The 72089-nt window shown below is 37.5% G+C and overlaps 1 protein-coding gene across 2 annotated transcripts; it reads right to left on the bottom strand.

Moving 5' to 3' along the window:
* Positions 1-21771: 21771 nt before the first annotated feature.
* On the bottom strand, positions 21772-69570 carry ARHGAP5 (Rho GTPase activating protein 5). Of its 2 annotated transcripts, XM_054634462.2 has the most exons (8): positions 69298-69570; positions 62202-62306; positions 54853-58752; positions 45199-45346; positions 32603-32680; positions 31521-31652; positions 29842-29947; positions 21772-25570 (listed from the first exon to the last, which is right to left on the bottom strand). In XM_054634462.2, the coding sequence occupies exons 3-8, from the start codon at positions 58573-58575 to the stop codon at positions 25240-25242; spliced, it is 4518 nt and encodes a 1505-aa protein (XP_054490437.1). In that variant the 5' UTR covers positions 58576-58752; positions 62202-62306; positions 69298-69570; the 3' UTR covers positions 21772-25239. The 2 variants fall into 2 exon arrangements, with proteins under 2 accessions (XP_054490437.1, XP_077036548.1); XM_077180433.1 differs by lacking the exon at positions 29842-29947 and having other exon boundaries at positions 25394-25570.
* Between the last annotated feature and the right edge of the window lie 2519 nt (positions 69571-72089).

Genomic DNA, 72089 nt, shown 5'->3' with positions numbered 1-72089 from the left:
CAGCACTGGGTCTAGGAAAGCAGACAAATAAACAAGGACTAGTTAAATCCTATTTACTGAAATGATCTCTCTTGGTATTTGGCAGGAAAAATGAAGGATGTCCACCTGGCACCCAATATAGATTTGCAATTATTTGAGTTGATTCTCAGATGACTTCCAGTGCATGACAAATGATGACTTCCCCAATTGCTATGAGGGAGAAGGAAAATCTTCTCATGCTAGTGAAATTGCATTTTTTTATAGATTCCTAAGGATTTCACAAACATTCTCCAAGGTCACTGACAAACAGGTAAGGAGAATGAATAATCTCTGTGATACCAGATGTTAAATTACTTTCACCATTAAAAAACCCTGTTGTCCCTTCCCTTATGACACACCATTTCCTCTCTGCCTTTTGATTATCCTAACCACATAAATGCTAAAGTGACCAGCTGGAATCAATGAGCACCGTAATTGACCATGTAAAACTACAAGTCTTGAAATATAAACTAATGCTGTATTCTGTATTGAAAAGATATTCAGTTATTGCATTTCTTTGAACAAATTTAATACAGAAGAAAAAAGATAAGAAAATAAAAACAGAGAAAATGGTGCCTTCATACAAAGAGAAATTTAGGGTAAGAGCACTGTACCACTAAAAACCATGCAAAGGAGATCTCACAATCATACCCGCACAGAAAAGAATTCTTTTTTACCTGGGGTGAGCAGTAGAATTCTCTTAACGTCTGCTCTTTTTTCAGTTGTTAGTACTCTGAAGTAATATTTGTGCTCACAGCTGCTAGATAAGTTGTACTGGTATTTCAGGTGTCTGCTGAGAGCTTGTGGTATAACAAGTTGTAAAACACACTGAGGGAACACAGGAAATATTAATCCCCATGTTTCAGGATAACCACTTCCAGGGCTCCAGAAGGTCAAGATGACATTTCCTGCACAGTATATAATTGCTCCCCAATTAGTAAAAAGATTTTTGCCTAAAAAGCCCTTGTAAAGCTAGAACAGACAAAGCAGTGATAAGATACTCTGTTGCAATAAAAAGATTTTAGGTTTTAATTTTGAAAATTAGAACCATCAGACTTCTAAGAAATTTAGTTTTAGTTTTAAATTAAGTGAAAAGAAATTTTTAAAAAAGTATTTTTACTATTACTGATTGATTTTGTAAGAATCTGAAGCAGCCTTTTCTGGTAAAGGAAAAAAATAATTCAAATACTTAAGATATTTTCAGAAAAAAAAAGGTTAAGAAGGCAGACAAATATTGTTGCTGATACAGGAGTAAGTTGACAAAAATATCATCTGGGAAAAAATATTTTTACTAGAAAACAAAACAGAACAAGAGTATTGGAGATAATTCTGAAAGAAGACAAATTTACAAAATGTTGCCAATTTTCACCAAGGAAAAGATGAAATTAAATCCTCATAGTTGACCAAAAAAAAAAAAAAAAAACCCAAGCAAACCATGGTGTCAAAACGATGTTAAAAAAATGCAAAAAAGATGCAAAGCTCTTCATCATTATTATGGAGGAGAAGAAGAAGAAAAAAAAGAAATAAACGAGCACCTGCGTATTCAAGAGAGAAGAACAGGATATTTCAGTTTGTTTTGTTTCCTTGAAATATTAGGTGTCTTTCATTTAAACACCACGGGCCTGTGTGAAACCACTGTGTAACAGTAACTGCCAAACAAGGTGAGGCTCAGAGGCTCCATCCATTAGCATTGCTAAACTTGGGAAACTCAGCTGCAACATCCTGTGCTGAAATGCAGAACTCTCATCTGCATTCTGATGTCATGAACAGACACGGTATGGAGGGTGCTTAGAATAAAAATTCAGAGCAGGGTGAGACTGACTTAAAGCTGTGTTTTCCAGAGAACTGGTTACAAAAGGCTGGCAAACCATGGAAGGTATGAGAGCTTTCAAGAAGAAAGGTTCTTTTATGAATCGATCACAGCAGTTTCTTCTGGCAAACATTAAGGCTCACGTGCTTTGTTTGTGCGTTTTTCGGTGTTTAAGTTTCTCAGATATTTCAATAGCAACATCAGATGCAGTTGAATTTGATCACCACAAATCAGATTTGTGATCAGGAAAGTCAGTCACCCATATGAGCCACTCATCCTGCCAGTACCATCTTTTTCAGTACCATGGCAGCAGATGCTGTGAGCTGCATTCTCCCATTATTCTCCCTGAGCAACTTCTCTGCAAAAAGTCTTGTTGACTTCAATGCATAAGTGAATTTTATTCTCACTGGCAGGAGATCTGATTGCAGTCTTAATCATAGGCTTTTCCCTAGCTTCTATCCCCTATCATTACCCATCGACCGATGATCTTTTTCTGAGAGCACTTACTATTGTTGGAAATAGTAGTCAATACTTACATTTGGAAGAGGTGCTTGTGAGCACCTGTGCTGTGCTGCAGAACAAATACCATAAGATAGGAAGGAAAGAAATGTGGTGAAAAATGAGCAGTTTCTCTAATAGCTGTTTCCTTTCGGGGAAAAAACCTCTTCACGGCCTTGTTCCAGCTGTGCAACCTATCTTGCAAATAAAGCATCAATTGGATATTAGATTTATTATTTTGAGCTAATGAAATTTTTTCCAGGAAAGAGAGAAATGTCAGAGCATTTAGCCTACTGCATGTTTTTCTAAAATACAGTGCCAAGTGCATGTGTGTGTGTATATATATATGGTAAAAAAAAGAGGATTCACCATATTCCTGTGTTCCTCTGAAACTTGCTTAGTTCATTTTCCAATACTGAATATTTTTAATGTGAGATTCCAAGATTCATGACTTCATATTTCAATTGTAAATGGATGAAAAGATATGTTAACAAAAAACAGGAGTGTACCACTAGAATTAGTCATAATGAAAGTTTTATAGCTGAAGAAAAAGGTAGGGGAAAAATGAGGTCAAGTTTCCTTCTGAACTAAATGCTCTCACATCACCCCACACACTAGCAGCAAAGCAGATAACCTATCTGCAAAGCTACAGCTCAGTTACATGAAGGTTTCTGTCTCCTCTTGCTATAAAAGGCAAATGGAAGAAAAATTCTAGTTAGATGGCAAGTGAGTTTTGAATATTAACATGAAAGTGAAGAAATAACTCACAAGCAAGACTCTTCTTTTTCTTTAAAACATTTGAGACATTAGAAATATTTTTTCCCTCTAAATTTCTGTTGTCTGCTGAAGCATTTGCATACTACAAATCAAAAAACAGCAGTAAGTAGATCCTGGCTCAGGATTCAACCTCTGACAAGCAAATTGTACATAAAATGTACAGTCTGATTTAAACAACACACTCAGGAACCTAAGCCTGACTGCAGGCCATAATTTTGCAAATAAAAATCTTGTTCATGGGCAGGGATTACTGTCCATAGAACAGATGGGGTGAAAACTATATTTTCCTTCTTGGTTTTTGAGCTCACTCCTGTTACCATCCATAGCCCAAAAAAATGGATCCACCGAGTGCCAAGGGCTTTACCAGTGGGATGAGTCCATGGGTGGCTGGTCTGCACCAAAGGGGTTTGGCTGTGTAAGCCTTCCAAGGCTGGAGTCTTTGTGAGCGGCTTGCTCTTCTACACCCTCTCCAGCCACACAGCTGAGGGCAAGGGGAGAGAGAAAAGCAAAACTCCAGGAAGGAGCCTGAGAGAAGCTGCAATTAAAATAGGCCTGGCCAAATGCCAGCCCTGAATGCCTCTAGATACAATGGGTCCTAAACCTAAATTAGGCCAACTGCCAGGCTTGGGGATGCATGCACAACCATAATCTCCCAAGAGCAGACAGACAGCAAAGTTCAATTAAGTGTTCTCAGTTCACCAGTCAGTCAGAGAAATCCTTAGGCATGGCAACACTTGCCAAACGTTTTTCATGTCCAACACAAATAAAAAAAAAAAAATTAAAAATTTATTCAATTCCCATCACTTTGGATAAAAAGAGGGAGAAAATTTGAGATATGGGAAGAGAAATACTAAAAAGCACATATGGGCAGAGCTAGGGAAGAAGATTTTAAAGCTATTTTTTGACAAGGCCACATGCCTACACACGAATGACACTGATTTACCTTTCATTAACATGCACAATCGCAAAAATGTTGGTGAAGAGGGAACGAATTAAATAAGAAAGCCACATGGCAATATAGTTTGGCTACAATTTATGTTTGTTGCATTCTCAGTTTGTACGAGACAGACTTCCAGTAATCCCCTCTTTGACACTAACACCATGATCCAAGTTATTCTCTTCATTAGGCTCAGTTATTGGCCATCTGTCTGTGCAAAAAGAAATAGTCTGAATATAATTTCTTCCTCACAATGTGGAAACAATAATGAAATACATTACAGGAAAAGCAAGCTGGAATTAGGATACTTCCCAGTTCAAACAAGAGAGAGCTGGAACCCATACTAAAGCTGCTTGCTGGACTCCAAGTCCTGCCACAGCCGCATACCAGGAGCCAACTGCAGGGACTGCCAGTGAGGAAAAAAAGCATTAAATCACTGCCAGCACTACTTTGGGTCTGGAGTCCAATGAAAAGAGAGTTTCAGTTATTAATAATGCCACTGTAAAGAAAACAAACCCTGCAAACATGCACACTTTGAAAGCCCAGAGCAGCCCAGGGAAAGCAGCCCTGAGGGTGAGGTCAGTCCTCACAGCCTTCTGCAGCACTGGGCTCTGCTCTCCTTCACATTAAACACAGCCAAGATGCTGTCTCCAGCTTTGAGTATCAGGATTCAGCATCTTCCACCCATCCTCTCCTCCTTTCCAAAGCACAAAACAAAGCAGGGATGGGTTAGAGAGGTGGTTATGGCTTACCGGGGCCTGCATTCCAGGAAGTGCCCTGCAAAGGGTGTGTGGCTGAAGCCAGGGGCACGCAGAGCCAGGGCTGCAGGTGCTGGGGACAGTCCTGCTGCCTACTTGAGAGGTGGCTCTGCAGCCCAGGAAGGGAGAAGCAGCACAGCAGGTCAGCAGCACCACTGGCCTGGGCCAGAAGGACAATCCAAGGAGCTGAGAGCAGAGACACAACACCCAGCCTGCTCACTGCTCAGCCATGGGCCAGCAGGGCTGTCAGCAGCAAGGACACAGGGCAGAGTGTGAGCCTGGCCACCAGCAAATACAGGATACTGCAGGCAAAAAAAACAGGGAGCATTTTGATAAACTTCATTCTCGGACAAATTCTGAAGACAGGGATATCATACTTGGAACGCAGCTCCCAGTAGTTAAACTGAAAAATTTGGCCTAACTAGCCAAGATCTGCAGCGATGAAATTAGGTATGCCCTATTACTTACCTTTGTCAGTCTGAATCACTAATTGTATTTTTGCCTTTCTTTTGTACACAGTGTTTATGCAGATATCCTCATAAATAACCCTGAGGATATTGAACCTCACCATCTAATAGATGAAAAATTAATTCTTATGCAATAGCTGAAAAAATAATTCTCATCTTACTGATCACCAACATTTCTAGGAAATCAGAGATACCAAAAGAAAGAATTATGCAATGATTTCTGTGTACCTTTTCCCCAAAAGATAGAACCACAATAACCATTGTTTGGGTTGTTTTTTTTTTTTTTATGATTGACAGAAGTAAAGAAAGTCTCCCAAAGGAGTATATAAATAATTTAAATAGCACAGTGGCTGCCAGTACCCAGCCAAATTCACTTTGGCTGTAATTCTGCTTGGTGCTCACATTCCATCTCCAAAGCAGATAAACCAAATGTGTAATGGAGAATTAGGAAAGATTTAAAAATATCAGTAACCCACCCTAGTAACAGTTATAATCTGTCTTGATATAGATTTAAAATCTAAGCTGCATTTACAGAAAGGTTATAAGGAAATTATGTGTTGAACTGCTCTGGGATCTTGGGATGGAAAACACTACATATATTCTAAATCTTTGTTAACTACCACAACTTGCATAGCATTACTTTGAACACAACCAATCCAAAGTTAGTGTACAAGGTGCTGTAGGAGTGTTTTAAATCAGGGCATCAAGCCAGAGAATATTAAAGTATATAAGCTGCCTTCCTGTCTCTAGAGGTTTTAGCACAACAAAGGCTTGAACTCCTGTTAGCCTTGTTACATGAATTATGATTTACTAACTGTTCATCTGAGCACAGCCAGTCCACTGTAAACCTAAGGAAAAGGGATACTACCCTTCAGTGAAAACTAAGCATTGTTTGCTCTGATTTTTTTTTCTTGCAAACAAAAATTGGGTTAAAATTTTCATTTCAACACTACAAAAAATTTTAAGAGCTTAGTTTTTGTGATGGTTGCAAGAACACACAAAAATGGTTTGTTTTGTTTGTTTTTTATATCATTAGGGAGTGAAGGTGTTCTTTTTCTTGTAAATATTCTAGAGAATTAAATGTGCACACAAATTCATTTGGAAGTTGAAATAAATTTCATTACTTTAAGGAAAACTTGGTTTGCTACAGCAGCCCAAGGAAAATCTGTGATCTGTATTTTTGTATTTGAACATCTTACCAGCTACAATTTGAAATAAGCCTGTGCTGAGGGAGAGGAGAATATACACAGTTTTGCCTATCAAAGTTAAAGCACAAAGTACAAGCATCATTAAACACTTCAAAATCTTTGTCAGAGGTAAAAATGTTCTGAGAGGAAAACCAAAAGAGAAAATGAAAAATTACTCTTATTTACATTCCTAATATGGGATTTTACCTTTTAAGTCTGTTAGAGCTCCTTCCTAATCCACAGCTATAGAGGCATTTGAAACAGCAGCTCTCAAGAACTACATGTTTCATGGTTTCTTCTACATACACAATCAATTACTTAACAGCCAAATTGTTAGTGCTAAGAACCATACAATTATTTCTTAATATCACAATCTTAGGTGTCAAGACACCTTCTTTTCCCACATAAAAACACTGCAGCTCATCCTGCACTGCTGTGGGTTTAGGAAGTCAGACAGATGTAAGCATCATTACTGAAGTGGAATTAACTGCACTACACCAATTACCATGGCAGCCCACAGCCCTGTTATCTGTGGAAGGAGCTGCCTTCCAGAGAGTTCCAAAGAGCACATTGGCCTCTGAACTAGCCACTGCTAATGCTGATGTTTCCCAAGGCTCCTTGGGGAGAGCAGTGTTCTCCCACTCTGGTACATCCACACCACTCTGTGAACTCCATTGAAATCATCTTGCTGATCCTGCAGTAAGATCTTACCTAGGTCTCAATTGTCATTATTTGTATCACCTCAGTAGGTGTTCTGTCTGCTCTATCCACGCTCTTCAGGTGTGTTCCTGTGTGGTTAAAATTCAAAAAAGGATCACAAGTGACATTCACTTTCTGAAAGTGTGGGGACACGAAACGTGGGCCTGGTATGCACATATGGCAAAAGCTTATGTTTTTTAACATAAAAAAAGTTATGTACAAAACAATATAAAAAGTTAAATCTAGCATGGATAAAAGTCACCAGGGATGTCAGTGTGGGTTTTAACCCAGCAAACTCCTCAGAATTGACTCCTTTTGAAACCTTATAAAACAAGTATTAGATGAAACAGAAGTGATTTTACAGCATTCATAGAACCTGCTTTACAAGTATAAAGAACATGTACTATTTATCTGCATGTGTAAGTAATTAAAATTCAAAGCATTAACATGAATAGTAAGAATAACAAAGACTTTAATGAGTCTCTGTGGAACACAGGCCAAGCTAGTTTGTTTGGCTAAAATCTTTCATAAATATAACTGCAGTGGAGTTGTGCACACAAGAACAATAAAGCAGAGTAACTACCTGAAAAAGAAAACCAAGTAAAGGTGAACAAAGGAAAAAAGTACACTAGAGTTGCATGAATAAATGTAACTCCAGTGTAGCAAATATAAATGAGAATTAGAGACAACTCTATTGGGATGTAGTCAGGAAGGCAGCTAAACAAGCATTGCTGTCTCAGCCACTGCCTTTATCTCCCACTTCATGCTTGTTTCACATCACAAAAGCAAGACAAAAGCAGTAAAAGTGACTTTTGAAAAAATAACAGATGCATACCACAGCATCATACTGAAATGTATGCAAAGACAAACCACTTTCACCAGATGACAACTGAACAGTCAAAAGTGGACTCTGCAGTCCACTTTTGATGCTGTAAATGGACCTGATTTGGCCTGTTAGACAAGAGTGTGCATCAAAGCATGCTGTCCTCCCCCAGAGGAACATCTTTTAACAACCTCATAAGTCTTTTGAGCACCAGTTTTCCAAATGTGCTCCAAGGACACCAAAGAAGTCAGTCACTCCAATCCTTGTTTTAACTGAAGGATTTGATCAACCATCCAGAACATATTACCTTGGGACACATGACAAGGTTACATCTTGCTAACTCCATTGCATGGATTTTCAAACTGTTTGTGAAAAACTCCCAGAGGGCTGTATTGCAGTACAGCTTTAAAGTACACAGAAATGAGAGAGAGTTCTCTGTAAAATGTTACATTTTAACATAAAATGTAGTCCCTGAATCATAACCAACTTGGACATGGACAGAATAGGGCAGAAATCCTGGAGAAGTTAGAGTGGAAGTTGTTGCAGCACACACCTTCCCTGCTTATTTTCAGAGGCCTGAGAATACCCTTCATTAATCTGGCTGGATCCATAGCTGGCTTTCACAGCATCTAGCTTTCAGCACTTAGAGTCTAGTACAACATGTAGCTTTTAACTGGGACTTAGACTGCTCTTATGATGTGATGAAAGGCATGAGAAGTAAAAAGTGGATGTACAAAAAAGTTGCAGCATGCATTGCTGTTGAGACAACCACAGAGACTACGCAGAGTATTATCATACAATTTCATAAAGCTTCAACCCATACACAGTAACACCATACCACTTCAGAAGGCTGCAGGTGTCCACCCATACAGAGTAACATCAGATCACTTCAGAAGGCTGCAAGCATCTGCCCTTCTTGTTCTTCAGCCCAGCCTTTTATACCCCTGATGTTGATGCATTGCACCTGTGTGCCCTCTGTTCCCTTTGGTGGTTGGTCAGTGCCCCTGGGCACTCCCTGGCTCATTGCTGTCAATGCTGCTCACCTGCTGCTCACAGCTGTACCCATTGGGGATGGGGCTGGCCCCAGCCCCACTCCCAATTACACCAAACTGTGTGCCTACACAAAAAACCAGTCCTGGAAGCAACAAATGGACCAAACTGAGGTGTGTGAATTGTGGTCTTGAGCCTGCTCCTGAAATTCAGTGTCTCCAACAGCCATTGCTCATAAAACAAAACCAGGAGACCAAGTGGTGGTTCTTTAGTTTCATCCTGTCATTTGAGACACAGAAAAGTTGCATCTAGATCCATTCTGCACTTGACACATTTTGAATTTTTTTTCCTATGCAGGCTGCTTTAATTGCTTTTTAAAAACTGAGTTTGAATATTTGCCACAAATAACATTTATGTATATAACATTCAGTAAAGCATGAACAGAAACAAAAAAAAGGAGTAGAAATGTTATTTTTACTTATTGGAAGTCAAAATATTAAAACCTTTTCAACATGTACTAAATGTGTATGTGTAGACATGAAGTCACAGTAACAATGTCTGCACCAACAAAACAAAAGCCAATAATATTAATCTCAGTTACCTATAGTGAAATGCATTGATGCAGCACTGGAAGTCTTCTAAATGGAAATAATGTGCTTAGACATATCAGTTTATGATTCTCTCTATAAACAGGATTTTTGCAATATTTACTTTTGTCAGCATCAGCTTGTCTACTGACACTTGAATTGCAGCAGGTTTCTACAGTATAAGAGCCTGAAGAATAATAAAAAATGGCTTCCTGATTCAAGAGCTTAGCCTCTAGCACATACAACCTTTATTCTGGCTATAATACAATTCACATCTGGTTAAAAGAGATGTAATGTATAGAGAGGGTCTGTCTGTCATGCAGGCCTGATGCATTAAGTCTTTATTTTTCCTGTTTGCTGAGCCCTAAGGTTCAGTGGTGAATGTGAATGGAGGTCTTACAGACCTTTCTTTTTTTAGGTTAGAGGTCAAACCTACTGCATGAAATACAGAAATAAAACCCTTTTTTTTTCTTTTTTTTTAACTAACTCACAGTAAGGATTATTATTCTTATGCATTCTGTCAAACAAGGAGAGTTAGTTTTTAGAGTAAGGTCATTACTTAACAGAGAAATTTGAGTGCTTTGCCTCAGTTACTTTCCTGACAAAATAAAGTAACAGTAGCAACAGCAAGATGACATCTGTTTTCACAAAGATAATTATTTAAAGTGTCAGTAGTGAGTATCTCACAGTGGTAGAGAAAGAGAAAAGCTGCTTTCTTAAGAGAACAGACTTGGAAAACTACATGCACAATAAGGATATCTCAAAGTAACAGCCAACACAAAACCACATATAAATGCCATGAGCTCTGTTTTACATCCTAACCACTACACGTGCTTATTTTCAGACCATGAACAGGCTCAAACAAAAACTTTTTTTAAATGACAAGGAGGAGTAATTAATTGAGAAACATGAAAATACTTATTTATCTGTGCATATTGGTCAAATTCTAAGTAACAGTAAAGTTCTCATGAACTGAGTGAAGAGATTAAGGAAGGTTTCAATATTGGCAGAAAAAAGATTTTTAGCCAGGAAAAATGCAAGCAAATCCATCTGTGAGAAAAGAAACCGAAACACAGTGATAAAATATGAGCAAACGTTCAGTGTAGGCATGTGATCACAGGCAAACTGGGACAAAGCAAAGAAAGGAGCAGAGGTGTTGGAACTCTGCAGGGATCACTTCTCCCAGGGCACTTTGCTCACAGGGCTGGCAGCGTGCCAGCTCCCAGATGTTAACCTGGAGATCTGAGCCATGATATAAAACCTCTGAGGGAAAGCATCCTGTCCTCCTTTCTGCACAACACAAGAACTCGGGGCTGTGTGCCTCCTGGCCTTAGCTATAATGAACTTGTCTGCTGTCTTAATGCACAGCTCTCTGCTGGGCCATTGATTCAAACATGTCCTGTCCCCTGGCACACATTGTGGGGCTGGAGACTGCAGCCAATACAAACCATCATCTCAACAGAGTGACAGCCAAGTGGCAGAGAAAGCAGGAATTCCTGTGATGTTGCTCAACAGCTTCTGTGTGCATAAGGTCTGCAAGAGTTCTGCTTGATTTGCTGTCCAAGTTGCTGATCAGCATTGCTGAGCAGAATCTCTTAGGAGAGAAAGGAGGAAGACATTCAGACTGAAAACATGAGCATCAGTCCTACATTTAATTCAGCCTGAGAAGACCTGAAACAGTGAACACTTTCAATGACGAACATCAAGTTGTGCGAATTGAGTTGTGTATGATTGAGAGAAGAAACCTGAAAACTGGCCACAATATTTAAATCAAATAGGAAAGTAAGTAGTTTTTTATTAATTTTAAAGAAGCAGCTTGCATTGATCAAACAATTAGGTATTCATTTTTAAATAAATTAAAACTTAACACTTTATTACTGAACGCTTGTGTAGTGAAATATTTCACAAATCCTATTGTGTTCCTGAAAACATTATGGTATTTCATGGAGAACAGATACATTTTGGAATTTGCTTTTGATCTGCCTAGTTCTATGCTTTCTTTTGCCTGCTTCATTGTTAAAAGAAACTCATTCACTGAGCTCTGAATTTCAGCTGAAGGCAGCTTACTCGTGGTCCATTCACAGCACCAGGTCCATGGCTGGAGACCCCTGGCCACACTGCACCATATCCTGCCTTCACAGGGAGCACACCAACCATAAAATTTCACTGCTCAGGCCCCAGCAGTGGGCTGCTGCTCAGAATAAAACAATCACTTGTGGGCTAAATGAGTAATACTAAATTGAGCTAGTAAGCCTTCAGATCCCCCTGACCACTGAAATGATGATGGAAGCTTATCTAAACCACATTCACAGCAAAGCCTTTGCTAGCCAAAAGAATTCACATGTCCCTGTTAAAATAAGGTATTTTTGTGCCTATTCAAAACAGCACAATGGAAAATACACTTGAGTTCACTGGGGATCTTCTCCTTCCACTCCAAACTCAAAGACACATGATCTTCCATAACATGAGCAGTACCCAGTAAAGCCTCTCAGTTCCCAGACACACATTAAAGATGTTCCAGTTGTGTGACATAATTTGGGCATGGCAGTCCAGAGACACCAGCATGCAGCACAGCACAGATGGTCAGGATTCCAGGGGGGATTGTCAGGCCCTGGTTCCTTGGGCTCTCCTCACCATACTGTCTTTTGTCTGGAGGCCCAGCACTATATTTGGGGGGCCTTCCTTTTGTTCCCTGTGGTGAATACCCTTCTGTGGATAAAGTGCCCTCTCTCTTTGAGATGCTTTTTGCTCTTGGTAGTGCTGTGGTTTTTGTGATTTTAGTAAATTGTTATTCCTGCTCCTTCATTAGCGGAAGGGGTACAGGGAGAAATGGAGCAGCTTTAGTGAGGTTGAATTTTTCAGATGGCTTTTAAACCATCACAATGTACTAGTGCTTTCTGAGTGGCTTTGCAATCAATTGGTCCTATGGTTATCCCACACTTTTGATAATAAAGCCTTCACATTCAAACCACAAATTATTGCAGAAAAATACACAGTAAATGTACTGTATATTGTTCAGATCTGGTGTGCATAGCTGAATATAAATATATCATGAAGAACATTAGAGAAATACATTTCCTAATAGGATATTTTTCTTAAATCAATCCTTTCATGTTGCTACCTTTTACAGGTGTACAGTAAGTTGTTTGTCTTGTCATTTAACAAACTGCTGCTTCAAGACTTTGGAATGCACTATCAACACTGAAGGGAGTGATATTGATATCACATTCCAAAACCAGCAAAACTTGATTAATGGCCTCTATTGCAATGAGGATTCACACTGCAGTGCTAGGGATTTACTTTCCTATGAATGTAAAGAAAGTGAGAAGAATGAGAGGGATGTGTGTTTAAAAGGCCAGATCACGAACCTTCAGACAGTGGTATTTATTCCACAAATTAAAGTTTGTGGATTTGGGGGTTCGGGGGACTGTTGCTTTTGTCTAGCCCTGGAACTGATGAAGGGAGCCATAAACTTAATAGTCAATAAACCTTATGGAAACATAATATTGAGTCTTAAATTAGCATGTACTAAATGAGATATTTATTACAGGATTCAGTGCCAACTATATTTGCATTGTTTGTAAAACATTGCATGTATCTTTGCAGACAAAGCTAAGAACACTGCAAGAAACTTTTTCAATTTTAGAACCAGGAGTTATAAAATGTTGATTAGGTACTCTGATAAATGGGAGGAATTTAAACATTTTGGATATATTGAAGTCATTCGGCTGTGAAGACATCTAACTTACATCACCCTACTATATTTCTCTCCTGAATGTTAGAAGCACCCAATAAAGAACAAACATTAATTCTTGAATCCTCACTGAACAAAGCAATTTTTACATTTCTAAGCAAGGCAGCCATGATAATGCCATTTGCATTAAGTATACACGCCTTAAGAGGCACATCTGTTCTCATCACTCAATTCAGTACCCATTTTTAAAGGCTGCCTTTGCTCTCACCCTGTGTCTTTTGTGTTTTCTCTATCATCCTTCTTAATGACAGAATTAGATCACAGAGTTGTAGCATGATTTAATAGCTAGTGTTTCAGGAGCAACTAATAAGAAAGCCTCCTGCCTCTCCACCTCTTCGAAAGGCAGAATGCCTCATCCCACATCTCCCTGTCACTCACGTGCCTACTGAGTGAGGAGGGGCCTGTAATACAGGGGTTCACACCAAGTGAGCTTCTCCAGTGGATAGAAGCACCCACTAAGCTATGCAATAGGGGAACAAGCCACTCCCACAGAATGAATGGTACTATTTTAATATGACGCACTGGTAATACAATCAGGGCACATAGTACATTAGCCATGGGGTTAATCAGCCTTACTTGTTATTTACGAGACACAGGAGGTATTAAACAGGTATCATTTGTACTCATAGAATAGTCAGGGCTGCACCCAGTTTCAACCACTTAAAAGAAAGGCAAAAAAATTACATTTTTAAACAAAACTACAAAAAAAGCTTAAGAGATTGTGTTACTTGGGCAAAGTTAAAGGAGTCATGAAAAGCAGTGCGAGAAAAACGGGCCATAAAAGTCTTCTGGCATCTAAAGATCACCATAAAGGTGACAGGAATAAATATCCACCACGTCCACTTGCAATAGAACTACAAGAATTCCATATATCTTGCAGTAAAGAAGATTTAGCTTGGCTACCTGCAGAATCTTTCTTCCCATAAGGCTACTGAATCACTAAAATAAGACACAGAGAAAACTGTGAAATCTATTTCACAGGTTTGGAAGAAAAACATGGATGAATTTCCAAACCATAAGAATGATTACAACCTACATTTGTATATTCAATGACAACACTTATTTTATAAAATCTCTGGTGTGTCAATTGTTTCATTTCAATATTAGTGTAAATTAAAAAACCTAATGAGTGTATTGTATTAATACTGATTAATGTGATTAATGAGCATGATGTATTGATTAAACAAGACAACTTAAATACATAGAAATAGTTTAAAAAATCCATTTGCATAGCATAGAGGTAGAACTATTACATTAACACGTGCAACCATTCCCCCATACCGCTTATTTTTGCATCTTCCCCTTTATTAACAACTATGTTCTTCCCCCTTTAAAAACCTTTTCCTTAACTCTAGTTCTTATCCATTTCCATATTTGGGTCCCTATTTTATGGCCTTTTAAAATATTATTATTAAATGTTATATAACTCCACCCCGCTGCTCCAACGACACATTTCTTAAACAATCTGTGCAGTCTCCACAAATTCCAGAATTTTGTTAGCAGAAACAACCAAATGGCCATGGAGGTCTACCACCTAGCTGGGAAAACAGAAAAAAAGTAAGCCAGGGGGAAAAAAAAAGTGAGTGAAGATAAAATCATTCTAATGCCTCTCAATTCTAAATGCAGTTCCTATTGTATCCTTATTCTTTCTAAAAATATACACAAAGCTATTACCATCCTATTGGTATTGTATCCAATTAAATTTTGCCAATATGATTTACAAATCTCAGCATAATCCCAGCTATTGTACACTTTTTTTTACTGTACAGGTGTGGTCCCAAGAAGGTGACAAATACCCCACAGCCTGAAAAGTTCCTTGTTCCAGAAACTTGTAATTTAAGCATAATACAAAAGAGAACAGCTGGCTGTAATAAATGGGCAAGGCAACAGAGAGTGCAATAGTGGGCGATGCGAGTCAGGCAAGGTCACTTTTTGCTCTTTGCTACTTGTTTCATTTGGGGAAGTAGGGAGGGCCAGGGAATTTTTAGCAGTAAGCTTGCTAAAAATACCGTTTGCAGTTCTTCCAATAAACTAAAGGGTGAGATCAGATCCCTAGATTTGAGAAGACCACCATTCTCATGCCCATGCACTTTTACACACATCTTTATAACAACTATTTTTTAGTCAAAAGGGAAGTTCAATTATTTCCTCAGTATGTGCACATGAAGATGTCATGCACATATGTGAACTTCTTTCTTCCATTTAGACAATTCATTATCTCCTACATAAATTAAAATCAGAAGGATGAGGGAAAGTTTGCAGTTGAGGAATGGAAGGGTGTTCCTTTAAGCCTCTTGAGGAAAAGGGCAAAGACTCACATTGCTGATATGAAACAAGAGGATAGTTTTCTAAATTTTATTTTCAAAACCAGAGGAACAGAATTTTCCCTCTGCAATATTTAAAGAGAACAGTACACAGCCATTTACCAAAGGTTTCAAGGACCCAATTCCAATCTTTGAGACTGTGCCCTACCTAGAAACAAAATACTCAGCACCCTGAGAGCGCCTGTAGGAACAATGCAGCTGGATCTCTTCCATAGACAGAGAACAGGGGCAAATTCCCTAAACAGAAACTCCCAGATTTTTCTGAAATTCACTCACCTTCATTTTCTCCTCTGCTTCTTAAATACTAAGTATATGGATAAAGCATGGATGCTATTCAGGAAACAGACTAAAAATGCATGCACTTACAGCAAATTTGAGTTTCCAAGACAAGCTGGAAAACTCAACATGTTGTGCTATACATAGCTGAATCTGAGACATTTGGGGACACAGAGTTTCTAGATTAATGAGCAAACAGCAGTGTCAGGGAGCCCTTTTCATAACCCCCCATGCACATATGTGAGAATTCCCCTGATCACATCGGAGCCGTCTGCCAAGGACTTCGCAAGTAAACAAAAACTTTCATTCCCTCCTCACCAACTGAACCCACACCAAAGCAGAAGTGCAACATTGCCATCCTCACTTAGCTTCTACTTCCCCTTTAAGGTGAGACCAGCATTTTAAGAATAGCACATGACTTCCTCTACCTTTACCAGATTAACCAAAGACTGTTTTCTGACAACACTCACTAAACCTTTTAATCTGAACTAATACTGCCATTGTGTTAGTATGATTTTGGGCATGTGTAGGCATCATCACTTTTAAAAAAAGGAACTGGGTACAGTGAGAAATAAAAATATAATGAATGCAGGAACACAGGTCTGCTAAATATTTTTGAGAGACAGGTTTGAGAATATACATCTGGCATTTATATTCAGCCAGATTATGTCCTAAGTATAAAACAGACTATGACAGTCATTCTTGCAGTCAAATTTCCAGTAAGGAAAAAATAAAGACATGCTTTCATCTGCTCTACCTAAACTTCTCTCACTGAAAGTTACATTCACAGAATGGTTCTCTTTCCTTTGTACATGGGTGCTCCAGATACTGCAGTTGCACTATTGCCAGCTGCAGTTGAAAGCAAACTTCCGCCAATCCAGGCAAAAAAAGGTCACCCTAGTTGTTCTTCAACAATAAAGAATGTCAGCTGTCTCAGGAAGAAATCTGGATTTCTTTCACTTACCATCAGAATAATGAATAATCCAGGGGTCCTGTATGCAGCTACTTCAATACAGAAACTACTACATGCAACTATAGTTTTAAACTGGCATTATTATCCCTGCAAACAAAACACACTTGAAGCCTTAAAAAGAATCTAGTTGCTAGAAAGAAAATTATGAGGTCACTAGAAAAACTAATCAGAGATGATTACCTTTAATTTGAATACTTCACTGGTATTTCCAGGTTACTTAGCTAATTCTAATCCTTTCTTTTAATAGTAAATTCCAACACCTCTCATTAAAAAAAATAGGAAAAATTTGTTTTCAATTCAATTTTTTTTCTTTTTTAAAAAAAGGACAACCAGTCAAGAAAAAAACTCCACAGAAACTGCTGGAATTGTGGTTTTTGCCAACAAAATTCCTGAGAATTTTGTCAAGATGGGAAACTCCCTTATCCTACATGAAACCTTTTAAAGCTCTTGGGTTTTACATTGAAAGGGAAAAGGCTGATGCAAACTGCCTTCAGCATCTCCTCATCAAGCACACAGCTAGATGTTTCCTAAGAGCACTGCAGTGCTGGGAATGGAATGTGTCAGGACATGTCCTCATGTATAAACACAGACAGAAGCCACTGAAAACCTAGAACGGAAAGAACACCCACCATAAACATTTCCTTCCGGTCACTTTAAAACTCAGCTCTTAAAATCCCCACTCTATCTTGGTTTCCTTCTGATGAGCTAAGCTATTTGCACGTCCCATTTGCTCATATTTAGCACACTTTCTATCTTCACTTCAGCTGGATATGCAATATGTCTGCAAGAAGGCAATTGCTTACATTTTTTTTTGGCTAGACAATTCAGAATATAGAGATATTTATAATTCAGATGAGTTCAGGAACGTACTTCTTATTACTATTCACTGCAAGAATAACTATAGGTTTCCTTAAGGAGTACATCAGAAGGAAGAAGACTAAGAAGTTTTAAGCTACTCTTTTCTCTACATTTCAGAAGAAATTTTGCCATCCTAAGGCTTCGGGCACGTGTCCCGTAAATTAATGCACAAAAACAAATAACTGCCTGTAGACATTCACTTTAGCACACTCATGCCCACCAACTTTAGGGAGAAGAAAAGAACAAGGTTTGTAGCAAGTCCAGAAGTTAGCAAACAAATTGTTATAGTGCAAAGGAAGAGAGCCAAGATCTAAAGCCAAGTACTCCCAAATGATAAAGCCCTGCAGCCTGCAGGAGAATCCTTTCTTCATATTGACAGAACTCTAGCTGAACAGCTCTACTGTTTTGGGGACAAGCAGGAGGTGTATGGGAGAGAAAGAAAATAAAGAAAGGACTGCAGGTCCTTTCTTTAGGGAAGGGTGGGAAAGGACTGCATTTCAGGCAATAGACTCAATACATTTACAGATGAGTACCTAAAAACCACATTTATTACAGCAAATGTCTTAAGTAAAATAATGGATATGGGGCAGCAGTCAAAATCCAAAGGGAGGTAAGAGATCCTTCCCTTCACGTAAAGCACATGCTCTTGGAGAAAAACAGAAGTATCCAGTTCCTCCCAATACTCTGTATACAGATATACATCTATGGCAGGATGTACATGTCTGCATTGACTTTTAGTGTGTTTGATGTCAAATTTTTTGCTTATTTCCCAAAAGGGCCAGAGCTCAGCTTTGACAATCACATTACATGCACACCAGCTTATCCCCCACCTGAATAACAGAAAATAAAACAAAAAAACACAAAGCATTAAGTTTCCTTCAAAGAGGAACTATAGCCATGACTGAGAATTTGTTCTACAACTCACTCTGCCACAGTCAGTCTTCCAAATGATTGAAGCAGGATTCACATCTTCAATGCCTTCATTGAATGACCTGGGCATTTACCTCATGGTGTCACTATCATGCTACAAAAACACACCTCTGACAGATAACAGTTCAGTCCTCTGATTTTTCTTAGAAACTGCTTTCTTTGAAAAGAAGAAAGAAAACAAAATAATACTTGATAGTACTGTGCACAATCCCAAGGAGAATAGAGCTTGATTTCTACTTCCTCAAAAGTATTTCAGGTCAGAGAATCATTGTATCCTCTAAAGAACACTTTGACCTGCAAATCGTGGTGGTAATACCACTCAAAACTATTTTAAAGTAAAAACTGACAAAACTCTCAGGGCAGCATGCTTCAGGAGCAGGGTTGCTGATGAACAATTTAAGGCTTGCATGTCCCCACTGCTTTGCTGTGCCAAGTTCAGTTGAAGGCCACATGCTAATCCATGACTCTGTGGGGTCAAAACTCCACACTGGACATAGAGAACTTTGTGCCCCAAACTCTGCAAGCCTAACACTCACCCTACAGGTTAGAGACAAGGGTATATAGGAAAGAGTTTTGCATCATCTCCTCACTTTTACACTATCAGTGGAAGGCTTAAAAGCACCTTACACACAAACTTCTAGCACAGAAAGGAAGCACAGTTGAGATGAGCATCTTCACCTCATTGATGTACTGACAGCTCATGTTTATCCTTTACCATTTTAAAATGTTTTCCTTGCTGGTCTTTCCAGCACTCTTTTATAAAAAGCAGGAAAGGGATCACCCTGAAATCTACCTGCTAGCAATCAGAAATCTCCAGACATGAAAAAGTGCATCCCTGAAACTGCAGTGCAGACATAAAAGTACAGACAAAAAGAGACAAAAAGAGTATTGTCAGATTTTACAAACCTTAGGTGGGATCTGGTCTGTTTTCTAGGAGACAAGTAGTATGATCATGTTATGAATTTTAAGTTTTGGGTCTAAGTCAAAAAGAAGAGTAAAGAAAGCAGTAATCTGTGAAAATAAACTTTCCAACTCGTAACAGTGACATAAAAGACATGAAATCAGGCTTATTTGTGTGACAACAAGATAATAGGATAACAAAATTAACTCATGTTAGAGCTAGACAATTCACCAATACAATACCAAAATCAGATAAAACTGTTGACATTAATTTTTCGAAACTCTGCATCTGAGCTGTAACCAATATTTACCCGTAGCAGGCTGACCGCCTTTACTGTTAAAACCCCTGCATCAACATCCTCTTCTTTACTAAGTTAAAAAGTATGCATATATACATACATATTTCAACAATCAACCACAGACATTTAATTCCCCATATTCATTTTATTTACTACACTCTATGTTTAGTAATTTCATCTAAATATTTTCAGAGACAGCTGTTCCAAGTTGTTTTGTTGGTTTTGGTTTTTTTTGAGATTTCTGGATCTCTTCTTAATTCCCAACTTGCGTGGGATCCATGTGACCAAAGGCTGTTACTGCAGTCTCAGGTCACACTGTCAAGCACTGAGGGTGGAGCTTTCAAGGGGAAACCATAACACCTGCACTTTGATAGTGCAACCTGGGCTTTTCTGCATGCTTCATTAACTGATTGCATTCAGTGTCAGTTAATTCAAAACTTATTACTCCATGTTTACTACTTTAGTAAAGCACTGCAAAAGTAATTTAGGAGCCCCTGGCAATTCTCACCAGTGGAAAAGCTGAGAACTCCAGGAATTGTTGAGGACAGCCACTGTGCCCTCCCTTCACTTCTTGAGTTGTGAAGCAGAAAGATCTGCAAGAACAGATAGATTGTGATACCATAATTTTGGGGAAAATATAAGCTAAAGCTACACTGCAGAAATTGGTCAGTCACATAAGCAGCCAGAGGTACTTGGCAAGTCATTGCATCTAACCCTGAAGCATTGACATGCAGCTGTTAGCTAGATTCACTACAGCATCTCCTTTCCACCCTTTCTCAAACTCAAGTAGAAGCAACAATAGTCTTTTGTTATCACGCTGTAAAACAGAAAAAACCCACAGCTGCTATACTGCAGGCACTCACTGAAACAATTTCATTTTCTATTTTCTAAATCACACCAAACAAAAAACCAGTAATGGTCAAACTATTACTGATCAAATATACTAAACTCTATTCTGCAACATAAAAGCACTATGTTGTCTGCTGGGCATCAATGACACTCAGTTCAGCAACAAAATGTCAGCTCTAAACACACATGCACTGTATTATTGTATTCTATAAGGAAGATAAGAAACATATGGGAAACAGCCATGAGATGCACTGGCTACACACTTAGGAAAGAATTATCAGTAAGGAAAGACAGGAAGTGTTCAGTTCACTAATGATTACAGATTAACTTCATCCTTTTCTGATTCCATGGAAACCATGAATTAGCTGAAGGACTCTGAATCTGACACAAGTGACCACTGATGTTACACTTTGGTTCTCTGGGACAGCTACTCATCAGAAACTGGAGTCAGAACAGTGCATTATATTTCAGTCAGATCCAGTAGAGCTGTTTTTTGATAAAGTAATCTAAATAATTGAAATTTGCACACTGAGGAAATTACATGTAAGATGAATCCCATTTGAGATTAGAGTGCTCCTATCTGAATGCGTTACTATATATGTGTGTGTGTATGTGTGTGTGTAATAAAACCTGAACCATGTTCAGATTTGAAGACCGTAAGGAAGGTTATTTCTGCGCCAGCCATATGACTCAAGATGTTCTGAAAAAAATTAAGTAAGCACAGACACTGTGAACATGAGAACTAAGAGCAATACTACTATCAAAACTGTGTTTATCCCATCTCGTTAGCAGATTTATGACCAATAATGTACAACTCTGATGACTTAAAGCTGACCTTAAAAGCCCACAGTTTTTACTTCAGGTTTAAAAATTCCACAGGAAAAACAGATTTAAGAGACCCATGAGAGACAGCCTCCCACCCAAGAAAAACTTAAACACACACTGTACTCTTACTTTAGCAAGATTTTGTGCTAAATTTCATTTCTGTGTCTGTGAAAGATAGGGTGCTTTTGCCTTTAAAAATTTAGTAGGCAACTAAACTGAACATTATACACAGTAAGCATCTTAGTATTTTATTCGTTGCATCTTTTATACAGAATAAGCTTCACTGATACTTAATTCACTGCAGTATTCTCCTGATGTAGCAATAAAAGATTACATTATAAACAAAGAACAAAATTTTTACTTGAAATTTTTTTAAATGTGTGCAATTTTTGCAGTTAACAAACAGCATCACAATTACTGAAAAAAAAATGAAAGAAGCACATAAACTATGGCCTGTTTTTTTAATCTCCAATTGATAGTTTTTCTATGTTTATCATAAATATGAGAAGCTAAACTCCAGTAACTAAAAATAAACATACCTATAAATTCCTAGCAACCAGGATTCAAATAAAGGAGAAAACATATAACAACAACAAAGTTTCTTTTCATTTAAGTTGACATCTGCGATCTATTTACACTATATGAGTTCAAATTCCACAAGATCATGAAAGGTAAGGATTTTGATACAACCTGTTAAAGCATTACTTAAAATGGCACTTTTGTAACTCAGGTCTGGAATTTTAGAATTGCTAAAACAGTGAAGGACAATGCACTGCAGTATGTCTATACCATTCTATAACATAAAAAAAAAAGAAACTACTCCATAAAGTGTCACTGAGATGGCTCAATCAAAGTAATATACATTTGTATCTTTATCAAGATAGATATTATGGTAAAAATGCTCACATTAAAAAATATAGTTATTATTATTTGGATTTTCATTAAAACTAGAAGGGTCTACATGAGCCAAAGTATGAGGAACTTGGATATAATAACATGCTTCCTCATTTTATAGCACTAATAAAAATAATAATAGAGAAAGCTCTATTAAAAATCTTTAATAACCACAGTTTAATTTCCTAGCATATTTTAAAAATTTTACTATGTGGGTGTATGTGCATGCATGTCTGCATAAACACACAAACAGATAAAAAAACTCCAAGTGTATATATTACACATACACACGTCCACATTCCTGCATACAACAGTTCCATAATGCAAACAGTATGCAGGGACTCTTCCATGTGACAAGCAGGCACCACATGCCATGCTTTCTTATTTCTCTATGTTTATCCAGTAAATATAATAACCCTTTCATATTTGGCTGAATGGAAGTGTTAAGATTCTTAAAAATAATGGTGATTTAGCCATTTAGCCACCACATCATACATAAAGAAATGGAACTGCAAATACTGCTGATCAAAAGTTCAACATGAAAGTTCATAATGAAATGGAATGTAAATTATTCTAAAAATTAGTATCCAAAGATTAGTTAAATATTATGGCAAAAAACTTGGAATTTGTAGAAAGTTTAAAATGTAATTCACATTACAAAGATTGGAGATACTTTATAGATGGAATCTTTAAATATGGATATGACTGGCATTTATTCTTAAGCTTATTTCTATTAGAAATAGACTTGTTTTCTGTACAGGTGATGCTTTGTCTATGCCATATACAGTAGAAAAATAAATTCTTTAGCAACCTAGAAATAGTTTATAAAACTCTTGAAGTTTCATTTTCTTTGCTAAACATGCCAAGATTAGACTGAAAACTATAAATAAAAGCTAGATAGACAACAGGTAAAGTAGAACAAGTTAGGAATACTACAATTTACAGGACAGACTTTATTGTACTATTAGTTCCTGTGTGCTTTGCAGTAGGAATAGAGTTGAGTTTTCTTTTTTGTTTGTTTTCTTAAAAAAGATAATTACTTGCAAGAATATAACACGATATCAAGATAATTTATAATATACATGTACTTCAAAGAGCAGCCAGGTTTATGGTATCTTAGTAATCTAGAATGATAATCCAAGTCAGTAGAAGTACAATACCTAGGACATAAGTGGGAAAGGCAATTTTTATTTTGGGAAAATGGAGCAAATCAATCTCTTAATAAAAGCCTTAATTCTCAAAATCATCTATTTACTATAATACATACAAGACGATCTTAAATCTTGTTATAAGTGAAGATTACAACAGTGACCATCATAAAGCTTTTTTTTTAAACTACACAAAACATTCTAGCAGCTGAATGAGCCAAAACTTTCTTCTTTGCAGACCTAAAAAGGTACATTTTGAGCATGAAAGAAAAAAGCTGCTATGAAAAGTCTCACAGGTAGTGTTTATCTATGGTCTCCCCTTTGCTACAATTTGTAACCTTCTAATTTACCACTATCAAAATATTTAACCAAAAAGATTTGTTTAAATTAAGCAGCATTCTTTTACAGCAAAATTTGTACCCATATAAAAGTAAAATAAATGAAAAAAAGATAATTTAAAAATACGGTGAAAAAAAAAAAGTCATTTGAAATTTTAGTACAACATACCACAGGAAAAAAATATGAATACAATTTTATATGATTTTATATATACACACTCCAAAGAGGTTAATTGTCAGTACCCAAAGTATTTATTGCCATGTATTAGCAATGCATTTTTGTATATCTTTAGAGGGTCACATAAAAATAGATTTAAAGAATAGATTAACTGAAGTCCTAGATTAAAACATTGTTTGGTTTAGAGAATTTTACTACAACAAAAGTCATGTTTATGTATGAAAAGTTATATAACCTTATATGAAAATGTCATGAACTATTTTCTAAACACTACATGTATTCCCAAGTGGGAAAAATTAAAATATCTAAAATATATTAGATTAAGTTTACAAGACCATCAATGATCTTTTAAACATGCAGCTGTTTACAGAATTAACAGTTTTACAAAATGTTTAGTTCAGTAATGGAACATAAAGAAATAAGTAGGCAACATCAAAATTTTTGTACAATATTTGAAACTCACTTTTACAACAAGCATGTCCTTGGTATTGTGCTGTAAGAAATAATAAGCAAGTTCACCCACCCTTAAACTGTCCACAGGTTTACTTATATGTAAAGATGGATGGTGAGGGATCGTAAAATTCTCAACAGTGCATTTTGCATTCTTCCATAAACCACCCTAAGCATAAAGTCACATAAGTAGCCAGGAGATTACAAAATAAACTATAGCTGGGCTTTAGTTGTTTACACAGAATGCTTGAATGTGAAGAAAATTGCCAAAAATAGCATGTTAAATAACAAAAACCAGCCATAAAGCAGGCTGTAAGCACTGAATGTTTCATAAATGTAATTTTTTTAAATCATTTAATTTCTATAGAAAAATTTTTATTCACAATATATTGTGACAAACCGTCACAGGAATGATATAGTGATTGCAATAAGGTATCATGCAGCAGCAGCTTTGTACTTTATAGCTATTTTTGCTTTTAAAAATTAAACCTCTCCAGTCATGCTTATCACATAGTTTTTATCTGCAGCGTGTACAAATGAGGAACACAGTACGGGATATAACAAAAAAGATGTCCAATCAGCTGGATGGGAATTATTTCTCATAAATATGAAGTACATTACTGTATCCTGAAACATGCATGTCTATAGCTTGTCTCTACTGTCCAGCGCCAGGCTGCCTGCAATCATCATCTCTATATAATGCCCAGAGGGTCTGCTGGTAACTGCGACTGGATCAGCTGAGGCTGCAGCGGGGGCGGCAGCTGCAGGGGTACCATGGGTTCCACCATCTGCACTGGGTTGGAAGGTGGTGGCTGACAAGCCACTGGGTTGGGTGCTTCTACAATCTCCCCGTTGTAAAAGAAAAACTGACATTGTTGAATGAAGGTCTCTATAACTGATTGGTGGATTTTGGTGGTGGAAAGAAACTCTCTGTTTTCAAAATCAGGTCTCATCAAAGTAGGCCAGAAACAAATCGATAAGTTATCAGCAGTCATATAGTTGGTCTTATATTGCTGACTAACCCTGAAATGAGAATGATACACACAGAGTGAATTAAAACCAGTATGCAGTCAAGTAGAAATATTCTTGAATATTTTATGTGATTATGCAGAGGAAAATATAGGAACCATGTCATTTCCAGATTTGGATAGTTAACAAATATAAATCTGATTAAGCTTTTAATCAAGAAAGGAATTCAACATTCCACTAGTATTTTGAACTGACAATAATAAACAATTTGAAACAGGTAATTCACTTATTATCTAAATTCATTATTGCAATACTATTACCAAACAAAAACCAAAAATCTTCAAAGGATAACAAACCATCCTGTTATCAAATTTATCATCTACAAGTAAATACCTACTCAGAAAAACAAAATCCTTTCCACAGCAATAGGCTAGGATGGGCCAGGGTATTTTGTTTTCTTACATATTCTGCATTCTAAACTGACATCACAATTTTATCTAGAAGTAATTACTGAGAGATACATGAAAAATCATGTGTTAGTACATCTGGCAAACACCTAAGATATGCATTCAGCTGGGAACATGCATTTCCTATATTACAGTAGATATCATGAAGGTAGCGGAGCTACAATTGTCATGTAGAAACAGGCAGAAAATAAAACTTCAGAAATGTGTCAGTTAGAATTTTGATGATTAACAAGAGCAGCCCACAAGAATTTCTGACAGCTGGCTGTAGTCCATAGACTGAAGAGCTGTGAAAGTCATAGTAAACACTAGAAGTAACACTGTAAGAAAATATTTCCACTCATTTACAATGCATGCATAATGGTAAAGATAAAGTATAAAAAATAGTGAGAAGGTATACAAATACTGCCTCTCAATCTGTTTTGAGTAAGTTTGGTCCAAAGGACATTTGGATACTATTTCTGAGTGGCAGTAAAATTCATAATCTCTTTGCTAAAAAACTTATATTTTAAATTTAGTTACAGATCAAAGAATCAACGTAAGCTTCATTTTGCTTAGTATTATTATTAACATGCTGTACCCTCACAATCATCCAACTAAATAAAGGAAGTAATGGGAATGTAGGACTAGATGTGAAAAAAAAAAAAAGAAAGGCATTGCACCTTTTCCCCAGAAATGGTTCACAACCAGATTAAACAAAATGAACAATCAACTGCATCCCCTCCTGTGCTTCAACTTTACCTTTGTACTTTCTAAGAGTAAACAAAACCCTACCAAACCCGTATGTTGGTCTCCTACCAAATTTTCTCTAACTACTTTAGAATCTTCTTCCAAGCGCTCAGCTAGTGCTCATTTACCTTCTATGTTCACTCACAATTAAAAATGATGTGCCTCTCTTGATCCTGCCCACTTCCTCCACTGCCAAGTCTCAGGAACTTCAGACTGTAAACCCTCTCTGATCAGACTTTAAAAGCTGCACACTGGTATTTTCTCAGACTTCAGAAGCATGTTATGTCATCTAGGTCCTTATGTATGAAGGGTCTTGTTACCAAAGAACGTGTATAAAACACAACTAGCATCACAAAGCCCAATGTCAATACAACACTATCTTGTTTTAAAAGCTCACTTCTGCTTACAGTTAATTAACCACAATTACCTGAAATGCTCAGAAAGGTGTTTATAACACTACAGAAAAATTAATCTCACTGTTGCCATTTATCAAATTCTCATACTGGTCTCACACTATGTGGATAATACTTGTATTTTTTGTTTCAACAACCAGGTCTTGTGCTTGTGGACAAATCAAAATAATATAAATCACCAATCATTACTAACTATACAACAATAGCACATATTTTACTGTAATTATGTAGGATGCAAAAACAAAGCATCTAAAAAATTAGCTTGTGATGAGAGCTCTTTCATCATGTAGAAGACTGCTTTACCTCATCAAATGAACAATTCATTTGGCAAACAACATTTCCATTTTAATTATATACCAGCAGTATTTTACCACAAATTAGTCTCTTAAAAATAAATACCGACTGTCAAGAATTTAGCTACAAGTTGCTTTTAAGATTCTGTACACAGCTGTATCCACCTCTTTCTATATATGCAATTGCTGAAAATCCCAGAGATTTCTTGCTGAATGCAATGCAACTACCTGACACTGCAAATAAGACAAAAAATGACAGCTTTCTTTAAGAAAAGATCATTTTGTTACTAGCAACCTGCAATGTAAATCACACATCATTAATAGAGAGAGGACCAGACCAGAAATTTCCATGTACATCACTTATGCTCTCCAGTAAATTCCATGATTAATATGTTTCATTTGTTTGTAGATATTAGAATTACTCAGGAATTTATAAAATTATGTTTAGTTCTGTACTTGCAGCAATCCAGGTACTTGACATTGTACATTCAGCTGTGTGTGCTATGCCAATAGGTGACCAGATGAAGACTTCTGACAGTTCCAAGACTGCCATTCTTCTACAAAAATTTCTATCAGGTTGATTAAGAATTAAGTTTTTAGGTAAGTAATAATTGTGTCAAGTCTGAGACATTTAGTTTTACTTTAGATACTTGCAAGCACATCTTGAAGTTTTGTAATATGGGGATTTGTTCATTGATATGGTTTTATCTATTTTAGGGATGAATTTTTATTGGAGAAGAGTACAATGGAAAATTTGATCCAATTTCCCTGACAAGGAAAATGGACAACTTTATAAAGGTTAAGCAAGCTGAACATGTGAAGGAGAGAAGTGTAAAAGTAGGCACCTAAATTCCAAAATCTTACATTCTGTGAAAAGTGCAAATAGAGAGTAGTTACATTCTCCCTGTTGACAAAGTAGGAAAGTTAAAGGTTCTTATTTCTATCCCTGCACTACAAGCTCAGTTAGATCTTTACAAATACCTACAAAAACACAAACACACAAACGGTAGTCCAGAACAATTAAATGTCATGAAAAAGCTTATTTATGTGTTTATACACAAAATTGCCAGGCTGAAAAGTAACATTGCACAGAGAGAGAAGAAAGTCCTGATGGACAACAAACTGAGCAGGGGCAGCCAGGTGACCCTGTGGCAAGGGCAGCCAGCAGCACCCTAGGCTGCATTAGGAGTGCTGCCAGCAGCTCTAGGGAGCTGATCTTTCCCCTCTTCTCAGCACTGCAAAGGCCACACCTGGAGTCTGGGATCCAGTTCTGGACTCTCCAGCACAACAGACATTTAAACACACTGGAGTGAGCCCAATGAAGGGACATTAGGAAGAAGATTATCAAGAGATCAAAGATCCCTCAGATGAGGAAAAGCTGAGAATGTTAAGATTGTTTAGCCAGGGAAAGTGTTATCATTGGTTATAAAGAAGATGAATTGAGACTCTTCTGAGTGGTGCTCAGTGACAGGACAAAAGGCAACAGACAGAAACATCCACAGGAAATTATCTTAGCATAAGAAAACACTTTTTATTGTGAGGATGACTGAAACATGCTGTTCTGAGAGACTGGAGTCTAACTTCTTGGAGATACTGAAAACCTAACTGGAAACCATCCTGGCCAATCTGTTGCAATTGACTCTGTCAAAGCAATGGGGTTGAACAAAACAATCTCCAAACATCCCTTATAGCCTCAACAATAATATAGTTTTATCTCATTCTGTGGATTTCAGAGAATAACTTCATTTTAGTTGAATAAGAAGCATGAGTAAGCTGCTCTTTTTCTCTCTTTTTTATGACAATATTCTACACGTCAAGGCACAGATTATGATGTGATATACATCTATTAGTACTATTTTTAAGTAAATATGGAAAGAACATTTAAATATAAAAACATTAAATTTTGTGGAAGAAGCAAAATTTAAGAAGCAAGTGTAACCAATTTACTGTTACTTACAGCTTTGTTCTACATTTATCTATTCAGCACAGGGTTTGGGCTCTATATTTTAGATTTTGATTTAAGCTAGCCCTGTTTTGGCAGGAGGGGGAAAGGGGGAGAGGAAAAGAGGGTGTTTAGGCCAAATGATTCAAATTCCTTAAAACCTAGATTAGTTTATAATTTTAATAGCTATTACCTCCTGGGGGAGAGGGTCTGTAATAGTTATAATTAGGTACATAGTTATTGTTAGGTGAAGTTATTCTTTCAAGCTTTTATTATGTACAGCATTCTTTTAACTTTATAGTACCAATGATGCCAGATAAATATATGTCAAAATATGTGAGAAACAAACCTATAAGGCTTTAATAATCAAATGTAACTCCCAATTTCTTTTTCCACATTTTCAATTCTAGTAGATAATTCATTGTTAAAAAAACAATCTTTTTTGCAACTGTTACAACTTAAACAAAATTGAAAAATACTAAACCTGTTTAGATGTGTTATTATGTATCTGAAGACATCATAGTTCACTGGGTGGAATTTCTTCACAATCTCTTTTAGCTCGTGTAGCCGTTCTGTCTTATCCATGATTTCTATAGAAATAAGTGACATTTTCTGACACATCTAGAAAGACATACTGAATAAAGTGTTGCTAAGTCTTTTTCCTAGCATAATGGTACAGCTAACCCACAGAGAAATATCAAGTGAGAAAATAGTTCATAAAACTCCTATTTCCATAAGGTAGCATTTTTATTATACAGTTTGTCCTCGTTACTCTAAGCACACTAAGTACACCCACTGCAAGTTTAACTAAGCACAAAAATATTTTTCTGAATTTTAGCAGAATTATTTATCTCTGTTCAGCATATAATTACTTGACTAGTTTACTGCTGGCTTATGGAATTACAATGTGACAGGGTCATTTCTTGTTAGAGTTCCCTCTGCTTGCAAAATGTCGTGACAGAAAGACATCCACATGAGTTTAGAATATCCTTAAAATTCACAGTTATTCGAATAATAAAAAAATTACAAATAGGGCTGGTGCAGCTATTTTAAATATGCTGCCTAAAGAACAGGGATTCTTCACAGGCCCAATGGACATTATTCATGCTTCAAACAGGAAATAGCCAACATGTAGGAAAGAAATATGAAATAAAGCAACAATTTTATTTTAAAAAACCAGCAACTAATGCTGTGGATCCATACATTCTGCAGAATATGCTTCCAATCGATGATTCATATAGTAAAAGGGAATATAAGTTCCCCACTATTACTTGACTGCATTGCTAAAAAGAACTTCGACCTACCCTAATGCCATAGAAAAAATGTTAAATACAGTCCAGTATATGCCAAATGTAAGTTTAGAGCAGTATTAATGGCATTTTAAAACAGTAATTACACTTATATTCTAAGTTATTTTATGTTTCGACTGGAATTTAACTATTACATTTTTAAGAAAAAATAAAACCAAAGTAACTACATTAAACAAGCACAATATGCCTGAAAAGCATAGCAGTAATATCAGAAATAGCTATTTACAGATATCACCAGAAAACACAAAATCTCTAATGGGCTATATATTAATCAGGTCCAGGCCCAAGCCTTAGGCTTATACCAGTGCTTCAATAGGAGACACTCATTTCAAAGACAGGAATACTATGCAATGTCTGAAAAATGTTTGTAAGGCAAAGGCAAACAAAACTAAGCATTTTACAAGAGTTCCAAAAGAATTTGAAAAAAAATCTAAGTGAATTAGAGAATTACCATAATATCCCATAGATGTGTCTGATTTTTAAAGTCTACTTTGAATGTAAGAACTCATTAATTCAAGGGGTTTTTCCCATTAACAACTGAAAAGCTGCTTCAAGAGCTTTCATCATTTTTATCACTTAACAAGAAATGGAAAAAAAGTAGATGTCTCCGAAATAAATTTTCTAGGAAAAGGAGAAATAAGATATAAACTTATTTTGAAAAATAAGTGTGTTACATTCATCTCATCATATATAGTTCTTCTAATTTTAAAGAATATTAAAAAATACATGTGTCTAAGGAATTTAAAAAAATATTCAGTGCAGATAGTCCTTTCAATTTACAATGAAGTAAAAGTTGCAATAAGGGCAATGGAAATAAAACAATTAAATCAAGAAAAGGTTGTAAATTACTTACTTGATGTTTCTAACAACTCTTGATGCAAAGAGTAAGGAACTAATGGATCTGGCAGATCTGCAAAAAAAGCTTTCAGAGCCCCAGCCACAGCATTCACTGTTACTCCCATTGACTCTAGACTGATATTATGATCTGCAAAACAAAATTTAAAAAATAGTAGTGTAAGTAAAACCTACTGTTATCATTCCTTATAATACTTTATGAAGTCAATTTATTCAAAACATTGAAAACTAAAATTTTGCTAAATGATTATTAAATAAGGAAGGAAAAGGTGAACTTATTGAAAAGCCGCTATCACACCAGCCCACAAAAAATCAAATATAAAAAAATCTGACAGCATTACAAAACAGTAGAAGATCAGAAAAATAAAGCTGTCTAATTCTCCATGAATGATTTTGTCTTTGTCATTAACTGGCTTCTGATTAATCTATTTTGCCCAGTAAGGAGTTATAAATTCTATTTTCCAAAATGCTGCTGAACACCAAAGCATAAAGAAATAGCACATTTATTTTCTGTAACACCTAGGAGATATTTTACAATTTTTCACAGACTCAACTTCATGATTAACATTCAAGAACTTTTAATAAATATTTTCATTTTAAAATATAAACACATCAAAGTGAACAGTCTACTACTAATCCCATTTCATTATATTTACAATGACAAAGGCTGTATTAGAAATTATTCAGACTTAACTGTTAATGCATATTATTCAAGAAAACTTTCACTAAAGAATTACTGTTTGTGGGGCATAAGAAGCAGGAGTGAATGCCTTAATACCTAGGGCTGATGAACTGTTAACACAAGGAGCAGCTAAGACTGCACTTAAACTCTTTCAAACCTTCAAATACCAGCTAGATAGTATTTTAACAGCATTTAAACCAACTGCAACAAGATTCCCCTCCTATCCTTGGAGCTTCACTGGTAATAACCTGGACTATACCAATACAACTCACCAGACCATTAAGGACACAGTGCTATGGAATTTGGTTTGAATGTGCAATCCTTTCATATTGCACTGTGATAAATCCTTGGAGAATTCATGTTCTGTTTTAGCTTTAAATAATAAAATCTCTGATTACCTTGATCAAACTGTTTTTGAATGTTGTCTTGATCTGTTTTATTCCCACTAACACGGTACAGGCCTTCAGTACATAATCCTTGGAAGAGGAGAAAAAACAAATATTAAAAAGCAAGTTTATATACTATAAAGCAAAGCAGAACCAGTTATAACTACTAATTCAGAAATGAAAAGTAGGAATACATTTCTTAAGTGCCTAAAAAGTTAACACATAAACCATTATAGCAATATAGGAATACCAAAACACAAACTGTCAATTGGCTATTGAGTCCAGCATTCCATTTAACATGAATCAGAGGAAATTACATTGGACGATGACAAGACTCTGATGCAGATATTTGTTGAATAATGTAGCCAAAATTATTCTCTTACTGATCTCTATTAGACTGTTGTTATTTGCACCTTTTTTTTAATAATCAAAAAACTAAATTCTGCGGTACCCCAACACTTATGTTTTTAAAAACTGTCTTCACAGTTTGGTCTTAACAATTTATTATGGCAAGCAACAACACACTAAAAATACTCTGCAGGATAAAAAAGACCCAGGCATTTGTAACTGAATCCTGATCTTTTAATTTCATGGTGTAACACACTCCTGTATATGACAAGAACTTAATCTTCCAACGTGCTTTCCCTTTTACCATTTTTATTTTATAAACTTTGAATCCATTTCTCCTCACTTCTTATCTAAGGTAAATTATCCCATCATTTACAAGTCTTTCTTTAAGGGGTGAGGGAAAAGGAGAAAGGTGTTAGGAAGCAGATGTTTCCCAAGGTTCTCATCATTACTTTGTTTTACCACACATTACAGTCATCGTAATTCCACCAGACTTTCAAGGTAAACATTGAACAGTCCACCTAAATTATGCGCACACACATGTTGTGGTTTGTTCTATGTTTGTTCAGTTCTCCCCCCGTTATTGTAATGGTTCTGCCCGAAGTTTCCAGAAAGTATCAGTCCCTGTACCCCTCGTTCCCAGTAAGTGTCAATCCCTATACCCCTCCCACGTTGTCTTGGTTACCCCAATGTATCTCGTCTGTTCCCCTCCCCTGGCTGCCTGCCAGTCATCCAGCACCCCTGCCTCTTCTTCCAGAAGCTTCTGGCTGTGGTGTTGGGTGATTGGTTCAGGGGCCAGGGCCCCACCCGCAACTGTTCCCTGTTGGTTGTTTGCTGTTATCAATCTTCCATGTATCTTTTGTACCCCTCTCCTGATTTGTTGTTCCCAACCACGCCTATCCCCTATAAAACCTGAGGCTTTTCCTTGCCTCGGGGCTCAGACTCCAGCTCCCCGACCTACCTACACCCCTTTCCAATAAAACCTCCTAGCCCACGGAGATCTGAGTCGCCCTTTCTTCTGCGCCCTGCGGCTTTGGAGTCACAACCCGCGGCCATCTGCCCCGAAGCATACCATCGCTTGGGCACAGGGTCTGGGCTTCACGCCTGGGCAGTGCTCGATTGGCTGGAGGCTGGCTGGACACTCGCTTCCCTAGCCTGGGCATCTCTATCATCTGGCCACCGCTCCACACACACACACGCTCCACTCCAATGATTATGCTTCCTACCACATGGCTGTCTTTTTTTCCCCACAGCTACTCATAGAATGAAAGAGTCCATCCTGATAAAAACACCATTACCAAAGATATTTTTGTTTTTTAATTTAAAACCTATTGAGCAATATAAACAATTTATAGTTCCTTAATTCAAGTTAGCTTTATGGGTGCAAAATTATCTATATACTAGATCTTTTTAACACTACATTACATAGATGGGTTTATTAAAAATTCACAGGTTTGACAGTTTTATGAAATCTCCTGGCCTTTTGCCATCATAGGCCAAGAACTCAATGCATTTTAGATCATCAGATCAATACTTAACTGTTCTGTCACACTACAATCCACAGAAGGTGTCTTTTAAGTTATCAAGAAACATTAAGAATCCTATGAAAATGTTCAAAGTACAAAAAAATCACTTGGCTGGTTCATACAGCTGGGATATTTTTAACAATTTCACATGACTGTTCTAACTCCTCATTTCCTTCTTAATGTCTCAACAATTCAACATGTCTCTTCACTGGCTGCATCAAGGCTTATTTAGTAAGCATTTCTTCAATAAACTCGCATGTCCATCATTTAGCTTTCCAATTCCATAGCCAAGGGTTTTCCTCTTGTAAATATACACCTGAATAGTCCTTTCAAAAAACCTGAGCCTTGTCCACTGATACTTTGAATACTACTAAAAGGAAGAATTTGGTGGCACAGAACAAAAAGTGGTTTCAAGGATTCAGTGACTGCCACATCTTGAAAGGAGCTTCAAACCTGCCTTCAAAAAAAAAAATCCCAAATGTGTTAAATGAGATCACAGCCAGAAACACTTTACACTCCTCTTCCAAAAGCTGTAAATAAATACCAAAGACCACTGGTAGATGAGAATAAGCTATGATCAAGATTCTCTTTGTCTAGTATGAGAGGATTCTCTGTTAGAGACCCTACAGCTCCAGGACAGTCTTTGTTTTATCCAATAACTATTCAGTATCTTTCTGCACAAAGGAAACTGCATGTGCTGCAATAGCATTTCTGAGAAGTCTGACCCAGTCACTGTTTAGTAGGAGTCTATAAATCTCAAATACTTGAACTGGCTGCTTTGGAGACACATGCTCTAGAGTGCTATCTGCACTACAGTTCTAAGAAACAAAGAAAGACAATTTAAAGTACTTCAGAAAATTTTCAGGTTAAATAAGGAGATGCCGACTGAATTTAGCCATCTTCCAAAAATAATGAAGTGCTGCAATTCTGGATTAAGCTACTAAATTTGTCTTCTGAATTCCTCAATGAAAAATTTTTCTTGTTTGTGGGTGTTCTACAAAGTCATGCTTCATGAAATGGCTGGTCAACTGTCATTACACTTTCTCTAAGGCATGGAAGGAGACAAGTTTAATCTGTGTGCAAGCACAAAGCTAGAAGTGTGAAAGTATTATTTACGTAAAGCTCCAATTCTCTGTTGCTTTCTATTATACAACCACACTTCTTACATCAAGATCTTCCATCAAGTATCAGACATTCTATTTCACTAGTTTTAGCTTTTAAATTCCTTGCATATCTATAATAAAAGAGGGAGAGATAGAGAGCCTTCAACATTTCTTTTTTCTGACAGCTTTTTAAAAATTTGGTTCCTTCATCTGCATCCTCTTGATTTTTCATAACTTTTTTCTACGTTCTCACTCTGTGTTCTGGTCCAGTTGTCATTTTCAACATATCCTTACCAAACAATTGCTGCTGCAATATTCTATATCAGAATAACATGATTTATTTGCTTCTCTGTCCTGCTAGTTTTACAATACCTCTAGGTTTAAATAACTAGATCCTTCTTACGTGACATCACAATAATTTATATTTATTTCAAGACCGTGCACATCCTCTTTGCCTAGGCTACTCTTTTCTTAAAGTACCTCATAGTGCCTAATAAATTCTCTTGCACCTTCTTTTGTGATGCCAGTTGTGACCAGGGCTCCATCCCATCTAACTGGAACTTCACCACATGGGATTCAAAGCATTTCAGAGAAAATGAGCAAGGTGGATCTGCACCTATATGCATAATCAGTCTGCAGGACACTTCCATTTTTAGGCTCCAACATATTTCCACAACTCTTGGTTTCTCCACAGAACATACTTCAGCATAAGGGAAGATCAAAGTCTACCTGGTACAATATTCATTTTCCATATCATATACTACACCATGTAGTATATGCTTGAGGAGAGTAAAAAGGGCAAGAGAGAAAAAAAAAAACCTACCAGCAATATTTTTGTGGTATATGCTCCCAGCTTTCTGTAGATGTGGCTTAGGTAGGCTTTTGCATAAGGTGTCGTAAGAGCCACCTGGGGATTTATCCCTCACTAATTCACTCAAACTCCTTCAAGTTATGTACTTGTAGTCTTTGTATCATGGTGAATGCAGTTTTGGCATTCCAGAATGTACATTATGAAAGCACACAGAGTTTATGCTCAGTACCTAAAGTTTGCATAATTTTTTTCACTCAACAAGAAGCAGTAACTTCTCTACATCTTCCCAGCGTCAGTTTTGTAAATTTATGTAATTGCTCTTCCTGAGAAATGTTCTAAGCTAATCAATTTCGTGCATCTTTATCCAAGAGTTACTATTACTCCCATATGTATTATCTTTTCCAATTCTTTCCTATTCTGAGAAAGGCTGAACCAAATTGCAATTTGTGTATATAGCAGCACATTACGTAATAACATGATTTTTCTTCCTCCAGAACATTTACTCTTTTTTTCTTCTTGCTTGACAGCAAGTACAGAAAGCTTAAGTTTTCAGAGAGCTGTCTATGATGATTTCAAATTCTCTTCCCAAGTGACAACAGCTATACTAACATTTAGACTGCTGAAAAGTCAGAGTGTCTGCTAACAACATCCACAGCCAGGTTCCTATCATGTTCTGTCTGTGTTTCTGAATATATGCCACAATCACAGTAAGTCCATCTCTCCCATTTCAATTCCTTCCTCTACAGTGGCCAGTGGAACTTCTCAGGACTCATTCTCCACTACAATAGGTGAGACTATCATTCCCACACTTAGCTTTGTAAATTTGGTGATCTGTGTATTTCTCTAATTTTATTCCACGGATTGATCTGGTGTACCTCTTTTTAACTCCCATGCTACAACACAAGACTACAGAACTGCCAATTTACTGATCCAAACCAGTAATTTCTATGTACACCTTAGAATGTATATAATTACTGAGCAAAGAAGACCATCTCTAAGTAAGAATCTCACACTAACTTTACTTACATAAAATACATTTAATGTGTCCTCATCAACACTGACATTTAAAGTCCCATGACATTCAATTCACACACTGAAAACCGGAACCAAAAATAAGTGTTTTACTGCTTCTTGTAATAAAATAATTTATAGCATATTGAAATGTTCAATAAACAATAAGCAGTGGAAGGAAATAAGCAGCACTTTTAGAAAGGCCCTTATAATAGGAAGCTCTCCAAAGCTGAATTAACATTACTATAATTTACACTAACTGATTATTAAACAAGGTCTCAACCATTTCATGAAGTGTCACTCAAGCCCATATTTTAAGGCCTGCCCATTTCAAAGAAAGAATACAAGACTACAATTAATATGACACTTATGAAAATGCCTAGGAGAAGGTAGGTGCATTCTTTGCTTCATTAAAAATGGGTGACAACTGAAGCATTGTAGTTTTCCAGGCATATAGCTCTTCGGTCACTTTGGGTCTGGAGAATGCTGAGGGAGTAAGTGGAGCAGGATAACTATCGTACATACCCTGGCACCTTGGTCCTACCTGAGTTGTTAAGGAATTCTTTGTATAATTCTCATGATGTTTCCTTTGAACAGATACCTCATTAGCAATACAACTCAAATGCACAACATGTGTTTTATGAGTATTTCAAAACATTTGTTTACAGTTTTCAGTGATTCTCTCACACTACTAAATTAATGCATGCGCTCCTCCTTGTCTGGTAGTTAGTCTTCCATTAGGAGAAATGACTGATGCCTGTTTTACCTTGAGTTTGTTTCCTCTCTGTTGATTAATTCCAAAGTTACAAACACAGACTGGTGTACAGTCTCCTAACTACTGAAACCTATTCTATGCCAATTTTGAAGTGATCACAGAAGGAATTCTCAGGAGATCATCTAGTGCAACCTTCTGCTCAAATAACAGTCAACACTGAAATCGGATTTGGGTGCTTATCTAAACTTCCCCTTAATATCTCCCATTTACCCCACAATCTGTCTGGATAACCTGTACCAGTGTTCTAATAAACTTCAGAGCAAAAGTATTCCCTTTCTTTCTAATCAGAACCTCCTATGTTAATGACATTGTACTTCAGTTCTTTAGCCTGGCTGCATCTTTTCATTAATCTCTTCATAGGTATGGGAAGCCTCCTCTGGTTCTTCCTCAGCCTCTTCCTCTCCAAGCTGAACAATCCCACATATTAGGAACTCCAGCCCCTGACCCTCTTTTGCTAGACTCAAGTTTGTCAACACCCTTCTTGCAGTATTTCAGATGACACCCAACAACTGAGTGTAGAGCAAAAATTAGTACCTGCTTCTACTGCTGTAGTGCCTGCCCCTTCTACTGAGAAAATCCAATACAGAAGGCATGATCAGCCTATTCTCCACCACAACCACAACATCCTTTTCATTAGCACTGACATGGACCCAGTCAAGTGCTCAGAGCATCTACTATTGCAGCGGTTTAGTCCTTGCAATTCTAGTTGAATGGCCTGGCTTTGTCCTCACTGAATTCCTTCAGGTTCCTCCTATCCCATTCCTCCAGCTTGTCTATGTTCCCTTCAGCAGAAGCCGTGGTCCTAAATACATTAACCACACCACCCACTCTGGAATCACTCACCAACATGATGAGGGTGCAAAACATGTTGTAGAGCAATTTAAACTGGAATCACGCGTAAGAGACATGGCCTGTGTGTGTTTTTTGCTAAACATAAAGCTTCATGGGCAGTTGAGTCAACCTCACTGAACAATATGACTGAAAACGATGGTCTCACTCCCCTCCTCAGCAATCACTCCCTCCTTCCCCCTGCTCCCTGCCATGCACTTGTTTTGGCACATATTTGACTCTTAACTTAGCAGCTGTAATACTACATAGCAGAACTTTTACCATTTTTGCTGATACAGCTTTTCAGAACAGTGAATTCCACTGATTCAGGGACATCTGACAAGTGCCCAAAATGAAAAGTGACAGAAACTCATACACCAGGCCAAGGGGGTGTCCAGGTCTGCTCTCTGTCCAACACAACAGGTTCCTAAAACCCTCCAGCTCTCCCAAGCCCCTCGAATAAAAGGGGTGGCAATCACTCTTGAATTTTTCAATTTTCCAGCCACTGGGAATACATTTCAATGATGTACCTGACTTTTTCACTACAACAAGCACTGCTGACTCATTTTCTTTGCCTATTTCTACCAAACCTCATTCTCTGGAGACAAACTTTGCCTTATCGATACTGTCAATGTAAAAATCTAGCTTCACAGGAGATTCAGCATAAAAGTCCATGGTGTAAGCTAGGTTTGAAGGAAATTTGAAGAAGGCAATATTCTTTTACTTGAATTACCTCCAAAACTGTAAATTTCCCAGCATTACAAAAATAGTCTCAATATCAAAAGCAGCAATTATCATATGTATACCAAGTACAAAATTTTTAATTTCTCTTAGAGCTCTCCATAGGAACCATGTGAGATAACAACATTTAGCTCTGTCAAATTCCTTCCTGCATCTTTATTCCATTCCTTGTCTCACAACTGAGTAACTGAATTATTAAAACACAAATTATTATAATAAGCATCTCTTTGCTAAATTATTTAATGTACAATTAACACTCCATTAATGTTATCAGTTTTCTATGAAGTATGGAATCTAAAATTTATAATCTGGTCAATGAAGTACATGGATAGCAATATTCTATAAAAAATTAAAAACATTTGAAAGCTCAGAGGAAAAAAAAACATTAAAATACTGATATTAAAGTTGAATATCATCAAGACCTGTATGTACTCAATGGCAAAACTGCTAGTATTTGCAATGTTAATTTGATGTCTCCCTCCTTGGTAAAACAGAATGAAATATAATCTATGTCAAACTTCTCACCAATGCATGAACAAATACAAAAAGTAAACCCAAAACAGAAAAAATTACTAAAAGAATAAAAAAAACCTGATACACTAAGAGCATCAGTTAGCATAAGTGATCTTACCTGAATTATTTTAAGTTTGGGAAAACTTAAAAATCAACAACAGTAGGTGTTGACTAGTACACAAACAGTCCATGGAATAGTTCATCACTAAATCTGAAGTGTGTGTAACAGCATAAAAACATTACCAACAAAACACTCAAGCTACAAAGTTGGCACAAATATGTACACTTTTCACACTTAAAATTGGACATTAAATAAGCATTTTTTCCATTATACTGCAACACAAAATTCAAACCATATCAACATTTTGTTGAAGACATTAAGTTACCCTCCAGAAATCTGTTCCTCTCTGTCAGACTACTGAATATCTACCTTATTCTCTCCATGATGATTCTTAGAGAAATACAGAACTCATGCAATTCATACAGCATACTTCACAAAGTATCTCAATTCTACTACCTGTATTTTGAAAAAAGGTAATGGTCCACATTGGATTTTCTTATTTAAAAATAGCAGGTAATCTTTTTTTCTAGTATATCTTAGCATAGCACCATTACTTGTATACAAAAACAGCCACTACAATTTTTTTTAAAATCAAAAATCAAAGTTTCCCTGCTAAGTACATTTCCATAAAGCCGGTTTACAAAAAACCAATCCATTTTAAAATTCATTTCAAATGATGCAACAAAATGAAGTTCTCTTCAGTCCATCAGGAGAAAGCAAAAAGTAGATCAGAACACCTATACAATCAAAATACTCTTTTGGAAGCCCATAACCAAAAATAGCTACCAATGACAGTCAACTGAAATAGTTGTCCTCATGGGCAAGTTACAAACCAATTTGCAAAGGATGTGACAGAGGTAAAAGCACACAAACATCATACATGTTACTAGTGACAGGAAAGTGCTCAAATAGCCTGTAAAAGGTTACAGATAAGACCACAATATGTTTACCAAAAATCAGGTTTTTTGAAAACATTATATATTTATACCAAGATATTTAGTGGAAAACTTGGTAATTCATCATTGGCAAGTTATTTACCTGAAAGGAAAAAAAAAAATCTTTTGATCATATTGTTCAGTGAACCAAGAAAGAGCTCTGACAACCAACCAAAATATTACTCATCCTTCTATAATTACAATCAATTCAAAAATTAAAGGCTTGGATAGAAAAAAGGCTTTCCTATAATTGTGGACAATGTAGAAACACAGAAGCAAAGCTTGTTTACAATATTTAGCAAATCTTTGCACCTTTCTTATCCAGAAGTGACAGTAGTATAAAATTTAAAATGTTCTCACACGGTATTGTGATTTGTTTTTAATCAATAGATGCCAACAAAACCAAGTATGATGTGCTATTGCTGCTTCGCACTCCCAGTACCAGTGACAGCGCAGGCAGCTGTGAAATGGAGGCTCTAACACATATTTACAGCTTACCAGCTTCACATCTACTCAGCTATTAACCTGAGTTAATTGGACCCCAGTTCCTGCTTCCAATACTACCAAAAAGATTACAAGGGGATTCAAGCTCTGTATTATGTTTCCAGAACTAATTGGTCGGCTCCATAAAGTTAAACCAGTTTAGAATAACTGGTTTAGATAAAGCTTTTTGTTGAAAAATACTAAAGAGGAAGAGAGACAATAACCTTCACTTAATACGCACAGACTTAGGATCCCTTATCTTTTCCAGATCACCCTTTACCTTGACAGGAACAACATGGCTCCTTCAGAAGAAAAAATCTGCTGATTTATAAAAGGCTAGAAATTTAAGCTCCTGAATTTTCTTTAGTTTTTCCAAACTGTCCCTCTTCTACTGACACACACTTTTTTTTGGTGAGGATGTTTCCAGAACATTATGGTAAAACAAAAATCTGATGGTATTTTCTGCATGTGCTCAATTCTTTAAGGTTTATGGTGGAGCAAGAATCTTCAAAAACACTTTAACGTACTATTGTCTCATCTTGGAATCTGAAATAGAGAAAACTGTTTTTCACTGTGTACTTTCTAGCCCCAGTCAAAATTTAGATGAGAGGGTACAAAGCATTGCCTTGTATAGTTTCATGAGATAGAAACAGAAAACATTAAAAATTAAGATTAGCCTTTCAAGTCGAGATTAATCACAAATTCAGCCACAATCTAAATTACATAGGAAGGAGCTGAACCCCATCAAAATACCTGAAGAGGACATGCTAAACAATTATATCCTCTGTAATAGAAATAACCAGATTAGCTGAGTTGGAAGAGACTGCACTTCTTGATTAAGAAGACAATGATAATAAACACAGGTATTCAGTGCAGTTCAAACTGACAGCAGACTGACTGCTATGAGACAGACGAGTACTGAATGACTCCCCAGGGCCAAGCAGCTTTATCATACAGGAATGGTGCCATTCTGAACTCCAGCCTGGAGCCAACAGCTCCTGACTTGCCTTGTGCAGGCTGATAATCCCCAGCACCATATTTGCAGAATTTTCTCAGACAGTCACGAAGTCAATGATGTGACTGTATCTCAGTACAGGATTTGAAGGCAATGCAAGTGAACATTCTTTTCTCTCAAAGGCAACAAATACATTCTATGAGAACCCTGCTTGAAACTCAAATACCTACAGCATATTAATTCAAAATAAAAATAATACACACCAGAAATAAAACTCTCACAGCCAAGTATGGAAGCTGAAAACAACACCAAAGCTACTTACACATAATCCAGAGTAGGAGAAAGAAAATTCTAATACAGATCAAAAGCAGAGGTTTTGTTCTACGTGTTTAACAAAACTAGGAAGACAACTAATGGCATCATGTTTGTCCAGCTGACATTCATGGCCAGAATTAAAACTCTCCAGGTGTACAGTAGCATTCCAGGATGAGCTAACATAACACAGCTAACGGAAAAGTTGTGCCTTCTGAGTCACCCCTTCTGAGGAGACCCTACATTTTGAACACATAGCAGCTTAACCCAACATCTTATTTTCCCAAGACAGGTCATGAGAAGAGAACAGATGTACAAAATGTTTTGGCTGGTTGCATGGTTTGACAATTACAAGGAAAAAAGGGAACAAATAATGTTCTCACACTATTATAGTTCTCTCTCTCACCCCACAAGCTGGTGAAAATTCTTTGGGAGAAATACTTTTTTTTTTGAAAGTTCATCACAAAGACAACAATATTTTTAAGCAAATAAAACTTTTAGAACTAGACTTAAAAGGATACTTTCATTTCTTGAAAGTATTCTTAAAATGTGGAACATGCTCAAATTAAGTTATTGCTAGATTCTACAAACTCTTGAAATTGAATACCAGTCAATATCTGCTTTATACAGCTATGCATAGTAGCTGTACGTAGCCACTTTTAAAGAACACCAGTGTGACTCACCTATAAATGATGCTAGTTTGTTTGGGTTGGGGCTTTTTTTGCTACAAAAAGCAGCATATGTATTATATATATATATATATATATATATATATATGTATATATGGACATTAAACTGCCTATGCCACTCTATTACTCCTTGCTCTTCTTCCTCCTTTCCCATTTTTAACTGGATGAGGTGGAAAAAGCAAAAGTAGGAGGGCAGAAAATACAGCTCTTAACTTTAATGCACAGAAAGTAAAGGTTAAAGACAGATCTGTACTAACACCTCTGACTCCAAAGAGATCAGTGCCTGCGGTTTCACCTGATTCCTTTATTGCAATAGTGCAGTATGTAAGTCTTCAAAAACAGCTATGAAGTTTACCACCTGTGGTAGTTATTTTGGAAACACTATTCTTGCAGATGGCAACAAAACTGAATTTTACTATAAGAAAGAAAGCTCTTTAGATTTTTTCTTGCTAAAACTGCTACTTCATCTTACAGTCAAAATTGTATTAGATATAAATGAATTTGGAAAAAAGATGCTGGTTTACTTTGCACTAAACAATATTCCCATTGCAGACACACATCAAAAGATGGTCCTGCACATGCTTCAGTTCAGTCACACTGTCACTTACTTCAAATACAGCAATATAGCATTTATAAAACTTCAGAGCAAGCAGTATCTATACACCAGCTGAAAACTAGCGCTCACAATCTTAAAAAAAAAAAAAATTCCCCCAAAACCCCAAACAAAACCCAACCACAGATACTCCCAAACCTCAAAACAAATTCCCCCTCCTAACAGTAGTCTTCTGTTTGACCAGCAAAATCGTCCTACTTGCCTCATGGTCACACACTAAATAGGCTGAAAGCAGGGACAAACACACAAACAGAAAGCCAGGGAGATAAGAGAGAGAGAAAACCATACTGTGGAATTTCACTCTAGTGTCAACACATATATATGTTAATATTTTACATTAAACAGGGAAATTACATCTTCAATAGATTAACATTTTTCATGGAGTATTACACAGTATTTAGAATATAAGTGTTTCCATCTCTGCAACAAGTTAAAATGCAAAACCAGGTTTACCTTCAAAATCAAGAAAGCAAGCAGACTAATCACATCAAGTCAGAAGCCATTTCAAACACCTGTTTTCTATAACTGCAAAAGGTGGATTTCAGAGCTTTTAAATACATTAAATAAAACACAGTGGCAACAGTGAGACATGTAAGACTGGACTGCCACGGGGTTAAACATCATTTGGCACTAGAAAGTGATGTAAGTTTTATTAATTACAGGGAACATGTTAAACCTCAGACATTTGTCAAAAGGTATTAAAGTATTTGTATAAATAAAGTCAAAAAACCATCACATATTACACATAAAATTTAGAAAATACATTCTACTTTTTAAATGCGCCTAGCCCACAATTATTTATTTCTAGGAAAAAATTCTAAAAGTACTTTAAAACAGAAAATGAGAGGCATTACTCATTATGCAAAATGGGAAAGTCTTTCCTCTAACAGTCCTCCTATCTTACCTGTATCTTCAATGAATTGCACACATTTTTCAACAAACAGAGGTATGGGTTTCTCAGGTGTAACCAAATCCTGTAGGGGCATCCCAAAGTAATTACTTTCCCAGTTTCTACGGATTGGAGGATTGAATGTCTTAGTTTTCTTTTTCGGCTACAACAAAACAGAGTTATTTAAGTAATATTCAAGCAAAATTTTAACCAACTCATATTTCAATCATTCAGTAAACAAAACCATATCATACATCTATGAGACATTAAAATTCCTCTACAGCAAACTGAATGAATAAAAATTAAATGTACTTTTAAAATTACAAAGTACTTAACTATAAAGTAATTATACATTAGATAAAAAGCACTAAACTTCTATAAGTTTTGATTCTTTTTGCATTACATTAGGAACAGGATTAACCAATATATCAGTAACTGAAAGTATTACAGGAAGAGAAGTAAAGACAGCACTTGTTTAGAGTGCTGTGATTTGTTTAGCATCTTTCAGTATTACTCACAAGAACCACATCTGAACCACACCTCTTTAGAAATTGTCAGGGTAAAACTCTGGTGTCATATCACCAAAACAAAGTTGATGTCTTCTGCATATACTTAAAGATACTAAATAATCTTTATATTGCAACTACACAAGAAACATGATGATGGAGAACGACTAACAAGCAAGAAAGTCTTGAAGTTAAAGTTGCAGCACTCATACTAAGCATGAATGCTTTGTTACAGGCACAGGATTTTAGCCAAAAGGAGATTTGCACACAATCAAATCTAAGATGGTGAGTTTGATACAGAATTCTCCTGGTTTTATTTTTTTTCCACTGAGAAGGACTTTTATCAGTGGAACTGATAAATTAGCCTTGGATGATTACAAGAATTGTATTGTATCAGATATCATAACTCATCTCTGAATACTGATGAAAATATAAATTACATCAAAAATATTTATTTAGGTAGCATCCAGTTCAGATGGGCAACAGCTGAAAGGGCAAAGCTGAAGCCAAACAATGTGTAAAGCTCAGTGAAAACATCTTTGTCAAATTATAATGTCAGATCATTTTAGATACATATATTAAGGCAGAAAAGAAAGGAAAAACAATTCAATTTTTTTTCCCCAAGGTGTTCAGTACACATCTCCACCATCACAGAATAAATGAAGCAAGATATACTCAAGACTGTATATCTAAGATCATCAAGACAGAAAAGGCTCTGTGTATCTCTTGGAAAGCAGTCGGGTAAATGGAACAATAAGCTAAGACTCTACAGAAATTTATGAAAATTACAAATATTATCTGTGTAGAATACCTGGAAATGGTATGAAATATTGGACACAGCTACAAAATTAGAGTAAAGAATGCTCTTTTCTAATAGTTGGCCTGCTTTTAGAAGACAGGTTGCAAGGGAATGCCATATCATATTTGGTATTATGCACACAGAAATGCAAAAGGTTTCTCAGATGAACTATTTACCTGAATTCAGTTTAATCCCTAATTTGGAAAGTGAGATTTTTTTTTTTCTAAAGAACTTAATGAAGCATAAAGAATGAAAGAATAGAGAAAAAGGAAAGAGAAAACCCCAACCCTGACATCCTTTGCAAACTGGTCTAAAGGCAGAGTAGAAGAGATGACCACTGCAAAACCATTCCAAAATCATGAAAGGACAATTTCACTGAAGTGAAGACAGTTACAACAGTAAATTTATCAGCTATTTCTCATTATGTATTTTGTATCTCTCCTGTCCAATATTTATTAAAATACCTCTCTCTCTCATTATTTTCCTTTCTTTTAGGGTGTGTGAGTGCATAAACTCTCCACTGACAGCATAAATCAAATCCTCCCACAAATAACACTATCTACATGATCTTCACAAAAAATACTTCTGTAAAATCAAAAGTAAAGTTTTAACGCTTTAAGAAAAAACAACATGCTCTTTCCTGATTTTAGACTTCCATATTTTCCTAAGTCTAGATTGCTTAAGCGGAGAACTTGTTCTGAACAAAAAGGTATTCTGTGCTAAAGACCTGATTTTGCCAAAAGACCAACTGACTTCAGGGAAAAAAATATGGGTCTTATTGCTAACAAAAGTAAGTCTCAGTGAAAACTTTTCTTTAATCCCTGTTCCCCACTCTGAGAAAACAGCATTTTTTCTGATCCATCAGACATAGAATGGAACTTTTAGATTTGCTAGTCAAGACAATGACTACCATATTTTTTTCTGTGTAAAATTAACTTTAAAAAGATCTCTAATGAAACAATAAACAGAAACTGTTAAACATTAAATTATTCACTTAGTTAAACAGCACCTGAGTAAGGTGAACCATTTTAAAATTCCTAGATTTTGGCAGAGAGATTATGATTTTGCCCCAAGTATTTTTAGTTCAATCATTCTCCCCAATACACCTATGCCTTCCAATGCAGCAGTCGTGTAATACTGCATGCAGCAAGTACCAATCTAGGCACAGCCAAAACCAATTTTGTGTGCTTCTCCTACATCATCATAAAAATGGACTAATAGGCACCAAGTTAAAGAAGACAAGAACCAGCACAAAAGTTTTGTTACTTAAGCCTAGCAAAATGCTCATTGTTCACATACCACTGTTTTCATGCTAGTAATTAAAACACAAGCCCAAGACCATAAAATTGAAATCCCTAGTTTTCCTAGAGATCTGTGGGGCTTTGTATAATTGATTGCTGCACTTATGTTGAGCTTTCAGCATGGGTTTCATCACTTGCTTCTTGCCAAAGACAACTGCTCTTCATACCGTAACAGAGGTTAACGCCAAACCTCCAACTGATCCTTATATATTTTGGCAGGAAAGCATTTTAACTCTGAGAATTCCAAACTTGCCTTGCATTGCATTTACTTGCAAAACTGCTTTATTTTGCAGTACTTCAATCACCAAAATACATGTTGCAAAAGATTAGCTAAAGTCCTCTTAACCTAAGACAAGGTAAACATAAAAACATTTACTCTAGCATGGTACCGTATCCAAGTCTTGATTTCAAACCCAGAAATATTATTACAAAGAACATTAACTTTAAAAATACAAAAATATAAAGAATACTAAGCTTAACCCTCTTGACCGCAGGTACTAGGGAATCAGCTAAGCAGTACTCATCATCTAGAGAGAAACTCAGCTAAGACTTCAGCCAGCTGTGAGTTTTGAGAGTACAACACACATAAATACAACCTTTTAAAATTAATCTAGAAAACTAAAAACTGCCAAAATCCTATCAAGCCTCTTTATGGATGGGCTGCTTACTTTAGCAAGCCTTCTGTTCAAGACAGGCTTTTTTTCTCTCATTACCATCCCACCAGAACATCCATTAATTGTTTATTTATTAAAGAAGAAATTCAGCCACTTCTCTACCTCCAAAAGACTTCACTACTACTTTTGATGCAAAGGAAATTTTCTGCCTGCTTCATCTGCAGTCAGCCCTAGGGTCATGGAGGGCAAAGTCAGTATTTTCAGAATTAGTAAAATACTTCATAAAACCACGCACTGTGAACAGCATTCATTTTATAGGCTTAATAAAAGTATTTGTAATCTCTAATTCATAGCTAGCTCTCCAGAAACTGTATGATATATGAATAATGCAGATAATTGTCCCTAACATGCTCTTCCTTCCCTTCATGCTTTCTGCCATTTTTAGAATTCCAGTTTGTTACACTGTTTTAAACTACAAAGGTTTAAGAAGGCATATGGCTCTAAATATGCATATTAAGAGTGTTAAATTTGAAAAGACAAAACCTGAAAGTACAGATTCTGATATTTCCTATAATTCTCAGGAGAAAAAAAAGCCACTGCACATTTCAGTCTGAAGTAGACAGTATTTTACTAAATTAACCAGTGAATTTACACAAGAACAGCTGAATAACAATTTAAGTTGATCTCCCATTGCTCACATGTTTACCATAGTCTTACTAAAACTGAGATCAACATAGATGGGTTCTACAGTTCCTCACACTATTTCCATAATAGTTTTAACATAAAATTTCATACAGTGTTGAAATTATAAGGGCAGAAAGCAAGTTTAAGCATAGAAAAAGAGATGACAAATGCACTGCTTCATGTTCTAAAAAGCCAGAGTAAAATATGTGAGAATTCATCAAGGTGCTAGTGGATTTTTCTTACTAAAATACCGAGAAAAGTTTTCAGATTAATTTAAAGTAAAAAGCATCTTACAATCATCTTGGTATAAAGGAAAATGGAAAGAAGTAATTCACAAACTTCTTTGGAAGCAATGAGTGTTGTCTGCAAACAGGGTTACAAGGCAGAATGTTTTAAAATACTGTTTCTCAGATTTAATTTAGCAAAATGGAAACTCCATTCACACACACACAAAAAAAAAAAATCAGACCTTGAATAATCAAAGGTTATTGGCCAAAGAACCTAAATAGTGAAACTTTTTCAGATTTCAGCAATGGCATGCCAAAGAATTATCACTTTGCAGTTAATTTACTATATTGTTTACAAGATCTCTCTAGTTAGGATTTGTTTTCAGAAGTACTTAAAAATTAAAGATGAGGCTCTGCCTTACCCATTGCAAAAATTCATCCAGGATACTTGCTGTTCTTGATATGTTGTGGAGAATATAAACCTAAACAATTATTCTCTCTATAAGAGGTGAAAAAAATACAACCTAAATCCAAAACTGAATATATCTCAAAGTGTTCACAAAGAGAGGAGATCTAAAGTAGGTGGGTAAAGTTTTAATACTCATCAATTCCATTGTAAAAACAAATAATAAGGTTATTAATTGTCACTATATGGAATAGCTACAGGTTTCCACATCAGGCAGGCTTCCCACTGAAGAGGGAATTACTAAATTATGACAAAGGTCAAAAATAACTAGCTATTATTTCATGGTAATAATAACAATAATTCTTCCATATTAACTTACAAATAGTTTTTTAAAATATTTACATTGGGCTTGTTTACACAGTGAGACAATGGAAAGCCAAGGACTACTGTGGTTGGGCTTTATATTAATGCATAAAAGGCATCAGCTGCAGCTTTAAGGCTACTGAAGCAGTTCATCCTATCTAAGATATTAGAAGGCTTCCTTCAGCAAGATCCTTTTCCTCTAGGAATCCTCATGCCCTCTCCTGACCTGAAATTCTCTGCAGTTTCTGTTGTTTTGTATCTCCAAACTCATTAAGTTAAACTGAAAACAAAAATAATTTATGATACAGCTGGCAAGCCCTCTGCTTTTCACGTGTACCAACACCAATAATGTTTACACTAGACCTTAATGTTAAAAGTTCTAATTGAGACAAGCATCTAATTGGAATTGCCACTTCCAGTTTTTGATAAAGACATGTAGATGAATGAGGACATCTCAGCTGGAGAGGACTAACTTGGCAAAGAAGAAACAGCTGAGGCAAAGCTGCATTTTAACATTTCAAGGTGTGCTCAGTTCCTCGTAAGTTTGTGACCACCATGAAGGAAATAAATAATCAAACATGGAAAGCATGCCAATATAGGGGAGAATTCAAAATGCAATTTTTGGTATTGGCAAAATGCACTTTTTTGCTATTTTGTTTAACAGCAGAAAGGATGAGGTGCTTTTTTCCTAGGAGAAACCTTACAGAAGAAGTTCTGTAGGTGAAGAAAAGAAGGCCACTACGGTTAAACAAATATTAGCACACAACATGCACTTCAAATACTGAACAACATGCACTTGAAATATTTCAAGCCCAGTGTGCACGCAGAACTACACATGAACCTGGCTAACAAGTCCTGTGATTCAAGCCAGTCTGCTTGCTTTCTTCTCCTCCTCCTCCTTATTGCTCTTCATATTTATTCCCCCCAGAAAAAGTTCAACGGTTCACTTGTTAATAGCACATGCAAGGTCTTATCACAAATCTTCTCAGAACATTTAGACATGTGCTAATAAAATAAAATAGGATAAAGGTGGGTGTATCACAAATTAGATTATACTGATTCAGTTTTTTCCACGTTTTCTTTTCTAGAGACAAAGACTGAACCATCTGTTGGTTTTACCAATCTAGATTTTAGTAAGGCATCTGGTGATGGCATATAGGAAACTACTGCCACAACTGGAGGAACAGAAAATAGATGATATTAAGCAACAAAAAGGACAAAGTCATAGAGTAATGGGAAAATCCTGCACTGGAATGCACAACTAACAAAACTTATGTGCTGTAATGTCCCTATAGCACATGCTGTAATGTACAGGTACTTTCCATCTGTGCACATACAATAAACCACCTGTTTAGTATGGAGTCATTACCTGGAAATTATCAAGGACATGAGCAGGCCAAAGGTACCTAAAGCGGCAGCAACTGCAGCTAAGCAAAGGTTGGGTGCAATCACACAATTGTGTGGGGTAGTAATTTCTAGTAGATATCAGCAAACACTAAGATTACGTGATGCACTGTTATGACATTTGTTGCAATACTATGCACAGTTTCAGTCATCTTCATTCAAAAACAGGTTCAGAGGAAAATTCCAATTTGTTTTTTAAATCTTCTAAAACTCAGGCCAAGAAGTAGCCATTTTCCCTTCACTGGTGACTGGCCAAAAAAAGAAACATTTCCAGAGAAAGGGTACTATAAGGAAGGGTGAAAACCAGGAATTGCAATATTCCTCACCAGTACAGAGGAAATAAAAGCTCTGGATGAGTTTTTCAGAGTAGTAAGAATGAGGAGATAAAAGTCTTGAGAGGAATTATTTCTGTGATAATTGTAAGAAGAGCTCAAGGATGATGCTCTTCCAGTTCTGACTACCAGTATACTGAAATAAGATCTAAGAACACCAGCAACAGTGTTATGGACAAAAATAATGGGTGAGTAATTCAGACCAAAGCACACTTGCTTAACTGCTCTGAGTTTTAAATTGTTTCTTTTGGCAATAAGAAACCTTATGTGACCTTGCAAGTAATGTTACCTGCTTGCCACAGGTTTGACATTGCTATACTTGCCACAGTAAAACATTTTAATTTATGCTTCCAAATAGCAACAAGTAGCACAATTTTGAGTATTTACTTCTGCCTTTTATAACATATGTCCTCAATAGATTTTTGAAGTTTGAAACATATGTGTTAGCCAAACTACCGCAGTTCATTTTCCTACTCTGCTGTTTGTCAAATCTTGCTTCCTCCTTCCTATTCACCCAACTCTTGCCTGTTTCCCTTCAGTTTTTTTACCTGAACCCTACAATCACTTTACATCCATTCTCTGCCTCCCTATGTCTGTCCTAGTGCCTTTTTTTTTAAATGTGATTTTATCCTGAGTAGGGACACTGGACGTGAAAGGATCAGGACAGAATGAGCATCCTTCAGCACAGTCATGTCTCTCCTGAGACACCCTACAAGAAACCCACCCAGAAACACCACATCTCAAATCAACAAAAATGCAAGAGTATCAAGAACGTTACATCCTACTTGGGCTTAAAAAAAATTTAATAATCTTGGAAAAAGAAAATTAGGAGTTCAGACTTTAAAATTCAAGTTTTTCCAAACAAATTCATTTTGTTCATAAGATTTCTGTACTTCAGAATCACTATAATTAAAGCAAGAATAGTTACACATGTACCCTATTTTCCTTTTACATAGATCTGAAAAATTCAGAAAAAGTATCAGTAAGAGATTTAAGAAATAGCCAGAAAGAAATACACAAGCTCTATTTACCGCTTTCACATTCAAGGGGTCACAGCTCTCAAGAAAACCCATCAAGCAGTCTGTAAATAGTGGGGCACTAACATCTCTTGCAAGGACCAAATAACACTTGACAAGGACAACATAATTTGAATAATTTTTGTGTTTCTGTAATAAAAGACTACTAGTCACTCATCCAAAACAACACAGGAAAACATGCAGAAGTTCCAAAACTAGAAATCTGCATCTCTTCTGAAATAAAATTAACTGCTAAAAAACCCAAAGAAACAGATAATGAACTAGAATGACTCACTTGAACTGGAACTACTCTAACGTCAACTTCATTCAAGTCAACACACAGAGAAGTCACTACTTATCAAAAGCACTGAGCACTCAAGATACTTTGAAAACTTGCAAACATTTGAGCTATCAAGTCAAATTTGCTTTCTCAATTACAATAATGTCCACAATTATTAAAAGCTTTTACTCATTTAATAATAGCAGCTTTGCTACTTGTGAGTAAAATACAGCGCCCTCCCTCAGAAAAAAACGCTCCCATAACCAACAAATCACCAACCAACCCAAAGAAACTACTCTTCAAGAAACTTATCCACTGCAAGAATTAAAACAGCCTGAAACTCCCAACTTAGGCTTCTTCTCAACAGGCCAAAACCAGAAGTAGAAGCTTTGTTAGAGCAATTGGGGGATTTTGTGACAATTTTAGGAAGACCCCCACTATAGTAATCTACTCAGTTTAACACAAATATATTCAACTCAGAGTAAGTTGCTTTCAACTCAACACAGCTGCGACAGTAGGAAGATTATGCAACTGCATTTTGATTTCTATGTAGAAAGATTATTTAAAACAAAAGGAGTCCAGAAGCTGGACTCAATGACCTTTATGGGTTCCTTTCAACTCTGGATATTATCAATGATTCTATGAAAAGTATATAAATTATACTTTTTTTAAAATTCTAAGTTTCTCCAAAAGAATAACTTCAAAGTATTTTTAACCATATGATTTTATACCCATAAGACATCATTATCCATGCATATGAGTAAGCCTTGAGAAAATTTAGTGGCCTTTAAATAAGTCATGTGTAATTCAAATCACAGCTGCATACCAGCAAGAATTTCATCTATTAGTTAAATTTAACTATGCTCTACTTTAACAAAACTTATTTCTGCTATTCAAGTACCATCAGATTTAAGCTAAAACAGTGACATTTTAAAAATGCTACAAAAGATAATATTACAAAGGTCAGATTATTTTGAGACAAGAAAGAAAATATCTAACTGATCAGGAACACTCCAGATTTCATGTCAAAACTATACCTAACACAATGACTGCTGGCCTAAAATGAAAATCTAAACTATAAAGAATGTACATCTAGAATCCACACCACAAAGCCAGTCAAAAAATAAGTAACACTCAAGCATGAAGATGAAACATTTTTCAAGTAAACTGCAACTATTATTTTCCCTTTATTTCCCTGTTTTGTTCCCTTTATTCTGTTTTTATAGAGAACCATAAAGGTAGTACAACTTTTAACTTGATTACCTGTTTGCCCACACTAGGAAAATGCAGCAGTCAGTAGAACTACTATATATGGTTTGCTTTTTAGAATTAAAAAGAAATCACTCCTTTCATTCACCAGCCCTAAACCTCATTCCAATAGCAAAAATTGCAACAACTGAAAAAACCAGTTCTACTCAAGAACTCACAAAGCAGCTTTTTCCTTAAAAAAACCACAGCACCTTTCTCAAATGGAAGGAAGCCTCTACATGTAAGCAGAGATGAAAATAACTGACATTTATTGAATAGCTGACTATATTGATAGACAAACTATCATTCACTGAGGTTTGCTAGTTCCAAGCAACTTAATAGGAACTTAAGATAAAAAAATCAAACAAATATAGTTTGAAAATTTTAAAGCACCTGCTTCAAATGAGGGTGTAACTCTTGGATATTTTATGTCTTCCCATTTTACAATGCACCAGAAGTTGTAAATAAAATTTAAATTAATTGACTTACCTTCTTATCTTCTTTTACTTTGTGGGGTTTCTTTTTCATTTTTTTCTCATCCAATTCTTGGTCCGATGTAATAGCAGGATTATCTATGCCACCCTTCCAGGTTTCAACAGGTGAAAGAAGTGGGTCTTCTTCACTTCCACGATGCCTTCCTTTTCTTTTACCTTTAGAGGTGGTAAAAGCCTCGTCATCACTTGCATCCGAATGGGTTCTCCTATAGTAAGACTTGGCTTTGCTGAACAGTGTCTTTGACTTGTACTTGTATTTGGAAGGTCTTCTTTCCCCATGACTTTTGGATACTCTATCAGAAAACCCATTTTCTTCTTCACCTTGGGCATTTATAACAATTGAGTTTCGAACTTTAATAATACGATTCTGACTATCCTCTGGAACCGCATAGATGTCATCTGCAAAGCCTTTATGTTTGTAAATTGTGTCAATAGGCTCAGCATAGTTGTCAGATTGGTCTGTATCTTCTGGAGGTGCTGCAGGCACTCGAGAAGGCTGTTTCCTGGGGTTTTTGCCAATACCTGCCTCAATTGTTTTCAGGAGGTTAGGGTCCAGTTTTTTCACATTGGTTCTTGGAACAAGCGGTTTCGGTTTTATCGGAGGAGGCACTTTATGGTTGCGTTCATGGTCATGACAATTGATTGGTGTACTGTGAACAGGATACTCGTTTCCTTCCAAATCCAGTCGGTACTTTGAACGATCACTAGGTGCTGGAAGTAACCTTACATCATCACCAATTGGACTGTAAGGCGGCGGTCCTTCAGCATCATCCTCTGAATCTGGGTAATTATAGTCAAGGGAACCTCCTCTCGGAGACCTTGGAAAAACATCTTCACTTGTATGTGTTGATTCCCTTGTGCTGTCTGACATGTAGGAACTCTCAATCATGTTTTTCTTCTCTAATACATCACTGAAGAACAATGTGAAAACCTCAGTTTGACGATGATATTGAGATAATGAATATAAAGCTGTAAACTTAGCAGTAATTTCTGTTGCTATGTGCTCTCCTTCAGTCATGAGTTCCTTGATTGCCTCATTCTCAAAGAAGTCTGCCTGGCTATCAGTAACAGCCACCAGCTGGACAGGAATTGTATCCTGAACTTCAGAAAGAAATGCCCGAAGCATTCCCATGGATGCCTTTCGCTTTGCAGAATAGACCAGTATATATCCATGGACAAGTTCATCTTTCCTTACACCAATGGAAGAATGATATGATAATATAGTTATCTGTATTCGACGTCTCTTTTCACCTATTATTTTATCAAGCATTAAAGAATTATTCTGGCCAGCCTGAGCAGCACTACAGGAGTGAGAATCGAGGAAAGGTGAAAGAATAAGATCCACACTGAACGGATCGCCACACATGGCACACATGACAATCCTTAAGTCAGCTTCTGACAGATCTTTAATGGTGGGAACTGGACTTACAACATCAAAATTGTGTTTAACGGCTTCCAGTACTCCTCTCAGAGCTTGTTTTATTTGGGCCTCATTAAACTTGCGTGGGTATGTACCAGCAGGCACATCTACAAAAGGACACTGTAACTTGTTAGCCAACTGCTGTCCCTGATGCCTCAGAATAGGTAGATTCTTGCTAACACTGTCCCTCTGGTTAGCCAGTATTAATGTAAATGAAAGATTAGCCATATACCTGTCTCTCCTTATCTGAGATGCTTCAGCCCTTATTTTTGCAATGCACTCCCCAATAAAAGTCAGTGATTCAATAGAGTTAAACACGCAGAAACAACCATGCGGTTTGAAGGCTGAGGTCCACAACTGAGTCAGCAAGTATGGGGATTTGGCATCAACTGGCCTAAGATCTAGTTCATATATTTTTCCATCTAATGCATATTCATCATCAGTGGATTGTGTCCGAATTTCATTTGCCAATTCTTGTGCAAGGCCATCTTTGCCCAAAATGAAAAGATTGATTTTATCAATGTTGGCACTATCATGGTATAAATTTGAGCGTCCATGGTCCTGTTGCAGAAGACTGTTGGCAAGCAATTCTTCTACTTTTATGTCCATGCAGTTTTGGCCACTGAGACAGGTTTCTTTAGTTGGGTGATAAACAAATCCTATATGTTTAAGCAGAAGAGATTCTCTATCAGGTGCAAGTTTCTGTAAAGCTTTGTATCTAGGTTCTTCACTCAGAACTGCATGAATTTCACTCATTTTATCTGTACTTGGTGTTGCATTAAGATCCAGATCGTAAAATAACTCTGAATGTTCAAAAAGCATTTCCTGAAACTCCTCTTTGGCTTTTTCAACAATCTCCCTCTGATGCCTAGCATACACTTCCTTACTATCTCCATCAGTGATGTATTTGAATGCTTCATCCTCCACCACAAAACATATAACTTCTTCCCATGGCTGTCCGGGTGAAATGAATTGGATTTTCTCAAGAGTCTTTTTGAATTTCTCTTTCATTTCAACCCTCCTTTTTTCAGATATAAGATGCTGAACATGGTTTTGATAAACTTTTTCTGCCTCTAGGGTATTGAGAAGGTCAAATGGAATCCTTCTGTCATTCACTTTATCTATGTGGTCAGTTTCATCCCAGGGTGTTTTTTCAAGCACTACAAAACAGGACTGGAAGTCAGGCCTTTTCTCCATTACCTTCAAGGCTTCTGACCAGCTCAAAAGTTCAATCTCATCAAGATTTGATAGAAGAGTATTAAGAGCTCGTGGCAATGCATTAATGTATTCTTCTTTTCTCTTTCTAATATGTTCCTGTTTAAGTTGCTCTATGTGTTTTGAAAACGTATTTTTGGCCTTTTTTGTTCCTTCCAAATTGATGTACTCCTCATAATCAGGGTGGTTTTTCAGTTTGTTGCTAACAGTTTTCCAAGTTGCATGATAGTCTCTCACAGTTTGGACAAGTTTTTCAAACTTATCTGTTGCCGTAACAACTAACTGTCTTTGAGTTTTATAGGCATCCAGATAGGGGATTATTTTAGGTTTACCACGAGTTTTATCCATCATTTGTACCAGTGCAGTAAAACATGTTTCAACATTGACATTGAATCTTGCTGATGTTTCCACAACCACAAGGTTCTTCTTATTTGAAGCAAAGGCCTGAACCTCTCGCAGATAATGATCCACACATTCATCACATTTTGTTGCCGCTATTATTATGGGTTTTTTAGATTTTGAGAGCTGGATATAAAGATTATTCACAAATTTAAGTTGATCATCAAACTTCCTATTGCATCCTTGGCTTACATCAATGCACAATAAAAATCCATCTATGTTTAATTTCCCTTCAGGCATTTGTTTTTGCTCAAAGTCTTGCTCCAAGCCTAGCTGATCTGTGCAAATGTACATTAGTTTTTCTGCGGACTGCAGTTTGGAGGCAGCTGCACGTTTTATGTACGGTTGTAAATTCGTACTCCGATGAGGCAAGAAAGTCTGATCATCAATGAACTCAGTCTGCTCAATTACATGAATTCTGCACTCAATTCCATCCTCACCACTTTGTGTTACGTCACCCCAGTACAAAAAGTGATCATTGTTAACAACTCTTCCTCCAAAGTCAATTGTGCTAAGCACAGAGGTATGCTCAGGATAATATTCATCTGCTTTTGAACGAACGAATCTATTGCACAAACATGACTTTCCGACTCCACAATTACCTTTATCCTTTTCAGTTCCAGACAGTCCAACAACACTAACAGCATAAGATGGGGGGCGTGGCTCTTTGTTTTTTGCCATCATAACTTTCCTCTCATCCTTTTGCAATTATCAAGGTAACTGTATGTGGTTTTCATTCTGGAAAAGATTCCTACAAATTTGAATTGTATATCCAGGGTTCCAGAAATCGCCTTTAGTTGTTCCTGCTTCAGCTTGTGATTAAGAGAACCTCAGATAACTTGGACAAGGAGCATCATCTTCCTAAAAAATAGAGAAAGAAAAATCAAGATTGCAGGTATTTCTTTGTAATATTCATGAGGGAAAAGACATTTTAAGAAGCACTTGTGCAGCTTGATGACCCTGATTTTTTGTGCATATGAAAATTCTACAACTACTTTGAATGAGATCATAAATTCATAATTCAGTAATGCTAATGCTATTTATACTACAGATTTAAAATAAACAGATTTCAGGCACAGTTTAGTAGTAGTTTGTCAGTTTTTTGATAGCTGAGCAGCATACTTCTAAAAAAAGAAAACCCACACCCAAACTCCCAAACCACTAAACCCAACCTAATATTCATGCACTTCTATTCACACTCAAATTTTTACTAGGTATCATGCTCATCTGTAAGAATAACATTACTTTTGTGTGCATTTGTAGGTTTGAGCTTAGGTTGCAGTAAAGGAAATGTCAAAACAAGTAGCTGTAAAAGCAGGCAGTTGGCCACATGCCCCAGCTGCTACCTATATCCAGAAGCAGACTACTTGATTGGTATACCAACAGCAAACAGCTTTTAAGGAAATGTTTCAAACAGGAATTCTATAGAAAAACACAATCATACAAATACGAAGAGTAAGACTTAAGTATAACAGATTTTAAGACTACAATGTTGTTGTTTCATTCCTTCTGTCTCTATGAAAAAACAAACTTCTATTAACTGGAAACAAAAACTACTATATCTACTTTCAAAGTTTCACAGAATTACTACAAGGTTCCCGTGGCTTTATTGAAGCTATCATCAATTATAACAATTACCACTAACTCTCAGTTATTAATAGAAGACTTTACTTGCATGCATACTGCAGATGGAAATGCATTTGCTGGTTTTGAATCAATTACACTATGAGGAAGATGGAAAAAACTGAATATCCATATGACTGGTCCCAGAGATGGTGACAAGTAGCATGCAATCTACTTGGGGGCCAGTAACCAGCAGTGCACTCTGCAGGCCAGTACTGGGTCCAATACTGCTCAGTATCTTCATTAATAACTTGGATGATGGGGGAGAATGTATTCTCAGCAAGTTTGCTGATGAAAAAATTAGGAAGAGCAAATGATACAGTCCTGCCTGCAGGGAGGAATAAGCCACGTACCAGTACATGCTGGGGGCAGCCGCGTGAAGAGCAGCTGTCCAGAGGGAGACATGGGGGTCCCAGAGGACACAAACACCACCCAGCAGTGTGCACCTGGCAAACAAGGCTAAGAGCACCCTGGGCAGCATTAGACAAAGCAGTGCCAGCAGGTCAAGGCAGGTTAACCTTCCCCTCTTTGCAGCACTGGTAAGGCCACACCTGATGCACTGTGTCCAGTTCCACAGTACAGGAGAGATCCCGAACTACTGGAGAATCCAGCAAGGGGCTAAAGCACCACAGCAGCTCTCATTTAAGAAAAGGCCAGGACTGTTCAACCTGGCAAAGAGAAGACTAAGGGAAGATCTCATCAATGTGTACAAATATTTGGGGGAAAGGTGAAAAGAAGGCAGAGCCAAACTCTTTTCCTGGTGCTCAGGAACAAGACAGGAGGTAATGGGCACAGATTAAAATACAGAAGATGCCATATGAACATCAGGAAACACTTTCTTTTATTGTGAGGGTGACTGAGCACTGGCCTAGTTTGCCCAAGGAAGTTGTAAAGGCTCCTGCACTAAAGGTAATCAAAAGACATCTGGACCCAGATCTTGGCAACCTGCCCCAGGTGAGCCTGCTTGAGCAGGGAGGCTGGACAAGATGACATTCAGAAGTCTCTTCCAACCTACACTCTTCTATCCTCTCTGAAAATATTTTTATAAAAATACTTCTCATTTTCTTGGTAAAAAGACAACTATTACATGGCACTATAAAAGAAAGGCAGTTACTATTGTACCTAACATATTTGCTTTTACATTTGTAGATTACAAAGTAACAACACAAATGTACTTAAATAAACCTATAAATAGTCCTTATCAGAATGAAAGTATAACAAGCATCAATTTTATGTTATATACTTTGTCCTGCTTCGCAACAATTAACTAACCAAAATATAAAATACAAACTACATACATAAAACCAGCTGTTTGTTATGGAAATCACAGAAAAGGAAAGTACTTTTTTTAGGAAGAAAGTATCAACTTCATTACAAAATGAAGGTGAACATACTCAAAGAGCTTTTATATTGCAAAAACTGAAACTTTTATGCCAGATTTTAGAATTCTTTTTCAGTTAAATAAGATTACTCAAAGACCCATTCAGAAAGACAAGTCATATTTTAAATTTTTCTTCTCACTGTTTCCACTGTGTTTATTATATTCTTAAAACACAGAATTTGGACCTAACAGAAAATGGCTCCAGGAACAAAAATACTTAGCAAAAATAACATCTTTTACAAGCAGTATTTATATTACTACAAATAAACCCAGTGTTTTCTTTCTAAAGCAAAGCTTATCATAGTAGCATCATTCAAACTGCTAGAATGAGAAATTCAGTCAGCACTTCCACTATAAAATGTTTTCTGTTTGCCACAGCACAATACAGATTTCATGTGGACTAAACTAGAACACAAAAATCTTCATCCACATGATTACTTCATTTCATCAGGAAGACACTGTCAATTTGCAATTAGTTTATAAGAAACAATCGATACTTTCAGATACTCTACATCCTCAGTAGCAAAAGTTGTTCCTCCTCCATCTACAAAATGTTTTGTTAAATCGATACATTTTTAAGCAAGTAGGTACAAAGAGTAAGGTGAAGGGAGACACTGAGAAAGGGAGAACAAACACATCAGTCTCTCATTAAAGTTCTGACATGAAATATTTTAACCATAGTAGAAGCTGAATCACTAAAGATATTTAAAACCAGCGTGGGTTTGTTTTTGGGTTTTTTTTTTAAATACAGTTCCTACTTTGCACTGATTGTACAAGTCACAGAACAAAATCTATGTTAATTAAGTAATAAAACTGGTAAAAAATCTGACATTATAATGGCTTCACATTTAATATGTAATCATCATTAAACTGTTCTCCAAATGGAAGATTTTCCATTTGACTATACCACTAATGTAAATTTACTTTATCGTTTTGTACTGTTTTAAAGCATGCACACTGGAAATTCATTGTAAATTCGTTCCATTATCTTAGTTCAATCTGCTTAATTCAATTATAACAAATTGTAAACACTACGATTCATCTAACCCTCCCCCCCACCTTTGTTACAGATTCAGAGGAGGGGTTGTTTGATTTCCCCAGCTAATTTCAATCTTAGGACTGAAAATAATACAAAGCATCTGACATCACTGCAGGAAGAGTCTGTGACCATCTACAGATGCACTGTAGGACCTTATCTCTACAGACTTTTAGATTTCCAAGCGTAGTTATAAAGTAAATAAGGCAGCAGTTTGTATTTATTTACCCACTTTTAAACACATTATAAAGGTCTAAAGCCCAAACTTACCCTTAGGAAAGAGGTGCAAAGCAAGATGACTCTCCTGCTGCGATCTTCCTGCAGTAATGCCACACATTTAAACAGTGCCCTTCAGCAAGTCCTTCCCTGAGGGATCTGAAAACAAAAAATAAGAACCATTGAAAGTTTCAAGTTTATGAAGAAAGAAGCAGCAATCAGAGAAGGTATAATACTTCACCTATGCATGAGGATTGTTTTCCTTATTTTAAACCCATTAACAAAACTCAAGCTGGTCTTTGTCTAAATTTGGGGGGCTTAAATCCTGTAAGCACACCTATTAATATTTGAGAGAGGGCAGAGTTCATAAGTGATCGTGATTTGAATTTCAACTTGATACTTCAACAATATCTAGGCTGTAGAAGCCTGTTATGAAAACAATTAATGTAGTTTCTCAGATAACATATAAAATATGAGCTATAAAAATCACTAATTACTTGTAGAATAATTTGGAATTCTAAAGTGTTTAGAACATAGGTTTGCAAGATGAAGTTGGTATAGTCATAAGTACAAAATACATTAAACAAATGTATGTCTATGCGTATATATTCTATTAATAGGAAAAAGGTACAGTCTACAGCAAAACCCTTTTACCACCACTTCTAAATTAAAAGGACTCACAAACTGTGACGAATCAGCTATTTTAAGTATAACTGTATTTGAAGATTTTGAACTCTCAACTAGGATACAAATTACTAATATAACCCTTTTAAGTGCTGATCTCACTGCAGGGATGCTACTATAAAGTAATCAAAACCAATTCTCTTCCACTGTTCTTCCCTTTGCATCCACACAAAACCCAGACTTTGCCAGCCTGGTGATCCACACACTGTGATGCAGAACAGGAAAGGAACTTTAGGCACTTGTACTGGAATATTATGTAAGCCATTTTCAACTAAGGAAAGGTGCCATTGTTAAGCAAGATGCAGCACCACGCTGTATATGTGCTAAATACTACATCAAAACAACAGACCTATTTCTTGTTTTGCCATTTACAATTATATTCTTAATAATTTCACTTTGCTTTGGGAATAACATTCACTTTTCTCTAGTAAATTTTCCTTTGGACAAAAAAGGTTTGGTAATACTCATAAACAATACAACAGTAACTAATCTGGTAGTACCGAAGAACACCAAAATCAGTAGGCAGCTGTCTCAACAGTATCAGTCCTGCATTAAGCCTGGCTGAGCCTCAGTGCTAAACTCTATCACTTGATAGAGAAGATAGGCAGTATGTCCTGTTCCCTGCCCTTACCTGCAAGCTGTGGCACTCCTCTACATCCACAGCTACCTGAGCAGAGCAGATACTTGCTCATGAGGAAAAACACAATGGGACTCTGAAGAACTCAGAGTATGTGGAAGAGCAGACAGAGTGAGAGAAAAGCATCTCCTCTTGCAAGAATGCATCTGAGGCTTGAGGGAGGCTTGAGGGACACTGCCACAAGAGAAAGCTCAAACACAGGCCCCGAAAACATCAGTCAGAAACATTAAGACACTAGAGAAAGCCCTATTTACAAATACATGTTTCCTAAAGTCTTCCAAGCTGAACTCTAAACACTAGAATAGAATGCCATATTATTAGCAAGTAATAAATACTTGAAGAATTAATCATCTATCAGTATTAAGTATTGTGGCTGCATAGGAACTTGTAGATGAGTCCACAGTCAAGAAAAGCACTTACAGATAAATACCCTTGAGTATTTCTCAATATCCTCCAAAATTGCTTTCTGAACCTACAAATGTTTTAGGCCTAACATGGCTGAAGCAAAAAAGTTGTTTGAAAGAGTCCACAGAATTGCTTATGACCATCAACTATTTAAGCAGTCTGCCAACAGAGAAAATAGAGTGTTTTCCACAAGTCTTTTACTCGCTCTGTAGTGTTGCCTAGACACAACAGATTATGGATCAGTGTTTTCTGGGGTTAGTTTCAATCGGCATACTCTTGCAACTGTGTTTGTAAATTACCTGGCCAAGCAAAAAGAAGCACATGTGAATAAAAGGCCCATCACAGCCTAGTCTGCTTTACCAAAAGAAACTTACTGTAACCTCTACAGCAGATCATCAAGTAAATTCAAACACATCAGGTGTCATTGAAATGGTCTGGAGGATAAGTTTGAAAGTGTTGTGCACTCAAAATACACAGATCATGACTCCAAGAAAGTTACAGCTCCAGATTCAAGTTACTACTGACACCAAGTTTTTATACCAAGTCATTCCTCGCTTCATGCTTTTCGAGAACCAAAACCTGGCATTGGAAAACATTTACTAGAGTACCTAACATCTGAGATCTATCAGCACAACAGTAACTATAGCCCTACCCAAAACGGAGTAAGAATTCCACTGTTTTCTCTTCCAACAACCAGTTAGGAAAAAAAAATGTTGATGTACCTTAACGTAGCATTGTCATTTCTCATTCAGTATTTACCAAGAGTTATCTTTTTCACTCAAGCAAGTATAAGAAATCTTCCCTTCAGGTGAAAATCTGTTTCAGAAATGAAACCAAAGTATATCAATGTCACCTTATCAACAATTTGAAATCACTTAAGGCTGTTGAGGTCCTAACACAACGTGTCCTGTCCGCTTTACAAACACACTAACATTCTTGCCTTCACAAGTGCTGGGAACCTTAACTAAACATACTTGAAATCCTATTTATAAATAATGGTAAATACAACAATTACCCAAGTATCAGCCAACAGGGAAAAAACATGATTCAAATTGCTTATCAGAAATTAAGCTCAACCAAGCAACAGCAAGACGGTAAGGGACAACAGTGGTCCTCTGGCTGAAAAGAAATTCAGTTGAAGTGGTACGCTGATTAATCGTGCTAGGGAAATGCAGGATGAGAATGGATGAGTCCAACTGCTGCTCATTTCAGATTTGGTTAGTATGACAGCCAACTATGATCCCTAAAGGAGTTCTGTAGCCTAGATAATTCTCTCCATACAAAAGCAAAGTAATCAATGTATTAAAAATAAAAAAAGACAGAAACCTCAACTGGCCAACTTCATATTATAAAGCAAAGAAAAACTGTGTTTAAAAACAGAAGTTCAAAGCTCTTAGTTCCTACTAAGCTCAATAAATGTCTTCTATTAATAATACACTGAAGACTGTCTATGTATTACACAAAATTATATCAGAGCCTAAATATTGTTTCTGAACTCAAAATATCATTCTTTAGGTGGAATCTAGCAGTCCCAGGGCATCTATTACCGTTATTGCTCTCCACAAAAAAACTCAAACAAGAGAAAAACCAAACCAAGCTACATACATTAAATCAAGGTACAATAAAAAGGTAAAGTGTAAAGGTTCAAATTACCAGCACAGCAGTGTTCTGAACTCAGGCCTCTCAAGTTACTTATTTTCAGATTTTTGACTATCTGAAAGCATTCAATATAGTTTCAAAGCCTGTATTTTAACAGGGGAGGAAAGTGCAAGATAACAGAAGAAATAAATTCTTAATTCTTTTTGCACAGGATAAGCTCCAATCAAAAACATGCAGAGTGGTCAGAGAAGTTTCTCAGGGCAAGTCTCCCGATCAGGCTTATTTGTGGAGACACAAAAGAACTAATGGAGAAATTTTACAAAGGGGATCCATAAAAAAAACTTTCAAAAATAGAAGAAAGAAGAGGAAGCAGACAAAAAAGGAGGGATCAAAGCAAGGACAGAAAAGGGCTAAAATGCATTTCCTGGGAGAAAAAACCAAGAAAAATTTACATCCTGGTATGGGCAACTACAACTAATTATACTGATCCACAGATCTGGATCGTTTCATATTATTTTGCTTCATGAGCAACTGCAGTATAGAATCCAGGACTCAACACCATCAAGCTTAGTTTGTTGTTTGACCTTGTACAAGCTGTATGTGTCATTTCTACCTGTGTAAAGCAACACTGGCCAACCCCTTTTTAAAATTACTAAATGAGAAAGGGAAATGGCATATATAAGCAGCAAATAATGTTCTGCATAAAAATTAGCCATCTTAAATGAATAAATGCCAAAATGCAACTATATATACTTTTCCAAAAATTGTGCATGCAGGTATTGGTTTTGCTTTTTTAAATGCAAACATTCTTCTGTCATGTTTGAATGTCAACTGATGCAGAACTGCAAAAATGCGTGGGAATTTTAACTCAAAGCCAAAGAAACAACACTTATTTACCACAAAATGTAATGTGCAGAACTAGCCACAGATTAATTATTTTGTTTTCCAAGAGATGTACTAGAAAAACACAGTTGACATGCAAATTCAAAATAACTTCACAATTGTTTCAGATTTTCTTACTAGGAATTACAAACTCGTTTTTCTTTAAATATTTCACCAAATCTGTAAATACAAGGAAGTGATGAGATGGTTCAAACAATAATCTATAAAATGCAATACTCTTCCAGCTCACTCACACTGACCTTTAGGCTAAAAATTCCCAGAGTAAAAAAGAAAAAAAGAACCAACCAAACAAAGAGTGATTAAAGAGCGATTAAGTATTTTGTGTGCCCATTAGGAGAGACGTAACACGGATCCAGGGGAGGAAAAAGCCCCGGGAGCGCTAATCCGGAGCTCCCGGGGTGAGCGGGACCCCTCAGCCGGGCGGGCGGGCGGGGGGCGCGGCGCGGCCGAAGCCCCCTGGCGGCAGCGCCTCGCCGGCCGCGGGACGCAGGCCCCTCTGGAAAGCATTCCTGCCTTATCACCGAGCAGGAATGCACCGCGGGCTCGCTCGCACGGCTACGTCATGGCCACAAACGGGGCTGTTTTCAGTCTTTCAGTTCGCACGACGCAACCGTGCCAGCAGCACTCCGCGATGGGTGCCCGGCTCCCGGAGTGCCACTCTCCCGGAGAAGGTCACCCCCGAGAACGCCTCCTGCACAGAATCCTAGGGACACACCATGGAGCAGCCTGCCACACGGAGTGATGAGTGCTTTGTGAAGTTTTATGAGAAATATTCCTGAAGGATGCCAGTACATGGGATTTATCTCGTGTCAAGAAAGTACTTTTGGAAGCCTTAAGATAGCGTCAGCATCCTTGTCATATCTTAGTGCAAAAATAATTCCATTATGTTTAATCATCTACTCAAATAACAAGTCCCAACAGGGAAACTTACACAGAACAATCTATTATTATGATCAGTGCTTTTCTTTTCTACGAAGTCTGCAAACGGAAAAAAAACACCTACAGCTTTAGGAAAGCACATAGCTTGAAAAACATGTGGAGCATTTGGTTCTGTTAGTGCTAAATATAGCATTTTAAAACAATTTAGTCTGAGCCTAAAGCATTTAATTGGATTATGTTACACATGCAACACCTTAGCTAAAGTAAAGTCCAATACCAGGGAGTGGTATTTGGTTGCAATTATTTACAATTTTACAACAATGGCAGCTGCTTTAGATAGGGATACTTCAGGGGGAAAATGCTATTTCAGCTCAGTATGTTCCACACTTATAAGCAACTTATGCTGAAACAAGTTAGTGGTAAGGTAACAAATGCTTAAACAATTTCCCATACTTTAGGTACTACAGACTTTAAAATAACCCCTTACATTCACATCATACTTTTTGAGCTCTAGAAAGAGAGTTTTAATAGAGTACTATAAATAGAATTTTAAGAATTTTAGCACTTCTTAAAAATAATTTTCAAAGCAGCACAAAAAATGAAAGTAAACCCTTACAAAAATGCACCTGGATGAATATTTGTAATGCCCTTACTTCAGATATGTACTATAAATAAGTATCAGAAGGCAGTTAACTCTGGTCACTGATGTCACTGCTGAAAACAACTCTCATGCGGAAGACTCTTCACAAGGTAAGACAGCACAACTGACAAAAATGCCACCTATTAACTCCTCATTCTTTAGGAAGTAAGTATACAAGTATCAGTGCTGCAATTGGCTTCAATGCACAGGTTTAAAATGGACGGCCAATTGACCAGCTAATGCTGTTCTCTCTCTACCGCTTTTACTCTGCAGTGTAGAGTTTTCAAATTTCTGTCAAGGATCTTTATTAAAAAAAAAAAAAAAAAAAACCCACCGGTTTATCTGCATGACACTAAACTAAAGAATACACACATACCCCCACAGGCCTATTTTGGTCTAGATTAAAATCGTTCCCCTCCTACTTATTAAGGAAATATTCCACGCTGATATCAAAAGGGATACTGGAAAGAGCAAAAGAGGGGGGTACAGAGCGGTGGGGTGTATTGTGGGGAGAAGGTGACAAGTATGTCTTCCTTTTATAACTATATAGCCCTGCTTCTTTTTTAAATTAAAGCAGTGTTTCCTTATGTCCTATAGCTACAACACCACGGCATTACATCTGTATGTCTCTGGTGATTCCCTTGGGTGGAGAGAGTCTAAAGGTTATGCTGGTTGAAGGGATTCAAAACGCTTGAAAGCTGCAACACTGCAACTGGCTACCCTATTCCAAAGCCTTAAAATCCACCTGGTGGAAAAACAGAAATGCACACACATCATTAGGAGAGTGAAGTTTTCTGAAATTTAATATCGAGCAATATTTGAAGGTGAAAGGAAGGAGGAGGGGAATGGACAACTGTTCAAATTTAGTAGAGGAAGAAAAGAACAGAGAAGGCATGAATGAGTATTGGGGGGTAATGAAGAGGAAAATAAGTACAGGGAAAGGAGAAAAGGGGGAAAAGGCAGTGGGAATGGAAGAAGGGAGGAAGCTAAAGGACTAGGCAGAAGAAGGGAATGAGGAAGGAAGAAGAGAGGAGCAGGGAAGCTCCCCTTCCTGCCTTCCTCCCTCCCTAGAGAGCCGTGACCAGCTGGCAGCCTCGTACAGCAGGCTCAGACCCTCCCATTGCTCAGGCCTTCATCACCTGTCTGGGACCAGGCACCCCGCTCCCTGCCCTTCCCGCCTGCCCTCCGCGGCGCGGCGGGGCCGAGGGGGCCGGGCGGGGGGTGCGGGGCCGCTGCCCGCTCCCCACGCGGCCCCAGCCCTCCGAACTGGTTACAGCCAGCGGCCGCCGCGCCGGCTCGCCGGGCTGCAGCCGCCTCCTCCCCCCGCTCCCCTTCCGCCTGCCGGGCCGGCCGCCCCGCTCCAGGCCGGGCCGGCTCCCACGGGACCGCATTCCTCCCCTCACCTCGCGCCGTCGGGATCCGGCTCCTCGGCGGCGGCGGGAGCGGCAGCATTCCCGGGACGCTGTCTCCACGCCGGCGCCCCCGGCGGCTTCTCCTCCCCGCGGGGCTCTCTCCGCTCTCCGGCCCGCAGCTCCCGAGCGCTCCCGGCCGCCGCAGCCCCGTCCCGCCTCTCCGCTCTCTCCCCGGCGCTCAGTAATGGCGGCCGCCGAGCCTCCCCGGCTCTCGCTTGGCTGACGGAGTCTCTCTCTCCCCCTAACTTTACCTCAGCAGCTTCCCTCCCCTCCCCCCTCCCTCCCGCCGCCGCGGCTCAGCGCGCGCCCGCCCGGCCAGCTGCGCGTGCGCGGGAAGGAGCCCCTTCCTGCTGTCGCTGGATTCCCTGGGAAGCCTGGGAGGGCGCGCGCGGCCGGCACCCAGCTGCGCGCGCACGCGCGCCGCCCCGCCTCCCCCCTCCTCCCTGGCCCGTGCGGGGGCGCGCGCGGCGCGCACCCGCTCCTGCCCTGGTGGCCGCGCGGGTATCGCGGGGAGCCGCGAGTCAGGGGGACCGCGGTTCGAGTCCCGCCTCCGGCAGCGGCGCAGGCCGGGACGCCGCCGCGCCCCAGCGTGAGAGCGGCTCCGAGGTGTGCAGGCGGCCACGGGCTGGATCCCGGGCCACCGGCACTGTCGGGTGGCGGCCAGCCTAAGCTAGGGCCTACGCTAAGCATACAGCCAGCAGCGATGCCTCCAAGGAAGGAAATTGGCGCTTGATCGGGATGGAATTAAGGGATTCCAAAATGCTGGTTTGGTCAGCCCTGTGCCCCCAGCTCTTCTCCTGTCCGGCTGCCTATAAGTTTTCACAACATTTCCCATGTTTAGCCAGTGTAACACAGCACTTCTTTCATTTGTTAATCATTAAAAAGAGAAAGAACACTGCAGTGGGGCTGCCTGTGGGACACCCACCTTTGTGGGACAATGTGTAGGACATTCCTTCACAGGGCACACCAGGCCCTGGACACCTTGGGAATCCCTCTAGAACATTCCATCACAGGCACACCAGGCCCTGGGCACCTTGGGAATCCCTCTAGGACATTCCTTCACAGGGCACACCAGGCCCTGGACACCTTGGGAATCCCTCTAGGACATTGCATCGAAGGGCACACCAGGCCCTGGACACCCTGGCAGTGAGGTTAAGCCCCCCAGGCAGCACAGGCACTCGGAGTGGTCCCCACATGGCTTGCAGGAGGTGAAATCCCCCCTAACACTCTCAGAGCCCCCCAGGGTTGTACACAAACCCCAACCCCACAGGGATGGGGCTGAGGAGCTTTGTGCTCCTGCCTCTGGAGCTGGGTTTCTTCAGGCACTGGCAGGAGAGGCATGGCACTCATAAAAGAGCTAGTGAGTAGGTGCTAATCTATTCTATCCACCACAGGGAACAGGACATCTGTGGTCGTCATACACATACACCTTATCTCTGTGCACACGGAAATGCATATTCTGTGCATCATTTATTACTAAAGACCGTCATATTCTGTGCATCATTTATTACATAAAGATTATATGTATGCATACAAAGGAACAAATTAATATTTTACTAGCAAACTCATTCTTGGCACAGGCCAAGTTTTGACTGTTATATTTGTAATCATAATATTTAATAACAATATGGTTCATTCTGTGCAATTTTACATACTGTATGCACATCTTAAGGTTTTTACATCTGAAAATTAGGAAATTAAAAGATTTACAATGTCAGATCCTTTCTAAAGACACATTGCCTGTAAACTTGAATTTTTGAGAAAATCCTAACTAGCTAAACCATTTTGTGTTAAATATGACTGAACAGCCTAGCATGGACATTGCATTACATGAGAATATTTGTAGAAATACTCACCTTAGGTAGGTCCACATTTAAAAAATGTAAAATTATTTGGCATTGTAATCACAGCATTTGCTCAAGAGTTTTTTAAAAATAAAGAAAGGACAGAAAAGCAAGCTAAACAAGCATAAAACCAGAACTTAATTTTAATTTGAATTACCTGATTTTGAGTTGTTTGAGGGGGCAGGTTGTTGCAAATAGGTACCTTGGAGTATTAAAGTCCCATTTCACTTTACCAGAATCAAAAGCTTATATTCATACGACAAAAAAAACTTTTGAGGTTTCTTAGCTTAACATAAATTTAAAGGAAATCTGTATCTTTCTGAAACTCTGCTTAGTATTAATTACCATAAACAGTTAATATTAGAGAATTTTGGTAAAGCTCCATCATGTAGGAGATCTCTCATGTAGGAATTGATTGTAGAAATTACTTTGATCCTGATTTTAGTTTAAAAAAAAGCTCAGCAAGGTGAATAGGCTTGGGAATAGCAGGAAGTTTTTCCCAGCAAGCTCAACCCTTGTATTGTGCAAGGCCAGAGAGGAGTGCCTCAGTTGGAAACAGTGTGGAGGGACCCTCTTCACAAGGATGCACAGCAGCCAGACAAAAGGCAATAGGCACCAGTGGTTTCCTGTGATGTTACCCTGGTAAGACACACCACCAGCTCCAAAAGCACTCCTTGTCAAAAGAAAAAAACAGGTTTTCAGGCAGAATTAGATCAGCTAATTTGTCTTCCTCTGATCCTAAATAGTCCTCCAAAAATTAATATAACACAGGAAGACTGTGAAGCCAGAAATTGATTTTCATATAGATTTCCTCACATCAGATCACCATCATCAGAGGAAACTGCTGTGCAGAAATTCACTTTGCTTGTGGCCTTCCAGGAAGCATACAAAAGTTCTGTCAGGCTGCAGTAGGCATCTTGCTATGGTATTGCAGAGCTT

Source organism: Agelaius phoeniceus, chromosome 6 (assembly GCF_051311805.1).
Source record: "Agelaius phoeniceus isolate bAgePho1 chromosome 6, bAgePho1.hap1, whole genome shotgun sequence".
Taxonomy (NCBI): Eukaryota; Metazoa; Chordata; class Aves; order Passeriformes; family Icteridae; genus Agelaius; species Agelaius phoeniceus.
Note: the sequence above shows the minus strand (reverse complement) of the source record. Positions and strands in the feature narration are given on the sequence as shown.

Bases quoted from the DNA above. Each gene is read 5' to 3' on its own strand.
- ARHGAP5 (XM_054634462.2), bottom strand. From the start codon at position 58,575: ATGATGGCAAAAAACAAAGAGCCACGCCCCCCATCTTATGCTGTTAGT. The intron at 45,347-54,852 runs GTAAGTCAATTA...GTTTTGTTGTAG, and splicing joins AAGTAAAAGAAGATAAGAAG to CCGAAAAAGAAAACTAAGAC. The intron at 31,653-32,602 runs GTAATCAGAGAT...TTTGTTTTGCAG, and splicing joins TCAAAAACAGTTTGATCAAG to ATCATAATATCAGTCTAGAG.